Source organism: Centrocercus urophasianus, unplaced genomic scaffold, assembly GCF_019232065.1.
Source record: "Centrocercus urophasianus isolate 14NV4802_14NV808 unplaced genomic scaffold, USGS_Curo_1.0 seq_33, whole genome shotgun sequence".
NCBI lineage: Eukaryota > Metazoa > Chordata > Aves > Galliformes > Phasianidae > Centrocercus > Centrocercus urophasianus.
The window spans coordinates 7056153-7126254 of NW_024884900.1; the positions used below are offsets into that span (position 1 = coordinate 7056153).

The 70102-nt window shown below is 48.0% G+C and overlaps 1 protein-coding gene across 4 annotated transcripts; it reads left to right on the top strand.

The window, feature by feature from the left end:
* Window positions 1-1277: 1277 nt before the first annotated feature.
* CLIP2 (CAP-Gly domain containing linker protein 2) lies at window positions 1278-60671 on the top strand. 4 transcript variants are annotated; one of them, XM_042830173.1, is made up of 17 exons: window positions 1564-1690; window positions 12970-13190; window positions 25920-26458; window positions 33518-33642; window positions 36386-36599; window positions 37502-37699; window positions 38937-39040; window positions 40362-40422; window positions 43586-43690; window positions 45432-46376; window positions 49252-49309; window positions 50513-50596; window positions 51374-51530; window positions 51623-51782; window positions 52394-52579; window positions 55687-55749; window positions 56334-60671. In XM_042830173.1, the coding sequence occupies exons 2-17, from the start codon at window positions 13079-13081 to the stop codon at window positions 56343-56345; spliced, it is 3123 nt and encodes a 1040-aa protein (XP_042686107.1). In that variant the 5' UTR covers window positions 1564-1690; window positions 12970-13078; the 3' UTR covers window positions 56346-60671. The 4 variants fall into 4 exon arrangements, with proteins under 4 accessions (XP_042686104.1, XP_042686106.1, XP_042686107.1 ...); XM_042830170.1 differs by lacking the exons at window positions 1564-1690; window positions 43586-43690 and adding an exon at window positions 1278-1342; XM_042830169.1 differs by lacking the exon at window positions 43586-43690 and having other exon boundaries at window positions 1565-1690.
* Window positions 60672-70102: the final 9431 nt, after the last annotated feature.

Sequence of the window (70102 nt, forward strand, 5' to 3'; positions counted from 1 at the left end):
TAATTGTTGGATGGAAACTGGTGTTAGAGAGCAGAGAATCAGAATTACTGTAGGGGAGCATAACATTTAGGTAAGCGACAGAGCAATTGTCAGCTCTTGAGAGATGCTCCATCCCTCTGCACTGGGAAATAAAATGAAAAGATGCTCCACTGCTTAGGCCATCTCCCACCTGCTTATTCATGATGGCAGGACATGCAATATTTCTGTTCCTTTTATTCCCCTAGGTACGTGTGCTCAGACCTGCAGCAGTTCAGAGAAGGACTTGGGAGCACCTCCTCTCCCAGCTCCCTTCTGGTGACACGCTGTCTCCATAGGCAACTACAGAGAAGAGACCAAACTTCTTGCATCCACACCCGCAAACACCGACTGGGTTTGGATGCAGGGAAGATATCAGGAAGCTCAACGAGCTGGCAGTTGAAGCAGAGGCGTCGGTGTCGGGTGCTTCAGTTCTATTTTTGGCTTGGACCAAGCATTTCTTTTCGATTCAGCTTTCCATCTGCGAGATGGGAAATAAGGCTGCTTGCGGGTGGATCGTTCTGCTGAGGGCAGGGCTGTCAGCAGGTGATGCTTTGTTGAATTCTGCTTTGTTCTGCTCTGCTTTGCTGCCCACATCTCTGCTGTGCATTCCTGGGCTGAGGATGGAGAAGGGTCACAGCATCCAATGACAGAACTGATGTCAGGTGGGACTCTGCACTGTTACGGCACGGCCTGGGGCCTTCTGCTGCAGCATCTGAGGTGTGAAGGTTCAACTGCTGCCCTTTGGATGAGCCAGGGTGGCTGCAGGGCCAGAGAAGTATACTGAATGGAGCCGCAGCCCTTGTGTAAAGCACTTTCATTGCTGTCCAAGGCACGAATTTGAGTTGGGAGACAGGCACAAGTGGTGGAATTACCATCCCTGGGGGTGTTCAAGAACAGTGGAGGCATGACTTTGAGGGATGTGGTCTAGTGGGCATGGTGGAGCTGGGCTGATGGCTGGATGTGATCTTAGTGGTCTTTTCCAGCCCTCGTAATTCTGTAACTCCATGGTCCAGCACCGTGTGCTTCCACCTGACGTCTCCAGCTCTGGGATTAGCAGCAGACAGGTGGTGAAGGCCAAGTGACAGCTATCAGCTCAGCCCTCCCTTCCTGCCTCTGAGTAAAGGAGCTCCCACATGCTGCAGGTGCCTTCAATTCACTGCGTTCTCCAGACCCCAGCAATGAGAGCCTTCCTCCTTTTTTTTCCAGGAAGTACCTCCAACTCCTCTCGTTCCTCTTGCACCAGTCACAGCTGCTAGAACACGACTTAAGGGAGCCTCTCCCTTCCAGAGCCCCAACCCAGAGCCGCATCTGCGCCTAGCGGAAGGTGAGACCCGCGTTCGCTGTTTTTTTCTTTAAGGGCGCTCCAGCTAGCGGCCAGCCGCTCCCCCCGCTCCCCAGGACCGCCGCTAGGCGGAGCGTTCCCTCCTCCCGCTCCGCTTCCGCCACGGTCGGGGCCCGACAACCAGCGGCATTTCGGTGCGGGGCGGCCCCGGAGCCGCCCCTTTGTTCGCGGGGCGCTGGGGCCGGGCTGCGCCCGCCGCGCCCGGCATCCTCCTTCCTCCTCCTTCTCCTCCTCCCTTCTTTTTCCTCCCCCTCCTCCAATCATCGCAGCTCCCTCCGGCGCGCAGGGAGTGGCACGGCGGCCGCCCGGCAAGGCTGCGAGCTGCGGAAGGTAAGGGGGAACCGCTGGCTGGGGATGGGGGCAGCTCCAACAAAGGAGGGGCGGATGGATGGAAGGAAGGATGGATGGATGGATGGGTGGATAGAGGGATGGATGAGGCTTAGGCTCATCTCCGGGGCTGGGCGCTGTCACCACGGATCTGCCGCGGTGTAGCATTGTCCTTGGGTCGTGGAAGGAAAGGCACCGTCCTCGTTACGCGCTGTATGCCAGGGGCTGCGCTGTGCGCTCCGGGTGGGGCCGTGCTGCCGTACTGCCCTGCTGCCGTGCTGAGCCCCCGCTGTTCGCCCACCTGGGAACGGCCCGAGTCCGGGCGGCGGCCCCGTGGCCCTGCTCAGCTCCGGTGCTGAGCGATGGAGGTCGGGGTGGGCGTCAGCATCGAGCGCCGAGCGAGTTCGAGCTTTGCAGCCGGAGGACTGTTTTTCTTTTGTCTCCGGCTGCTGGCTGGGCTGGGTCTCCCGGCTGCCTTTTTGTTCTGATATAACCTAGCTATCGACTAGGGCTGTAGGAGTGGCTGCGGTGGGATTATTTTTGTTTGCAGCAAGGAGATGTGTTCCTGTGTGCTGCTGGGGGATGGCAGCACAGATCTCGGACAGACCGAGCGGCTCCTTCGCCTCCTGGCCCGTAGCACCGAGCCGGGGGGGGCCGGGGCAGAGGCGTGGTGCTGTCTTGGGGTATTGGGGTGGCTGCAGCTGCAGTAGGGGAGAGCTGGGAGACAAAGCGCTGTCAGTGCTGCTCAGTGTCAGCCTCAAAGGGCCACAAAGCCCAGCTTGGGAGCAGAGCATCCTGCTGGAGCGGATGGCAAGTTTCATCGCTGCTGGCTTGAAGGTTTTCCATGGGGGGGTGACTTGTGTTTTGAGAATGGGTTGGTGCGTGGCTGTGTGTATTCAGGGTGGATATACCTGCATACACATGGCCAGGTTTGTCGGCTTTGTCCCTTTTCCTACCCATGCTGGGTAGTGTTCTCCTATCCAGCGGTGCTTCAGGGCCTCTTCAGCCCCCCTGCCCTGCTGGGGAGGGGATGCTTTCAGCATAACGCAGCCCCTTGCCTTGAGTTTAACTTGAGTTGTTTTAAGAAATGACCTACCTGCTGCTAGAGCCTGCTGGGATGAAGGAGGAGCTGCATGCTGGCAGAAAGGTGCCAGCAATCCCAGGGCTTCAAAGCACAGCACTGCCTCGAAGTGCTGGCACCAATTGCTGCAGCTTGGCAGAGGCTGCACTGCAACCAGTTTGTTTCAGCAGCACGTGTGTGCATGGCATGCCTTCAGTTAAGGGAAAACCTGAGTGTTCCAGAGGTGCTTTTAGGGTAAGCATAGCCTGGGTTGCCTGCTGAGGCTGAGGGCTGTGTCTGCTGTTCTTCTTCGGCCTCCTGCTGCCTGTGGCCCTGGAGGTGCCATTATTTAGGCCAGCAAGGAGCATTCCTGGTGCTCTTCCTCTTTTTCAAAAGAAATGATGAAAAACTTGGAGGGGTTTCCCAGTGTGGAGGGATGTGTAAGGGTTTGTACCCTGCACATCTCTGGGTGGTGATATGGGGAAGGGTTTCACTTTCTGAGGTTGCTGGTTTTATTTTGCAAATGCTTTCTCTATTCATGAAAGTTGAGAGAGAACGAGAATATCTCATATTCTTGTCAAGATCCTGATGAGGACAAGAGGCAGCCTATAAAGCAGGCTCCAGATGCACGCTGTTGGTACTGCTTTCTAGAGTGCATGGCTGCATTGATACAGTGAGTTACAAAGCTCAGGGAGAGCCCATGTACAGGCATTGGAACCTGAGTGTGACTTGTTGCTCACCTGCATCAGACATTGGTGTGGGCTTAGCTCAGAGATTTCTGAAAAAACAGACAGTAGCAATGCCTTGTGACCTGTTTTCCCCTCTGTCTCCCAGGGGAGCACAAGAGCAGCCGTGCAAACTGCTGATAAGGGACAAGCAAGTGCTTTCTGCTGCTGTGTTAGATGGCTGGCAGTGCCTGCCTGTTGTATCACTGCTTGGTGTGACTGGGAACGTGGAGCCCAGCAAGACTGGGGCCTTGTAGTACACCTGGCCTTCTGACACCTAAATCAGAGCTGCTGATAAAGAGGGCAGACTGCCAGAGGTCACTCTGGGAGCCCACAGTGAACACTTTGTTGAGCTGTGGTGCAAAATGGGACAAATCCAAATCGCTTTATTCGTGTTTGGGTTTAACTTCTCACTCTCGTATTGCTGTAGCTAGCAGTGGAAAAATGACTTCACTGCATGTGACTGAGTCTGGCACCTTCACATAATACTTAGTGCTGTTCCTGAAAAAAAAAAGAAAAAAAAAAAAACCAACAAAAAAACCCAAAGAAACCTCACTTTAACAAAAAAAAAAAAGAAAGCAGGATTCCTGCATCAGGCTGTGTGGAGATGATTCCCTTGACGTGGCACCGTTCTTCATTTTCTAAAGGAGTGAGATGGTGTCCATAAAATAGCTGTGGTTGCTTCAGACTGGGCGTAAGCCAAGAAGTGTGTGCAGAGAAATAGCACTGAGCATTGTCGGGTTTTGCTATCAGTTCTGGTGTGATGGGGTCGAATGTGATGCTGACTTGAATTGGGCGACTTGTTTATTTTGGGAGCTCGTGTTCTCAGCTCTAATGCTAACTCCCTGGGTGACTCCATCTGTGCCTGGGGCAGCCAACTGGTAATGTTTAAGCAGCATTTATACTCTGTCTATAATCAATCAGAATGACTTCGCAGGTCTTTCGTGTGCTGATAGAGGAGGGGAGTGATTCATCCCCACTATGTGATCTTGGGAAAATCCTTTCCATCTCTCTGTCAGCTCCTCTCGACTGTGTGGTGTGGTGACTCTCACTGCTTTGAGGTCTGAAGATGAAAACTGTGGGTGTTGCATATCCAGACCTTGGGGTTGAGGTGCTTTTAATCCTTCTCCTGTGCTCCCCCATGCAGTTTCTTTAAGGAAGATAATGCAAGTAAAAGTGTATTGCTTGTCCCATGGCTCTTTTTGGGAATCCAATTGGATTTTACTGAACAACTGGTGTAGTGCAGGGAAAGCATGCAGTGGTATAGGTTACACCAGAGGGAACTCACTGAAATCTGGGATGATGAAAACCCCACGGGGTGATCTGACCCATCTGTCTGTCCCAGGTCCCTTTTGCTGGCTGATCTGTTCTTCTTCCACTGACATATTCCTCCCCCGTTATTTATTGCATCATGTTTTGGGAACGCTTGTGTCTGCCAATTAGTGCTGGAAACTTTTCAGCAGTGCTGCCAGGCGGGGAGCAGCCGTTTGTTTCAGCAAGCAGTGCTTTCCCAGCCCTGCAGATGCTCCCATTCACAACCTGCAGTCACATCCCTGAAGCAGAAACTGTCCTGGGTGTTGCTACAAGCCCTGGGAAAGGAAGCTTCTTCTGGAAGGTACAGAGGGGCAGCTGTGCTGTGACATGAGTTTCATGGGCTCTTTAGCCTTGTGTTTGCCTGCTGGGCAGTGTTTGTGATGCTGCCTCTGGTCAGCCCCCTGCATGAAGCCCATCCTGGTGGTGGAAGTGCTGCTAACTATATTTAGCTGATAGCTGTTTGTTTTATAACAGCGAGGTCTGTGCAAACTGGAGTAGGTCAGCTTGCAACCTTGAATAAGTATTCCTATTTCTCTGGACTTTTTTCCAAGATTGTCAACTTTGTGGGATGTTCTAGATGGTGATCAATCCACCAGCCATTGCTAACGGAGGTTTAATGATAACATGGCACAAACACGGAATTACAGGGATTTTTGCCTTTTTTGTGCTTGGTTGTGTCTTCTGCTAAGCTGAACCTGCTTGATCACCTGCTGTCAGGACTTCCCAGAGCACAAGTTTCTGATGTTGGAGCTTTACAGTTGTATTGCTTAGGTGTTCCCTTTGAAGCACTATGGGAATCCCATTGGCCAAGACTGTGAGATGTCTCAATCCATGAGATTAAACAGCTGTTTTGTGGCAGTTTATTTGGTGTTGGGAGGAATAGTAACATCTGGTGTTAGGAGCATCTAAATCTGAAATAAGGTTATGTGTTATTACTTTCAGCACACACATGTGGAAATGTCAGCCCGATGGATGCTCTTGGGTGGGTGATTGTATGGCTCAGGTTTATGGAATGCCATGATATATTCTGCCTTGGGGTGCCAAAAATGGAGAGTGCCCTTTCTAGAAGAGGTAACAACTTGGTTTTTATTCTTCCTTTTGGGGTGAAACAGGACCAGACTGGGTTAGAGATGTTGTGCTATTACTCTGTGTTATAATCTGCTCAGGCTGTTGCCTGTAGCCCCTCTATGCTTGGTTAGATATGATTATATCTTGGTCTGCTTAGGAAATCACAGCTGTGGTCCTGCCCAGCCACCCAAAGCTCTCAAGTCAAACCTCCCCCATGTAAGGCAGTGGGCAGCCATCCTATGGCTGTGTGTGTGGCTCAGAGCCTGAAGGCACCAGGCTGCAATCTCAGTTTCTTTGCTCCTGGTACAGTCTGAAGTCAATGATAAATTGCAAGGTGTGGTGCAGGGCAGAAGAAGACAATGTAGCAATGCTGTCTGATAAGGATCCCGTTGGATCCAACTTGATCAAAAATCATAATCATTTTTGCATTGATAAGAATGGGAAATGATAGAACCATAGAATGTCCCAAACTGGAAGGGACCCATAAGGATCATCAACTCCTGGCTCCACCCAAAATTTGGATAAGAATTTGAGTAAGAGGTGATGCGTCGTGTGCTGTGATGTTTGTGAACTACCTGAGCTCCTGGCTCTTCTGAGTGCTGTTGTGCTGGGGTTGCAGGTAATGAAGTAGGAAGCTCTGAGCAATGCACTCTGGCCAACACAGAGCTGTTACCAGCCTCCTTGTCCCCACTACTGGTTCTGTTGGGAGTTGTTGGGATGGTGGTGCCAGCTGTGGTCCATACAAGTTGTAGTGCTTGATAAGGTTGGGAACAAAGCTGCTATCAGTGTGTGTGGCATAGGGTCAGCTTCAGGGTGAGGGAGGAGAAGGATGCTGCAGGGAATACCTCCAGCACTGCCCCAAAGCTGCCAGCACAGGGATGGAACTCTGGGTGTAAACCTGAATTCCAGTGAATAACAAATAAGGTGTCAGGGTGAACTTTAATGCTGTATTAAATCAAGGACTCAACAGCAGGGAAATCCGTGAGTTCAGCTCCTTCTGCAGGGCTGAGTTATGGCAGCACTTTTTGGGTCCAGTCTGAATTGCTGTGTTATCAGCTCTGTCCCTGCAGGATGGCCGCTCTGCCATCTCCGTGTGTGTCATTCCTTTCCCACATGAGCGATACTGTGTTGCTGTCCTGTTACTTCTGTAGGACACTGACCCCTCCTCCAGGGCTTAACACCTGGCTGCAGGAACTCCTGCAGGTCCCAAACCTTCCCCACAAATTGGGGATGGTTCTGTTCTGTAATAAATATGGAGTTGTTGCTATCTGCAGTGCCACTCTTCATCGGATGTTCTGCCACAGGAGGAGCTGAGCTCACCAGCACACCCAGAATGACTCCAGTGGAGTCAATCACCTCAGGTCTCACTTTGTGGTTTTTAGTTATAGAAAGCAGTGGGATGCTTTTATACATTCCTCCTTTAATAAACTTTGTTTTACCACTAAAACAAAGTGGTAAAACAGAGTGATGAGTCTATTGGAGTGCTTAGAAGTGGTTTTAAAAAGGTGTGAAGGCTTTAAATGAAAGGCCTGCAGGCTTTCCTTTTGCATTCTGTGCCAATTATTACAAAACTTGAGTGAGGAAGTAAACTCAACACGGGGTTGTCTTTGATGTTAATCACCTTTGGAGACGTGAGGAAAACTGATGGTAACCATGGAACTTTCTGGCTGAGGATCCTGGTGAGTTCTGCAGCATGGGAGCAGATGGCAGGGGATGCCATGGCTCTTCCCCACATCTGATGGCGATACAGTGCTTTCGTTCCTGAGGCACTCTGCCTGCTTCTCTATGGGAGGAGGAAATGTTTCCTTGGGAGAGGACTCTGACCTTAATTAAGGATGAGTCTCTTATTTCCTCTATGCTTCAGTGAAACGGAAGGATTTAACCCTAATCCGACGCGTGCTGCAGAAATAGGTTTCTGATTGCTTGTTGGAAGCAGTAACTAATCAGAGAAGTGCGAAGGGATGGGATGATTGCCTGAGATCAGATGGGGCATCAGAAGGAATTAAAAGATAAAACCCCCCTTTCTTCTCAGCATAAGCTTTTCTCTTCCAGCAGAGCTGCAGTTTGGCTTTATCAGATCATGGTGTTTGTGTTCTGGATTCGTTTTCCTGTCCCTTTTGCAGACCAGACTCAAGCCGTTCAGTCTTTGGGGTTTTGCTTTCAAGGCAAAATTCTTCTCTTAAACCCTCTCCCTCATCTTTTCAGCACAGCCAGCATGAGCCTAGGGCACCAAATCTTAACCTGTGCTTGCCTGTGGCATGCAGGGAAACGGGCAGCAATGTAATGATTCTGAGCTTGAGCTTTATTGCATGAGATTCTCAATTTTCTGGGGGGAACGGAGTGCAGAAAAGCTTGAAAGCATGAAGTGAATGCAGCACAAATGCCTGGAAACAAGAAATGAAGCAACTTTACATACATTTAATAGATACCACTACCTTTAGGCCAGTGGTGGTTTTGTATAAGGTCTAATAAATGAATACAACACTGAAAGCTTTTTGCCTTTATCTTTTGTGCTTACTGAAGTGGTGAAGAGCTCCTTCAGGTGGACCCCCTCCTTTTGTAGCCATTGAGTTTGAGGGGTGCTCTGGGCTCTGTTTGCAGCATTGGCACTGACTAGTGCTGGAGGTTCCTGCAACCAGTAATGCTTTGGGCAAACCCAGAAACCTGCTGAAGGCTCTGAGGCACAAAGCCAGGACATAGGTAGAAAGTTTGGGTCCTGCATTGGTGCTTAACTCTCCTGGATGTGCATGCAAGGGATATGTCCAAACCCAGGTGCTGCTGAGCTCAGCTGTGTGATGTTTGGCATCGTATGGGGTTGTTTCTCTTTCCTTCCATTTCTCTGTATGGAATTGCTGTTATTACCTTATCAGCAGCTGAAGGTGGAATTCCTGGACTTCCCAGGCTTTGTCTTTATTATTAATGTAAGAATCTCTGTGAACACAGCCACGCAAATGCATCATTCTATAGCAGCCCTGAAAATGGCTGAAACTCTTTGTGTTCCTCCTGCCTGTATGTGTGCTCCCATAGGGCTGTGTACAGAACCCCTGGGGTTCCCCATCCTCAGTGTTCATATGCAGAAAGCTGGCTGACTGTTTGAAATAACACACAAGCAGTTGTGTCACAAAACATCATCTGAGATGGAAGTGGGTAAAAGCAGGATTCACTGTGCAAACCTTTTTGTATCCAAATGATTGCTTTAGGAATTGCTGATAATGTGCATCAGTCAAGATTGCCTTAAACAGAAGCGTTGTACTGCTTGTCTGCTCTCTGTCATTCAATTCCCATGCAACACAGCAACCATTGTTTCCTTCAGTATGATAACTGGATACTTTACCTTCTTCTATGGGTCTGGGTCTTAGAAAAGCTGTATGCATCACTGACTGTAAATTTAAATCTGCAGGCAAGGAATCATATTTTGCAAATTTAGAAAATTAGAAACCTCAGTTTTCGAACTTAGACTTTGAGCTGTGTACTTAATGTTAACAAAACAACTCCATATTTCTCTATAAAACACGGTAGGCATTGATCCATTCCAGCAGTGCTCAGGCACACCAGCCTGAATTCCACTTGAATCTGTATTCAGCACAGAGTCCCTGTGCCTTGCCCAGAGTGCTGTGTTGGATAAATTCTTCTTACATCCAGATCCATCCAGAAGGCAGCACCAGCCACAGGATGGGACTTGGGCCAACTCAGTCTGTCTGGAAACCTGTTCCTGTGCTGGTGGTTTTGTACGTGGAGGTGAACAGATACTCATGAGAGTTTCCTTCTAGGGAGCGTGATGGGTTTGAAGATCTGCTTTGTTGGTATGGCCATCTTGAATGGGATGGTGTGGATACCCATTTGCCACATGCAGCGTGCCTTGCTGAGGGTAGGAGGGATGGGTAAAGCAGAAAAACTTGAAGATGAACCTTTCTCAGCCTTGGTAATATAGGTTTTGTTTCCAACCCCCCTGCCCTATTGGAGAAATAACTGAGATCTCAGCACCTCCTGCCGTTTCTATGTATTTGATGTATGCTTTTATGATGCAGGTACTTCATGTATCCAGTTCTATTGCTGCTGGTGAGAGGTATTTTTTTGAGAGTACATCTGCATTTACTGAGAGCTGTTTTCCTTGAATCCGAGCCTGGGTGACTCAGATTTGGCCGTCTCCTTTTCCAATGGAAAGATGGAGAACAGAATGTTTTGGTCATTTGGAGCAGCTTTCGCATTGTGCATTCCTGGGATGGTTTTTTGTTGTGGGAACACACAAAGCCATTCATCCTGGTATGACAAGACTGCAGGAAGAATCCAGTGGAGATCATGAAGACCTTTGTAGTCTGCATCATTTTTGAGGAAGAAGGAAAAACAAAATAAGCTGAACTGGCCCCTCGGTGTTGATAGGGGCAGATATTTTTAGATATTTTTGTGGTGGCTATTTTTTTTTTTTTTTTTTTTTTTAAACCTTGTGGCAGGGGAAAATCTCATTTCTGTGAATATTAAACTGGAATATTAAACCTGGCCAGATGATACAAGGAATAGGAAAAAATGGCTCAAGTTTTTCTTACGTGCCATACGACAGCATGTTTGTGTGTGTTCAGAACTGTGCTAAGAGCACCTGTTGGGGTGCTGAGGATGCAGTACAGAAGCTCAGAGCAAGTTGTTATCTCTAATGGAGCAGGACAGTGCCCTGTGGAGATGCTGGCCAGCGTCCCAGCCTGAGATGTGAGTGCAGGATGAAAGCTGCATTGCTTGGGTCTTAGAATAGTAGGATGATTGGGTTTGAAGAGTCCTTAAAGATCATCCAGTTTCACCCCCACGCTGTAACAGGGCTGTCCCCCAGCAGATCAGGTTGCCCAGGGCTGTGTCCTACCTGGCCTTTTGAATGCTCCCGAGGGTTGGGCATCCACAGCTTCTTTGGGCAGTCTGTTCCAGTGCCTCACCATTATCTGAGTGGATATCTAACCTCTGTTTCCAGTGTTTTAGCTTAAAGAGGCTTAGATGGCTCAGAGCAGCTTGGGTGAGGATAATGACCTGATGGTGTAACTCAGGAGTGCCCAGACTGAGATAATGGGGTTGCACACAGGGTGGCACTTTGGGCATTTATTGAATTTGTTGTGTGACCTGGAGCCCTGTGAGTATGGATGTGCATGGGCTGTATAGTAGAATAAAAGCAGCTCTGTGTTTGCAGGGTAGCTTAATTAGCAGCCCATGGAGTTGTTCATCAGTATGTTGGAAGCATGTGTTTGCATCAACGTTTCTGGCAGAAATGTAATGCAATGGGAATGCACTTCCTCTTATTCCCTCCCACCCCAATAAATAAAATCCAATCCACCTGATGAGGAAGGCTTTGAGTATCTCCATAGAAGGATATTTGCCCACCTCTATGGGCAGCCTGTTCCAAGGCTCTGTCACCCTCACAGTAAAGAAATATTTCCTCATCTTCAGATGGAACTTTCTGTATTCCAGTTTATGCCCCTTGTTCTGTCACTGGGTGCCATTGAGAAGCACCTGGCCCCATCCACTCAATTCCTGCCTTTTGGATATCAATAAACACTGATGAGATCCCCTCTCCACCTTCTCCAGGCAAACAGCCTTTCCCCATACAGGAGATGCTCCAGGCCCATATCATCTTTCCATTCACTCCAGCAGTTTCATGTCTGCCTTGAACTGAGGAGCACAGAACTGCACACAGCACTCCAGATTTGCCCTCCACAGAGCAGAACAGAGCAGAAGGATCACCTCCCATGCCCTGATGGCCACACTCCTTTAATACACCCCAAATATCTTTGACCTTCATGGCCACCATGGCACTCTGCTGGCTCCTGGTCACCCAGATCCCTCTCTGCTCCCTCTCTCCTTAGTCTCCTTTTTTTATTCTCTCATCTCTAACCCAGTGTGGGATGGCTGACTTACTGCTGAAACACTCTTTGGTGTTTCAGCATTCCAGGAGATTTCGGGAACAGTTTTGGAATTTTTCCTTTTTTCTTTTTCCCATCTGTGTGCCTGTGGTTCACCCTGGAGAGCTGCCAGCCCTCCCCTCGTGCCTGTGCTGGGATCCTTACTCACTCCTTAATCACTTCCCATCCTGGCCATTGCACTTCTCCCCTCACAGCATCTGTAAGACTTTGCTCCGTCAGTTCTCTCCAATGATGCAGACACAAGGCTGTCTCATCCCACAGCCCAGACCTGGGTGTCTTCACCTCCTGGCTGCGCTGCTGTTCCCTTTGCAGCTTGTTGCCATTGTCCCTGTCTCACCACCTCCTTCTGCCCACATCCCTGCTCAATCAGCCAACCGTAGCTTCCTTTTTGCTGATAGTCTCAATTTTTTGATTGTTTTTCTTTACCCATTCGGAATGTTTTTGCATTTTTTCAGCAACTTAGTCATTTCCTTTCCTTTTTTTTTTTTTTTTTTTTTTTTTTAATTGCCATCAAACTTTTTGCTTGAGAAGTTCAGTGCTTGTTAATGCTGCGTAGTCACATTTAGATGTCTTATTCCCTTTGCCTTCCCCTTTGGGGGAAGCCTTGTTTTCTCTACCACGGTTGGAGATTTATTCTTAATGGAAGGAGCTAAAAGCCCAGTTATGAACGTTGAACCTCCTCCTTGCTCCTCGTGTTGGTTTGAAGGAACTGCCCTGAAGTTGTGTGAACATGGGGAGATGCAATGAGGTGTAGTGCCACGGGGTTGTAATGCTCCCTTGGGAAGGCCCTTGCAGAACAGGAGAAGTGGATCTTGGCTAACTGACCTAGAGAGGGCATGGGTTGATGGTTGGACTAGATGATCTTAATTGGTCCTTCCAGCCTTAATGATTGTGTGATTCTAATGCGTGAGATGAGACTTTAGGATTTAAAGAAAATTAGCATTCCCAAACTGAATTTGAATTGTTGTTTGGTTCTGAGAATCTTCTGCTGTAACTTAGGTCTCCAGGCTGGAAGTTACTTAGCAAGATAAAGGAAAAGGCTGTAACATAAAAATGGGAGACAAAGGAAATCTCCCTCATTTTACAGGTGCAGAAAAGAAAGATCATATCACCTACGTGAAGCTGGGCACTGCTTTCTGCAAGCCTGCTCGTGCTCTCCCACCCATTGTCTGTCTTATTTCTCAATAATCTGACTTCTGTGCTCTTCCCCCCCCCTAGGTCTGTGGCGATGGAAGAAGAGACCCAACATCGAGGAGCCTGAATGCTGACAGCAGGACAGCACTTGGAGACACTGGTAGCACCAACCTGAGATACAGAGGCAGCAACCATGCTGAAGCCAAGTGGACTTAAAATCCCTGGCAGGGCAGTGAAGCACTCCAGCCCAGTGGGACGAGCATCAGGGACAGCAGCGGCGACTGTCACCACTGGTACAAAGGAAGGTAGGAACTCCGTCAGTGGGGGCAATGAGCTGAGCCAAGTGATGGCTAGGTTTAAAGGCAAAGACCCAGTGATGCTCAGTAAGGTGAGAAATTGCTCATCTTGTAAGGAGGCTGATCTTGAGCGTGGGTCAAAACAAATATGAACAAATATCCTCCCTCGTCCAACTGATGTCTCCTGTCTGGATTGTTTAGGTATGGGTGTGATTGCTCTGGCAGTTGGAGATGGCCACAAAGCATGGGATTGCCAACATGCATAGCCCCCAACCCAAGTTTGGGCAGATTTTGGTTGACAGTGGTTTTTTAGCCGAAAGGTTGCACTGGTGTGGTGCTGCGAGACAGAGAAGGAATTGTATGTGTCCTTCTACATTCATTAAAATCTAAGAGCTGGTAATACTTGTGCAGATGGGAACCTCACCCTGGGACGCCTTAAACACTGTCCTATAGCCATTGCTTCTGGCCTGTGGTAATGTTTTAGTGAGAACCAGGCACTGAAGGTAATTTGCCCTGTGCTAGTTATCTCAGATTAGTGCCTTTGTTTCAATAGAATCATTGGAAGCACTGGGATATCAACAGTGATTTATCTAGACACACACATACATGTCTTATTGTCCATTTATCTATATCCAGGGTATACAGAAGCTGTACAGACTGCTGTAATTACACTTCAAAAGGGTTTGAGTGTTGTTTAGCGTTTTCTTCTGGCTGTTTTGACTGCTGTGGTTTTTGTTTTGCTTTGTGAGGTATGTGGGGTCTTTGCACGGAATGCCTCTGCTCAGTGTTGAGCAAACTTGGCTGTGTTTTGCTGTCACGTGGCAGGGGCTGTGCTCTGCTCATGGGCATACATCATCTCTGCTGTTCTTAATTTGAACAATGTTGTAAGAACCACAGTTTTAACTTTAACTTGCAAGGTGTTGTTTGAGGGGCTGGTGACCACATGAGATTATGGGCTGAAGCAGAGATCATTCCCTACAATGGGAATGTAACATCGCTGTTGTTTCTCAGCTGGCGACTTGACTCTACTGGTTCTTAATACTAGAGTCATTTGTTAGTTTAGCATCCAAATCAAAGAAAATAAAAGCCTCCTTGGCTGTTTCCTAGAGGGATGCTCAGGTTAACAAAGGAAATTCTTAGGGTAAGGATTATGTGTTTATTTTGAAGTTGTTCCCCAGATTCATTTCTGTATTTCCCCCACTTTTTTCTTCTTGCTGTATATCTGTAGCTGAGAAATGAACTCTGAGGACTCTAAGTGACTAGTTACCACTGGGTGTGAATCTCTCAAGGCACAGTGGATTGATAGTTGTGCATGGTGTGGAGCTGCTTTCAGTTGGCTTTTATCCTAAGAAAAGCTGATGGGGCAGACCCCAAGGCCTCTCTCTTCCCTCTGAGGCTTTGCACAGAAGCATCCCAGCAAACACAGCGTGTGTGTTGCAGGGTGAAGGAGTCATTGCAGAGAGCAGCACTGGGGGCTGATGGGACTGCTGTGCTGAATGCAGCACTTGTTTGCTGCAGCCTTTGTGCCTTGTTCAGCTACAGCACTCTGCCAGCATGGGATGCTCAGCACAGCCTGGGGCAGAGTCATCGCTGGGTGGCAGGGCCCAGCCACAGTGCAGGCAGTAATGGGGGGAAGAAAGAAGTCTCCTAAGCTTGAAATGCAATTGTAAAGGAAAACCACAGATCTGTTAAAGTGCAGAATTAAAATGCAGTGGTGCAAAATAAAATGCAGTCTGTTGGCTCTGAGCTGCCTTCAGTAACCTGGGGATGGCTCAGAAAGATCCTGCACATGGATTGAGTCTTCCAAATGGGCAATGAAGAGAAGGTGTTCGTTCTTCAGTTGTGCCTGAGAGTTGTCAGAAACCATTTGATGCAAATATATATTGGGAAGCTTCAACTCTTCCTTGTGCCTTCCCCTGAGCCCATCAGTCTTGTCTTGAAATAGTGGTAGGAAATACGCTGTCTTTTATTCTTTGACTGGAATATGCAGAGGTGCTTTGGTTGCTTCTTTTCTACTATTCTGTTCATGTTCTTCTGTAGAAAGTCAAGAGTCTCTCATCCATCTCTCATCTCTTCCTTTTCCAGGCAGTGGAGATGTACCTTGCTGAGTGCTTCCATGTACTCCTGACAGCTTGTATAACAAAAAATATGATTGATAGAAACATGAGATGTGTGTATATTCACGGCTTTGTGTCTTTGTGAAGACCCCATATGACAAAGTCATAGCATGTGAGGAAGAATGGGCATGGCATGTCTGAGTTTTGCCCTGGACACTCTTACTCTGGTTCCACAGTTTCTTACCGCCTCTTTGTCACTGAACTTTCTCAGTGTGGAGATTTACTGCATCTCCTGCCTGATGTGACGCTTGGGAAGGTCTGAGGGCTTTTTGTGGTCTATTTAAGTTGGAGCTTAATGGGTATTTCCACTGAAAGTCAGCAGGAGAGAGGCACCTGGCATGGGCTCTTGGAAAACGTCCGCCTCAATGAGTGGTGTCCGTGATGACTCTCCCCCTCCCTTTCTCTTCCATAAAGCTGAAACAATGGAAAAAATAAGTTTTACTTTGTTCTGGTGACTGTTTTTCTTAAAACCAGACTGAAAATTCATCTCTAGCTGTGTGAGGACAGGATTTCCCACACGTGTTGGCCTGTTCTCTATGCTTCAACTAAAGAACTTTACTGCCTTCAGCCCTGCATGTAAGCAAAGTTTCTGTGCAAAAGGTGTGGGACACTCTAAAGGGCTCAATATGTCATTTGGATTTCTTTTTCTAAAAAAGCTCATACGTCTTATTTTCTACCCCACCCCCTCCTGGGAAAAGCCTGCTTTTGCCTGGAGCTGCGAAATGGAGAGAGAATGGAAGTTGTGATGAATGGGCCCACACAGCCTCCAGCTGGTGGAACAGGTGAAGGGAATGCTGGAGCCAGCTGATGGGAAAGGCTTTCCTCTCCAACCAAGCTGCTGTACTGCTGCTCTGAGTGCTTTTGTCTGCTTTGTGGGGTTCTTAAATCTCTTCTTCAGTCAAAGAATGTTGGCAGAAGGGTGGTGGGAAAAAAAGGAAAACCAGTATTTGTAGACAGCATTGGGTGAGAATGGGACAATCCTAGTAGAGGCAGAGCAACCCACACCAGTGTCTTTGTCTGCAAGACTGAAGTGCATCCAGTCTGAGCCTGGTGTAGATGAGCTGTGCTTTGCTGGTAGCTGTGATGGAGATAGATGCAGCCACAGTGCTTGCTTTGGGCTGTGTGATCAGAGGTCTGGGGTCTTTAGAGCTGTTGTTACCATTCCTTTTTAAGAAATTGTTGTTTGGTGGTTTTTTTGTTCATCTAAACAGGATTTCTCACTGTTCTAGTTTAGGCTTTTTATTAAGCTGCAAGAAGGAGGGCTGTTTTTTTCTTGCTCACCAATTTATTAATTCTCACTTTGAAATAAATGTGAAAGACACAAAACTACTGTTTTGTCTGAAACACAATCAATGTGGTTGTGGTGCCCAGAGCAGCTGATTGACCGGCACAGACAGAGGGAGCTGACACTCGTCTATTCAAAGCTTTGTGGATCTTGATTAATATTAAACTTAGGGTGTTGTGCACTGGTAAATTGGGAGAAATGGCCCCATACCATGGGGCTGAGCCTGCTATTATCATAGAACCTTAGAACGGCCTGGGTTGAAAGGGATCACAATGATCATCTTGTTTCAACCCTGGCTCTGTGCATAGTTGCCAACCACCAGACCAGACTGCCCAGAGCCACATCCAGCTTGGCCTCGAATGCCTCCAGGGACCAGCAAACATTTGGTTTTGACACTTTGGCTCTGCCCTCAATTAAATCCATGCTGCAAGAGTGAATGGATGTTCGTGAGTTAGATCAGCAGCCAGTACACAAACACTGGTGATGCAGCAGTCAAGTTTGATTGGGCTTTGCTTTATCTTCATGGGTCTGTTGAACTTGTAATTTCTAGGTTAGGTGCTGCAGCATCAACAGATATTTATCAGTCTGTAGTAACAGCCACGTTTCCAGCACACAGCATTCACCTGCTCAGGAGTTACCTGGAAGAAAACAGCTGTATGCTTTCAAGTGTTGCACAGAAGAAAAACTGCAGATGAGTATTGATGGTTTGTTAATTTAGGACCTGACAGAAAGAGGTGGCTGCTAGGAATGTTTGGAAAGTTGATAGGGAATTGATTATGGGATGCTTATGAAGGTTGTATTCAGCTTAGTGCAGGTGTTTGTGATGCAGGAGGGGGGGATGCCTTGCAGTACGTTATCCCCTGCTCCCATTCTGCTTTCTGTCTTGAACAAGGGAGGGACCTTGGGAGCTCCTTTCCCAAGGAGGTGATTTGGTGCGTGCCAACCAATACAAAAGGGCATTGAATCTATCTTGGTTTAATCAGCTTTGCAGATGACATTTAGAGATGACTGAGAGTCTGATTTTTAATTGTCTTAACTGTGAGATGCTCTTAGTGGGATTTAATGTAGTTAATCCTTAAACATTCAGTGCACCCACTGCAGAATGAGATGTGAGCACATGCTGAAGGCATATAGAGGTTGGATGCCCTCCTGCTCCCCATCAGCAGCTCCTTGCAGGGCACCATGGAAGGGAAATCTGCTTCCCACAGATGCCCAGCCTATGGGGGTTTGGCTATACTGAACCAAATCCTATTCAACTTTTTTGCTTTACTGAATCATCTGAGTGCTGGAATGATGTAAGAGCAGGCAATGTGCATTATGTATCTGGAGAAAGCCCTGTGCTCAGTGTCTGTGCTGGAGCCAGAGCTGAATGAGGCTCTCCCAGTCCCTGTGATTTAACCTTTCTTTCCCCTACTGGGAAGGATTCAATGATCTTCATGGTCTTTCCAACCTTAATAAGGGTATGATTTGGTTGTTAGCAGTAGGGGCACTCCACGTGGCTGCTCAGGTTGTATCCTGTGAGTCAGCATCCCAAATTGCACACACGCAGCATCTTCGTTACATTCCTGGCACTGGCTGCTCTTGATCCTCAGCCTGGATCTCTCAGACTGGGTCCTGGAGACTGGACTCAGTCTGATTGTCAAGTAGTTATTGCTTGTGATGGAACAAGATGGACTATTTTCTGGTGCCTTCTCTTCTGGAGTTCATTGGCAATGAGCTAATTCCATCACTTTTGAGTGAATGAGCCCTTCTGCACACACCTGCTTGAGCAATGTGCTGCTTGGCTGCTCTTCTCCCATTTGCTGTAGGAGCAGCAGCAAAGCCCATTTGAATGGATTTTGCATGGGAACAAGCCTGAGCAAAAATCCTGCACTTGAAGGCTGGTGAGTTCAAAACTCTGCTGGTTGATTGCTTGGCCACTCTTTGCAGTGTTTGGTACTAAAGATAAATTTCTGCAGTTTTGAAGGTGTCCTGAGACCGCTCCTCTCTCTGAGCAGCCGCCAGAGCTGTGCCTGGGAAACCATTTATACATGTCTCATTAAAGACCCGTGTCTGCCTCTCTCCTTGTTTTTTTGCCATTGGATCAGCTCACTGAGAGCAGCTGTCTGCACTTCTGCAGCAGCACCTCCGGAACTGAGCTCCTGCCTTACAGATTCCCACAGCCGAGGAAATCACAGACAACTGCATGGACACGTGTGCAGGGCATGCAGGCATTGTGCTGAGCTCAGTGCCGAGCTTTTGCACGCTCATGTGAAAAGGAGAGTCTCTAGGAAGCCACACTTGTGCTGGAAGCTGAACTTGCAGCAGTGCCACTGGGCAGAGGGGTGTGCGCACCAGTGGTTTGGGGACGGCGGTGTCACCGTGCATTGCTTGAGTAGCCCCCATCAGGAACCCCCTGCAAATTCATCTCACGTAAGTGCATCCACCACGCTGTTCTCATGGGATCTTGTGGCCCTGTGCTTTCTAGCTGCTTTCTGACTCTCCCAGCGCGTAGTTCTTAAGGGTTTGCATCGCAGGGATCTGGGTACGGTGACTGCTTTGAGGCGTTTGGGGATGGGGCGTGTTGAGTCTTTACAGCTAAGTGCTTTTTCTAAATGGCAAACTGTATTTTCTGTTAGGATCAGCTGTAGTCAATAAAGCAAATAATGCTTCCAAGTGGAGTGTTCCAATTAGTGATTTCTGTTATTTTCTTAGGAAAGAATGAAGCATGTGTGATTCAGTACACTGTGGATTACGTTAGCCCTGGGTTGTCAAATGGGTCTGTGGTTTATTTCTGGAGGCTGGGGAGGGAGGCATGGGTGCTCTATTCCTTCTGAAAGAGTGGTTGGGCACTGGCAGAGGCTGCTGGGGAGTGGGGCAGTCAGCGTCCCTGGAGGTGTTCAGGAGCATGGAGATGTGCACTGATATGGGCAGTATTGGTGGTAGGTGGTGGTCGGTCTGGATGATCTTAGAGGTCTTTTCCAGTGTTAATGACTCTGATTCTGTCAAACCTAAAACACCTTCAGTAGTCTGGGATTTTTGTTTGCATTCTTTTCCAGGAAAACAGGGTGCTGTTGCAAAGGGATGTGATAGATGGATTCTGTTTTCAGGCTGGAAAATATCACATAGCAGATTGAAGTACAAATGTTGAAAGAATATACTTAAGGTTTTAAAAATAATAATTATGTAAAAAATAACACTAATCTGGATGAATAGATCCTTCCATATGCTGCAAGCTAATTACCACTCAGTGAAAGAAATTGTGTGCATGTTTTGCTAGTCACTTCCTTTGTGCCCTGTGCTGCCAAGAGGGGTCTGCTAAGTGTATTTTCTTGAATACCATTGTTTATACAAAAAAAAAAAAAAAAAAAAAAAATCTGGGCATATAACAAATACCTTCTCCCAGTTTAAGAACAGCCAGCCTGATGTTATCTGATCTAGTGTAGCTGTTATGAACTCAGAGTTCCAGCACTGCTGTCTCCAGTGGCCACTGGGAATGCTTGTCTCGCCCATGGGAGAGCAGCTTTCGTACCAGCCACCTCCTGAATGAGACCTTTATGTGAATGCCTTTGTTCAGTACGTCTGTCTGAGGTTCAGTGCCCTCCCAGCTGCCTCCCAAAGACAAACATCGGCCTCAATGGGCACCTCCTTGCATTCAGAGCAAATCCACTTTGCAGCAGCTCCCATTTGCTGTTCCTTGCTTATTCATAGTTCCCATTTGGTTTCTTATTGTCCTCCTTTTCCTCCTCCTTGCAGACTTTTTGCTAGGTGTCATTGCCTGTGATGTTGAAGTTTGCATCAGATCTTGATATCTGCACAGTGGGGCTTACTCCAGGGAACAGCAGGGACGACAGATTTTCAGGGTGCCAGATGCAGAGTTCATCTCCATGCCAGCCCTTACATTCGTGTCCCGTGAGATAAGCCATTACAGACCCAACTTTTCAGCTTTGAACTTGGAAAGCTTTCAGTCGTTGTTTCCCAGTCAGCCATAAATCTCCAGGGCTGCTTCCTCCCACAATGTGCTGCCAGGCACTCGGCCGGTCCCTGTAAAGCATTGCAGCCATCCTCTTCCCTCTTTCTTTCTTCATTCTCCCACAGCTTGAAAAGGCCGTGATAAATCTTGCAGGAAACAGCTGCTTCGTCGATGTGCTCAATAATTGGAATTTGGGTAGAGCGGTGTGGGCTGGGTTTTGCTTGGCTGCCAACAGTATCACTTCTGTGTCTTCCAAGCTGCTCTGATCCCTCTGTGGGAACCTGGAGAACCACTGTGAGGAAGCTGTCAGCAGGTTGGACCCCTTGTTTCTTGCCTGGACAGACAACAGTGTATTCAGCAGGGGCTGAGGCCTTTCTGAAAACTGGTGCTCTGGACTGCCCTTTGGTCCATGGCTGTATGGAAGCTTTCAGCCAACCATGCCCAAGCCATGACTTGCAGTCTGCCACCAGTGAGGTGGTGCATTTCAGCAGTGATGATGGTCAGTCACCTCCACGTATTTTTTTACAAGCAAAAAGAAAGGGCTAATGGTAGTGAAAATAGCGTTTTGTAACTGAGAATGTCACTATCAGAGTTATTGTGCTCTTTGTAGTTGTTGTCATTTCCATGGGGGAAAAAAAAAATGGCATTACTTTTGGAGCAACCTACATATGTGCAGCCCAAGACAATTCCTCTTCACTCAGTGTGGCCCAGGCAGGCCAAAAGGTTGGGCACTCACGCTCTGGGCTGTGACCACTGATTGGGGAATTGGTGTCATGCTGTGCATGGAGGTGCTCCCCAGCCACACAGCCCAACACCTTATAGCCTATCTATAGCTCTAGATGTATGGGCTGATTTTTGGGTGGTCCTGTGTGGAGCCAGGAGTTGGATTCAATGATCCTTATGGGTCACTTCCAACTTGGGGTGCTGTATGATCTGTCAGATTAAGCTGGTGTTGTGTTAGGTACAGATCTATTTGTTTGCCTGGTGGTTGGGAACAATCGAACCCAACAACAAGAAAAACCCTGGCAATTAAAATGTTGAAGGAAAGCCCTCTCTGGGGGCATTGTATAGCTCTGTTGTAAATATAGTGCATTTTCTCCCTTCTTCCCTCCCTTCCTGGCACAAGACACTATGCTGGGATATCTTTCTTTTTTTCTTTTTCCCTCTTTTAAGCCTAATGTGCCTCCATTTTTATCAATTAGCTGCCTGTCTCCCGATTCCCATGGCAACACAATAGGCTGTTGAGTTTCTGGTGCTGTTGGCAGTCGGGGTGCCTGGCATGCATCGCGGGAGCCGTGAGATGACAAAAGAGTTCTGCAGGGAGTAGGAAATACATGGGTAATGCTCACTGTGCACTGCTCCTCATGCTAAACTACTTCTCTTTCCCTCTCCCTCCTCCCCTTCCAAAAAAAGTTTCCTTTCTCTTTGTTTCAGTTACACAGTGATAAGGAATGAGTGTCAGAAGACATGGATGTGTTGGAGGGCGTGCGGCTTTGGCGGGTATGGATGGCACTCATAGCGCAAGGCTGTGTGTGTCATTGGGATCTTGCTGTGAAAGTTATCCCTGCTGATGCTGGAAAGAGATGGAAAGCTGAAGCAGAAGGCAAGGAGCAGAGCTTGTGTGAAGGGGGTTTCTTCCTCCTGTACCGTGCTCCAGGGATTTCAGGCACATGGCTTTCGTTGGCGCGGTAATGAGAGCCATGTGAGCAGGCTGAAGCTTCAGATCCAAACCTTTAACCTCCCCTGTGCTGAGCTCAGAGGAGTTTGTCTGGCTTCCGTGCCTGAACCAGCACGGGGTGCCCAGTCAGCATCAGCCTTGACATGGGAGGAGCTTACAGAAAGGGCTGCAGCAGGGCTGCGTTAGCCTTACAAAAGCAAAAGGGAAAATGGAGATTTAGAGTTGGATAAGATGTGCGTTTAGCGGATGCTGCGTCTGACTTTGATTTCTAAATTGTTGTTCAGCCCTGAAAGCTGTGACCTACAGGAAGACCATTTAAATTGGAAAGAATGAGCTTGACTAATGAGCACAATAGGGTTGTAAAGCTGGAAAGCCAGAGCAGAGGAGATCCCACACACTGTGCTGTGTCTCAGAGCCTGCTAGGAGCAGAGCCAGGCAGGAGCTGCTGTCTGTCCTGAGGTTCGTGTTGGATGGAGCAGCAGAGAGGGAGGCAGTGATCTTTGGGTGTGAAGGAGCAGCAATTTCTTCTTTACCATCATGAGGTAACTGCTGGTGGGAGGGTTGGAGCAGAAGGTACTCAAAATCTGCAGGGTTTTTTGTTGTTGTTGGGTTTTTTCTTTCTTTCTCTAGTGTAACTCTGTTCTCTGCTTTGTACCTGAGATCCATACCGTTGCTTTGCTGTTAGCAACTTTTCATGGAGCTTTCCTGCTTCGTTGGTGAGCCCAACCAGGGCAAGCAGACGTCCAGGTGACATAGGCATGGTGAAGCTGTTTGGGTGCCTGTAGGCTAGAGAGAGCTCAGGAATTCTGAACACCTTGGTGGCTTCCCACTTAGCTCCTTTAGGAAAGGTAACCCCCCAGTGTCAGCTCTTAGAGGACAATGCCATTAGCTAGTTCTGCTATCAGCTAATTTCTGCTGTGGACTATTCTAATATGCTCTTGGGATCAAGGACAGATCAGTCACTGCTGCCTTTTGCCTTTGTTTGGAGCTTGGCCTAGCTCTTGCTGAAGGGGGGCTGTAAGAACGAAGGGGGCAGGCTCTTCAGTAGTGATAGGACAAAGGGAAATGACTTCAAACCAAAAGAGGGGAGATTTAGATGAAATATAAGGAAGAGGTTTTATACAATAGTGGTGGTGGGGCATGGGAACAGGTTGCCTGGAGAGGTGATGGATACTCCATCCCTGGAGATACCCACGGTCAGACTGGAGGGGCTGTGAGCACTGATGGAGTTGTGGGTGTCCCCATGCCTTGCAGGGAATGGGACCAGATGCTCTTTAAAATCCCTTCCAACTCTAAGGATTCCATGATTTTTAGCCTGCTCTGGGTGTTGTGTGACCATCTAATTAATGGCTCTGCCAGATCTGAAGGCAGGAAGAATGGGTGTAGTTTGACCACTGTTGTTTTCCCTGGAAACAGAGTGCACAAAACCTTTTAATTGTGCTGTAGGAAAGTTGGTGGCTTGGTAATTTTTGTATATGGGTAATGAAAGCATGCACTAGAATACCAAGTTCCTACACTACAGCTGTAATGAAAGTAAACCTTCTGGCAGTTCTTCTCTTACACGCTGTCTCTTGGAATAGCCTTATGCTAAATGATCATAATGCTTCTGAGTGCATGCTCTCCTCAGAAACTTGTAATTAGACACTTTCTCCAAGCTGCTGTAATTGCTGCAGTTTGGCAGGCAACTAAAATGAACAAAGTCTATGAAGTCCCACTAAAATGTCGGCTTTATTTCTTTTACTGGAATTCTGTGTGGCACCAGGAGTCCAATGGAAACTCCCACTTTGCTTTTTTTTCTGTCCTAGATGATTTTTGGAGGTGTTTGCTCTAGTGGGTGCTTCTGGATGGGGGTGTAAGTTGTGCTGCAGTGTTTGTTCAGCCCTGGAGCAGCTTTCTTCCTTTCTGTGCTTCGGAAGGGCTGTGGTGATAAAATGCTGCAGCCATATCTGGCTATTAAACTGCGAAAGACTTTTGTACCAACTCTCAAGTGTTGATGCTGTGTTCTTTCCCCTGGAATCAGACCTCCAGCACAGCTCACATTACTTCGGGTTGAGAGCTTCGTGTTCTCTGGGCTGTGTAGGAGCTGAGCTGGATCTGTCAGACCCATTACTTTGAGAAGAGCTGTGGAAGTGGTGCTGGCTGAGCTGTAGTGATGGCTGAGGCTGGATGAATTTCACAGTTCAGATAAGCACTCACGTTTGGATCATCCCTGCCACTGTTCAACTCTCTTTGCCTGCCCTGTCCAAGAGCTGTTGCCCACCCCCCTCTTTTGACTTGGGGAAGCTTTAATGAAGTCCATATGCTCTTTATTTTAGTTCCTCTGGGGCCTAGGCTGAAAGCATGATGTTTGTAGTAGATTTTGTCACTGGGGTCAGCAAGCATAGGGTCACTGCTAACTTGTTTGCTGGAGTTGTTGCTGATCCTTCATGTGCAGCCGTGTACTTAAGGGAGATGGTTTAGTGGGCACAGTGGTGATGGACTGATGGTTGGACTAGATGATGTGGGTGGTCATTTCCAACCTTAATGATTCTGTGATTCTGTAATCATGTTACAGAAAGTTTGGCTTTCTGTTTCCCAGATAAGCTGGCCACAACCTCTGGGGACAGTGAATTTCCAGCATCATCTGCAGCTTTTCTTGTCCCAGCAAAGCATAGCTATAGCTGCAGATTGTGCCCGAATGCTTGAGCAGCTGATGTAGAAATAAGAGCATTCCCTATTACAGGTCTGAATTCTGTACATTGAAGGTCAGCTCTGGAAGAGCTGTGCTAATTGGGGTTTGTAGATGCTTCCTGTTTATAGATGCGCTGTTTGTATTGAACATACCCCAGGTGTCTGCTCACTGCTGGCTTCTGCTCTGCAAAGGCAGAAGCTGGGAAAAGCAAACAATTTGCTAAGGCAGCTGTTGGATCCCGCAGAAGCTATTAACATCCTCCAGTGGGACACTCAATGCTTGGGTTAACTGTATGCAGACCTGTGGTTCTACAGAGTTGGCTAAAACATCAGTGCCCACTCTTGTTTTAGGACAGAAAGGTGGCTGGCATTGTTCTTGGTTCCCCTTTTTTAAGCACCTCCCAGCACTCCTGTTCTGTTGATCTTATTCACACTGCCATGCAAAATATCCTTCAATGCTGTAATGGAACTGGGAATGAATGTGTGTTATAATGGGGATGATGACACGGAGTTTGTCCTTTATTTTATGTGGGATCTGGAGAAACTGAGCAGCACGTAGAGATTTCTGTTCAAACTGCCTTTCTGCCAAGGAAGATTTGTAATTAATGGGGTTGCCCTGTTTCTAACCTTTGCCTGATGTAAATGTGCAACCTGAGCCATGCTCCCAGATGTTTCGTTTTTATAAAAGCCCTTTGCTGGTGTTTTGGCCGCCTCTCTACAACACCCTGAAAAGAGGCTGTGGTCAAATGGGGGTTAGCCTCTTTCTCCAGGTAACAGCAATTGGGTGAGAGGTGATGGCCATCAGTTGCTCCAGGGGAGGATGTTGGGAAAAATTCTCAGAGTGGAGATGTGTTGACGCAGGGAGGTGGGGGAGTCGACATCTCTGGAGGTGCTCCAGAAAAAGGAAGCTGTCACGCTGGGTGGCATGGCCTAGGATTGATGGTTGGACTAAATGATCTTAGTGGTCTTTCCATCGTTAATGATTCGGTGATGTAGGATTCCTCCTCATACCAAGCCCTTTCCCCTTGGTTTGCAGGCTCACCTCTCCACAAGCAAAGTGCCGCCTCCACCTCCAGCACCGAGAAGTCGGGATCGAAGGCTGCCGAGGTGGGCGATGACTTCCTGGGAGACTTTGTGGTAGGCGAGCGGGTCTGGGTGAACGGAGTGAAGCCAGGAGTGATCCAGTACCTCGGGGAGACACAATTTGCTCCGGGCCAGTGGGCGGGAGTCGTGCTGGATGATCCCGTGGGTAAGAACGATGGCTGTGTTGGAGGCGTGCGCTACTTCGAGTGCCAGCCGCTGCAGGGGATTTTCACACGACCGTCCAAGCTGATGCGGCAGCCCGTGGCTGAGGGCTCAGGGAGCGACGTCCCCTCCGTGGATTCGCTTACAGCTCAGAACTTGTCCCTGCATTCGGGCACAGCCACGCCGCCGCTCTCCACTCGCGTCATCCCGCTGAGGGAGAGCGTCCTCAACAGCGCCATGAAGACGGGCAACGAGTCGGGATCCAACCTGTCGGACAGTGGGTCTGTGAAGAAAGGGGAGAAGGATCTGCGGCTCGGGGACCGCGTGCTGGTGAGTTGATGGTGGGGGAGCCTTCAGAAGGTGAAGGGAAGGGATTTGTTCCATCCCTGGGTGCTTCTGGTTGGGTTTGGGGTGAGGGAAGGATGATGGGTGGTGGTGAGATGGGGGGTGGAATGTGGATTGGGAAGGGGGTGCCTCAGCCAAGCAGGCTTTGAACTCCTGCATTAATTGTTATTTGGGATGCAGTGTCTTGTGGATATCTGCTTTTAATTGGTGCAAGACAACTTACTCCAGAGCACTGCTTGCTCAGGGCTTGCCCAGTACAATAGAGTGCCTTCAGAAGGAGAGTAACTCAAACATGAGAGGGAACTAGAAGAAAAATATTATTTTCTATCCCAGCAATGCTCTCCATAATGGTGTGTATCACAACTTTTGAAGGGTTTGCAGCAGTGTGTCTTGTTGTATGTGTTCATGCATACTCTTTACTCCCTTTTTGGTGCTCCAGTTTCTAAGATACTGGATGTGATGTTAAATCCTTTCCCATGTGGAAAGAAACTTGAGATTATTTTTATTGAAGGGTGGGACATTGCACTGAAGGTTGGGTTATCTATGACTGATATCTGTTGTTTTAGAGTAACTGGTGGTATACTTGTGCTAAAATGGCTTATTGCAAGTTTGTCCCAGCAAAGGAGTCATTTCTTCAGTGGCAATTGAGAAGGAAAAGAGAATCACAGTTTTGTTTAGTATGGATGATGAATGCTGTGATATCAAATGTTGTGAAGAAGCCAGCATTAGTGCACACATCTCTTCTGACTTTATCCATGGAACTGAAGGATGGAGATGACTTTAGCCAATGGGGATAGCAGGTTCCAGGGGCAGGTTTTGTGCATCCTGGACAGCCTGGCTCCCAGCTGTGTAGTTTGTTTGGGGCACATGGTTCTCATACCAATAGCTACAGCTGGGAAGTGTGGGCAGACCTGCTCTCTGGTTATAGACAAGGATTTGGCTCCATGGATGGATGCATCACCCCTGCTGCTGGCCCTGCTGCTTCCAGGGGCAGCAGCAGAGATGCTCTGCTCACACACACTGATGGGTTCAACATTCATAAGCTCATGGGGAAAAAACAACCTTAGGAATCTGTCCTCCTCTGGCTGGTTTGTCTGCTTCCCTCTTGTCCTTTTACCTCTTGGAGGGACAGTGCTCAAGTGAGGACTGCCCCTTTTAGCAGCAGCAATGCAGGCTGAGCCTTCAGCATGCTCGTGTCATAGAGACTGTTGGTGGTTTTCCCCCTGGCCTTCTGTTTTTTGTTTCTTTGTTTAGATTGTATTTTTGTTGTTGTTCTGTTTGTTTATAAATGAATGGAAGCCCTCCCTGCCTGCTGCCTTATCCACCCCAGATGTTGTTAGAGAATTTGTGCTGTTCTTTGTTACTGTAATGAATAACTTCAAAAGAACAGATCTGAAACGAGCAGAAGCTCTCAGCTTAGAGAAATATTAGGAGATGTTTGCATGCAGTAGCAGAGATCTGGGAGAAGAACAGATAGAATCATAGAACCATTGAGGTTGGAGAAGACCACTAAGATCACCAAGTCCAGTCATCAGCTGGATTTGAGCCATTTTTGTGTTTCTATGTCTTTGTTCTTAGAGCCTTTCCAACTGAAGCAGTTGCTAAAAGTAACCTAATGGAGTTTTCCACTAGAAGAGTTAGGTAATGTTTGCCTTTGGCACTTTTGAACTCAGACTTTTTTTTCCCAGAGATGCAAAAATTGCATTAAAGAGGTGAAAAAAGCCCTTCACTGTGATGCTGTGGAACTCATTTCTTGAGGTCTGGCATATGAATGTGGAACAATTAACCTTTGCTTTAGTGAGAAGAGAGCTTCCCAAAGTGTGCCAATTGCCCGAGTGCTGCCATTAATGCGAGTCTGCCTTGTTGCCTTTCTCCAGGGACAGAATGGATGGAAAAGGAGATGGAGCAGTTGAGCACTTTCTGCTTGAGAGGAATCTCCGCTATGTTTTTTTTTTCCCCCTAAGAAAATGCATTTTACATGCTTTGAGGGGGAGGCAGTTCAGCAGCTGAACTGATTCCACCCTAAAGTGCTTGCTTAAGATCGGTGGGAAGGAGGTGACTTCTCAGTGAGGAAGTCTAAATAAAGAATATCCTTTTCATAGAGATGTTCTGTCCTTTAGCCATCCTTATGTTCCCATACTGAGGTTGCACAATTCTATACTGAAATGTAGTAACAAACATGACTACCTAAGGGCCGTGATGTTTCCTGATTGACTGTATTCCTGTGGAGTGCTGCCCCAGATACTCCTTAGATGGATTCTGTGGCTGTGACGTTGCCAGAACTTGGAGGTGGCTGAATCTGCAGTTGCTGCTGCAATGGACAGCACTGAAGGTGGGATACGATGGAGCCTTGCCTTGCTGGCAGGCAGCTCTGGCTGCTGGGAAGGTGCTCTGGGCTCACCTCAGGCATGTGATAGCAATCACTTTCTCCTCTGTGCACTGCAGAGTGGTTTTTGCCAGCAGTGTGTTGCCACCTCTTGCTCTTGGCAAATGGCAGGAATTTCTCATGAGTAAACTAATCATGTCCTGTTCTCTAGCACCCCTTGCAAATCTACACACCAGCCTTGATTTGCCAGCCCAGAGCTGCAGAAAGCCTTTAAGCAGCTGAGTGATAAATCCTTGCCATCAGCAGCTCCCAGCGAGGGGAACTGCAGCCCTTGCCTCTCTCCTTGAGCATAGGCAGCCACGAGCTCTGCTGGCAGCTTGCTTTGAGCTGTGTCAGCCCTGGGACTGAAGTCTGGTTGCTGTGAAGGCATGTGGGGCATTAGGAAGGAACTGAGGAACTTAGTGAAACTAAGAGATAACAGCACATAAATAAAAAGCTGCTGCCTTTGCCCTGCTGCTGCGTTAACCCTTGGAGGCTTTTTGTGCATGCACACATCCTCCTAACCATTCATTTAGGCCAAGGCACTGGCCAATGCTTGTCTTCTGTGTGCTAAATTTGACATTAAATAAGAGTTGTGAGTGCCTCATGGCAGAGCAAACTGTATTATTAACATGGGCGGACTTGGTATCAAAGGCAGCCCCAGGAAGGGATGCTGTAATTGCAGGCTTTCCCCTTGCAGTGCATCCCGAGGGCATTATTTTCTCACTGCTGCCTGAAAGATAAATGTGCTTGGATGCCTTGTGTCAGCAGTGCTGTGCTGCGGGGATGGAGGTAAATGTTTGGGTTAAAAGAGGTTATAAAAATTCCTTTGTCATAAACTGTAATTACACACCTGAAGATGAACCAGATCTCCACCTTACCCAGCAGGGTGCTCTGCCTGGCTGCCAGCTGGGATGTACCCCTGGAAATGCTGACATGCACTTCCCATAGGTGTGTGTTCATCCCCCTGTACTTCCAGGTGGTTATTTCCCATGATTTGAAGGGTCTAGATGCAAACTGCTTTGCTTCTGCTAAAGGCATTCTCTGTAAGTCAAGTTCTGTGTGATAATCTTCTGCCATCAGTCTTGGAAGAGCTAAATGGCAAGGAGCTGGGAAGCAGCTTCTCGCTCTCAGCTCAGTAGAAATATGCTCCTGAGATGAGCATGAGGAAAAGGCAAATGCCTGTCTGAGGGAAAAGATGGCTGCTTCAGCTTAATGCTGGGGAAAGCCCGCCCCTCAAACAGGAGCTAGAAGCACTCCTCCATGAAGATGGGCTCCAGTTCTTGTTGGTATCATCCACTGTCAGTGTAGATGAACAAGAACAGCTCATGCTGTTCATTAGAAGTAGTTGGCAGTCTCAAGTTGGGCACTCATGCTCTGAGCTGTGACCACTGATTGGGGAATTGGTGTCACGCTGTGCATGGAGGTGCTCCCCAGCCACACAGCCCAACACCCTATAGCCTATCTATAGCTCTAGATGTATGGGCTGATTTTTGGGTGGTCCTGTGTGAAGCCAGGTCTTGGATTCAACGATCCTTATGGGTCTCTTCCATGGGATATCGTGTGATTGTAAGATGGTCCTCTGAGTAAAGAAAGCACAGATGTGTCAGTATGTTGGGCTTGTTTATGTTCCCACCTTGGTCAGCAGCCTTACCTTGTGGAAATGGCTTGGAAAAGAGCAGAGAAAATGAATGGGGATGGAGTATGAGATTTATGAGCAGGCAGCACAGCACCATCTCTGTGGTTTCTGCCTGGGGATGTGCTCAAGCAGGGGTCTGCAGCCTGTGAACTGTGCCTGACACTGGAAAACAGTCCCTGTTGATCTGAATTAGTGTTTTTTGGTCTTTTTTCCCTTCTGCCTAAGCAGTGAATCACAGTGTGTCACTCACAGGCCCTGGGTTGAGGTTCTTGCTGAGAGTAAAAGCAGGGTGTAAGGGAGAAGAGCAAATGCAGATGACAGGAGTTGGACCTGCAGCAGCCAGATCAAGGCATGGCCTGGTGCTAATTGGACAAATTGTTTAAATGATACATTAGCAGCTCTGATGAAGACAGTGTCTGGGAGATCAGCATCATTGCCTTTCCAGCCCTGGGATACTGGTCTGAATCCAATTTTGTCATTCTGATGAGAAAGCCATAGTAAAATAGGATGTCAGTGTTACTACAGATAGCAGGAAGGTGGGTGGACCTCTTTGATGACTGCACAGTGCTTTTCTCGTGCACTCTGAAGGGTAAAGAACCATTTTGTATCTGTGGCTTCTCATCATTCTGAAGGTCAAGCTCAAGACTTTAAGACTGCTGGAGAGATTTTGTTGAGGAGGTCAAAACACAGATCTCTGGACAGTGGCATGGAAAGGGAGCTCCATACACTCAGTGCTGGAGGTGTGGCCCTGAGCACTGTGCCAGATGGACAGTCATAGACAGTTGTTTTATTTTGTAGTGAAACTGCTTCTATCTTCCTCCCAAGGTGTGATAGTTCTGATTTGTTGAAGGGTAGAATAGAAACAAACACTTCTGTTTTGATGAGCACATTTGCTGTGTGTGCTGATGTGACCTGCCAGCTGGCTTTTTCCAAAGCATGTTGTTTGTTTTAGCAGTGTTAACAGATTATCAAGGCTGAATAAATCCGCGTGTCTGCATTGGATGAGTTCTCGAGGCTCTCCATCCGTGAGAGTTTGTTGTGTTTGCCAGAAGTTGGGAGGTTCACCATGGGCTGCCATGCAAGTGTGACAGAATAACTCTTAAAAGAGAAAAGTAGAATGGAATCATGTAGCCATCTGGGGGAGTTCTTTGCCCAGAGGGCTGTTGGTGTCCCATCCCTGGAGGTGCCCAAGGCCATGGATGGGCCCTGGGCAGCCTGAGCTGGTGGGTGCACCCAGCCCACAACATGGGGTTGGAGTTGGATGGTCTTTGGGGTCTCTTCCAAACTATCCACCCTTTGACTTTCTGTGCTGTGTGGAAGTGGCCCTTTGCAGTGTGGTAAGAATCTCACTGATGGAAGGAGCTCATCAGGTTTTTTGAGGGAGCCTCCCAGAAGTGTTAAATTCCTATCGATGATGTTAAGATGAATTACAATTCTACTGAATGCAACTTGCAGTTCAAGAAACGTATTAGAAGGACACTAAATCATTGCATTAATATTGAGAGAGTAAAACTGTCTAAACTCAAATAAGTCAAAAAAGAGGGCTGCTGTTTGACCATGAGTAAAGAATTTTCCTGAGACTGCTTGAACCTTATAACTGGCCAAGTACCCACTGCTGACATTAAACCATTTCACTCCTGGGCACAGTTTAGAACCTGAAAACTTTGCGATGCTTTTCCTCCTTCCTGCACTGAATCGAGTTTTCTCCATAAGTAACACTTGGCTAAATTCCTAGTGAGGAAAATTAAAGAAGACAAACTTGAGCTGCATGCAGCTTGGCCTCCTGGGACGTAGGGTAGGACCCATCCTGCAGAGCTGTGCTCTTTCAGGTGCAGATATTTTTAGGTTGGGAACACTCATTTCCATTTGTGTTAAACCATGTGCAGGATATTTAGTGATTAAAGATTGGTAAATCTGTTACATCCTCAGCCCAGAGTATGTAAGATTGGAGATTTGTGTTCTGTCACTGTTTTCTGTAGGATATTATTTTGTTGACACCTATTAATGTAAAATTTAATATTAAGAAAATTAATAACCACCAGTTATTGAAGATAGAAGCTGTAGATCTAATTTTAAGATTGTTAAGCTTTCTTCCTTGAACGCAGGCTTAGCAGAGGCCAAAAAAGGTTTAAATTATGTGCTGATTCACTCGAATCCTTAGAACATCCCTCCTACTTCTCCATCTTTCTTGTCTCAGCACAAATATCTAATGAAACCCATAGGTGTAAAGATAGTGGCAGCTGGTAGAGCTGCTGCTCAGTGAAACGTGTTCTCATTGCAGTGATCAAAGCACGGCTTTGTGCATTCCTGACCTGCGCTGTCCTGGGGTCTGCTCTGCACGTTGAAAGTTTTAAGTGTACAAATGGGAGCAAAAGGTGTGATTTATTCTTATTTCTCCACGGTGGGGGTGGAAAACCAGGTGGCAGTTGAAGCCTCGCAGTACAAGACGACCCTGTTTCACATGGCATTTTAACTCAGTGAATTGATGCAGAGTGCGTAGGTAAAAGCACAGCTCTTTCTGAACAAAATATCTTTATTTTGAGAGGTTTGCTGGAAGGGCTGTTGGCTATGTGCTAGCAAACCCTACACGAGGATGAGCTGACAAGCAGTGTGAATGCCTTGCTGCTCAGATTATCCCTTTGAAATCCTGTCCCAGAGCTGCCAGCTGAAAGAGCAGAGCGCTGAAACCCCATTAGTGCGGATGTTCGTTCTTTGCAGAAGGCTGTGCTTGGAGGGCTGAACTCCTTCAAGGCCTGATGAGCGACTGTGTGCAATTAGTTGATGTTCTTGTTGTATTTGTCCTGACGTCTCCCAGGCAGGCATGTCAAAAAGTGGGAGATTTGCTTGTAGATGGGAAAGATATCTTTAGTGCCAGGAGACTTTGGTGTGAAAATTATCTGTTCTGGTTTCATTACATCTACAGTGGAAAATCTGATTGATATCATTTTCTCCCCCTTCTCTCTCCATAGCTATCCCAGCTTTAGTTGACCTGCACTAAAGCCATTTTTGCCTCTAACCCTCAGCATTTTATCCCCAACAGGTTGGTGGGACGAAGACAGGAGTTGTGCGCTACGTGGGAGAGACAGATTTTGCCAAAGGAGAGTGGTGTGGAGTGGAGCTGGATGAGCCCTTGGGGAAGAATGATGGGGCTGTGGCTGGGACAAGGTACTGAGCACCCCAAAACTCAGCCCGGGCATGTGGGGTCCGAGCAGCTTTTGGGTGTTGGCACCAAACACCATTTGGGGCTGGGAGGAATGGCTGGGGTGCTTGGCTGGATGTGGTGGGATGGGAGGAAGAATCCAGTTCTTGCTTTTTGGTTGTCATCTGTTCTTGTATTTAATTCTGTAATTCATAAATCATAAATTGCTAGGGTTGGAAAAGACTAAGATCCTCAACCCACCCCACCATCCCCACTGTCCACATCTTTCAGTGCCACATCTCCATGGCCCTGGAACACCTCCAGGGATGGTGACCCACCACCTCCCTGGGCTGATGGATCTTACCAGCTCTGCCTCAATGGACTCTTCCATCATTTTTGTTTCAAAAAAAGCCTTTGTTGTATCTAGATAACCAGGCAGGGACACCCAGCAAGCTTCCCAAGAAGTGATGTTTCTGTTCATGTAGAAATGAGATGAGGGAGTGCCTCCAGAATCACATCCTGAGTTTGATGATGTTCAGATCAGTGCTTTGACCCTCATCCAACACAGGTGGAACTGATTTCCTGTTCTCCACGAGCCCCTTTCAGGGGAAATACAGTTGATTTTGCAGAGCTTCTTAAGGGAAACTTGCATTAAAAGTGAGCTTTAACTTTGAAACAACTCAGGAACTGAGAGTTCCTCTGCTGTTAAAGCTCAGGTTCTGTAATAAAGGTTTCTTGTGTTGAATCAGCAGTCATATGTTCTCATTTAAAATCAGAGAAACTCTGCCTTGTTCAATGTCAGGGCAAGAAAGCAGTAGATGATTGGCAGCAGATGGCTGAGTTCCAGCCTGTTCTCAAATGAAAAGAATCAATGTGATGGAGTGGATCCAAGTCCCTGCTTTCTTTATCATGCAAAATAAATTATCTCTAAGCTTAATCTTCAGGTTGTCAAGAAATGATTTATTGTCTTTGTGCATATGGGATGCGAGGAAGGCAGATGTGAGTGGTCAGGGTGCTTTCTGCTTCTTGTCTTCACACCTCTGTTGCTGGGTTTTGAAAGCCCAGTTTTTGAAGGCCATCTTACTTCTGGAACTGCTGTGTCATGGTTTTATTTTGCTATGTTGTGTACTGTGTCTGCAAGATGTCTCTTGTCTTGCATTTCATGCTTTGTTCCTGCTCTTGATTCTATGGCAGGATCAAGGAAATGGAGTGAATTCAGAGTTTCTGGTTAAAGAGGGGAAATTTAAGGGAAGTTGTAAGGCACCCCTGCCCTGTGCATCCCAGCCAATGATGCAGATCTCCTAGCATAGTAAACACATGCCCCTGCTCATCCCTTGAGCCTTCATCTAACCTTCTGGTTTTGCAGCAGTGAGAATGGCTCATTGGCAGCTGCCAGCACGCACTGATTTCATCAGCAGGGTTTTAGAGGAAAGCCCTCAAAATAAACCTGACTCCCTTGGGGCATGCAGGAACCCCTTAAACTGCCTTTCCAATGTTTGCCACGGCTGTTAGGTGTTCCTGGATACTGCCCTGAGTTCATCCTGCCAGAATTAGTCTGGGAAGAGACTGCCAAGGGCTCTGCTTTGGTGCTTGTTGCCATCTAGTGAGCATGCTTGGCTTGGCTGCCCAAGGCTCTGTGCTGCAGTACCTGGTTGCTACAGCTGTGCTAAGGACAAGGGGTAAATGAGTAGCAAAGGAATCCATCCCCATCCTTGCTGAGGTGAGCTCTCTGAGTGAGCTGATGGTAGATCAGCTGAATTTACCGATTCTCCTCAAGCTGAAGAAGGTTTTCTAGCAGATGTTTCTGCTGCCAAGTGTTCTGGACCCAATTCCTGTTTACGAACTGTATAAAAGTTAACTGCAACCACTTCCAGTCTGGACTAAAAGTAGGTGGGTAGATGCAGTGTGATGCAGGTTCTAATTTGCAAACAGCTGCTGAGGGGCTGTGTTGTAAAACCCCAAGTACCAGTTTGTGTTTGGAACGTGTAGACCAGTGCCATGCTGTTGGGCTGCCTGTGCCAGATGTGGTTGGAAAGATGATGCTGAGGAAGGCTTTGTCTGGTTTGCAAGAGGTCACACAGATTTTCCTGCTTTTTTTCCATTCTGGATTAAGGTCTGCCTGTGGCACGCTGGATTTTCCAAACCCAGGAGCCTTAGCAGCAAAGAGGGGCTAAGCAGTTTTGGATCATAGGGTCTTTTTTTTTTTTTTTAAGGGTTATTTTTTTGGGGAAGGGGGGGGAGGAGTGGGGAGTTGAGCAGGTGTTTGAAAACAAATTGCTCTCTTCTGGGTGGGGATCAGGCTGTTCTCTGGCCTCCCAAGCACACAGAGCTCTGTGACGCAGCCCTGTGACCGCTTCCAAGTAAAAGCCATTTGGAAGCAGCTGCTCACGTCTGGAGAAAAAGGACTCGTGCTGGCAGAGCTTGAGCTGAAAGCTGCTACTCCTCATGCTCTGGAAGGACAAATTTACTGGTAGAACACAGTGCAGAGCTGTATGATTTGTGAATACACTTTGCTGCGCGACTTTCTTGCAAGTAGGGTGGAGAGCACCCAGATGCTGGTTTGGGGAGGCCTGGTTTGCTTCTCGAAGGAAGGAGTGTGTGTGCTCTCATTGCATTTGTGTATTGGGATACTATCTGGGCAACCACATGGCTCTTTCCTGATAGCTCATCAAAATGTGTAGCAATTAGTGCGTGGCAATGCCCTTCTGCAGGGCTTGGGCAAGGTGGATGCTATCACCCTTCTGACACAGAGCATCTCTCCTGTTGCAGGTATTTTCAGTGCCCTCCCAAGTTCGGCCTCTTTGCTCCCATCCACAAGGTGATTCGGATTGGGTTTCCATCAACCAGCCCTGCCAAGGCAAAGAAGAGCAAGCGGATGGCCATGGGAGTGTCTGCCCTAACCCACAGCCCCAGCAGCTCCTCCATCAGCTCCGTCAGCTCCGTGGCTTCATCTGTTGGGGGCAGGCCCAGCCGCAGTGGGCTGGTAAGTGGCTTTTTCCACTCTCCATCTGCTGAGGGACTCAGCTCTGCGAGGTGGGAGGGCTGGAGTTCGGTTTCAGCAGCTGCACTGGGGCAGCTGCTCTTTCCCTGTCAATGAGATGAGGAAAGTGGAGTTTGGGATATGGTTTCTGACCTTACAAATTGGACTCCTTCCACGGATGTGAGAGGTGTAACCAGACACTGAGCAATTGTGACCATTAGAGTCACAATTTGCAATGGGCTGCACCTCAGCTCTGCTGTCAAGTGCAAGTTTTGTTATAAGATCCCTGCACAAAATGCTATTGCTTCCTGCCCATGTGTTTGTGTAGCAGTGTGCTGTTAAGCAGCTCTGCCTTCCAGCCCTGCAGTGACTGCGTTTTAGCTCCAAGGGCTGACACTCTCCTGGATCACATGCCTTCTGCTTTGGAAGATGCTCAAGAAGGCAGACACCAGAGCAGCAGAAATATCATTAAAAGCTCTGACGTAGTGTGTGCTGCATAGCACCTGCAGTCCTCTTGGCTGGGGACAAGGGTGCAGTATCCATCACTGGGAATGGATCCAACCAAACAACACCACTCTCCTTTTGAGTTCAATCTTCCTAACTGCGCTCGCTTGGGGACTGCACCAATGCTGGGCATCGACAAAATATATTTTAAAAGGCAGGCAGTACAGTGCATGCTAATCTTTCTTAACCCAATTCCCACCTTTTGGGAAGTGATTCTTCCATTGCAGCATGGCAGAGCAAGGTTTCTGCCAACTCATTAACCTGGCCTGTGGGGGCCCAAAGGTTCCAAAGCTGGAACTGCAGTTCTGTACAGCCTAATAAATGATCAGTAGACCTGGACTTCAAGCTATTCTAGACTGGGGAGAACATGGCTTTATTCTGTCTCTTTATCTCTTCTTCAGCTGACAGAGACCTCCTCCCGTTACGCCCGTAAAATCTCTGGCACCACGGCTCTCCAGGAGGCTCTGAAGGAGAAGCAGCAGCACATCGAGCAGCTGCTGGCAGAGCGTGACCTGGAGCGGGCCGAGGTGGCCAAGGCCACCAGTCACATCTGTGAGGTGGAGAAGGAGATTGCCATCATGAAGGCCCAACACGAGCAGGTAGGAGGAGGGGTGGCCCTGAGGGCGCTGAGGCCATGACACTGCTGCCCAAAGAAGCTGTGGGTGCCCCATCCCTGGAGGTGCCCAAAGCTGTGGGTAAGCACTGGGCAGCCTGAGCTGGTGGGGGGCACCCAGCCCACAGCAGAGGGTTGGATCTGGATGGGCTGGAAGGTCCCTTCCAACCCAACCTGTTCCATGGTACCTCATGTGCAAACCAGGCTCTAACTTTCTGCCTTTTGTGTGGAGGAAGCTTCCCACGCAGCAGGCTTTCTCCATTCCTGCTGTTGGAACATGCTCTCTCTTCTTCAAGGAAGGAGCACGAACAGGGCTATGCCAGTCCAAGGACAGAAGGTAGTTTGCTTTTCGATAGATCTGGGTGCTGAAATGCAGTGGGAAACAAGCACAGTGCCCTGAGCCACAGTGCTCTGGCCTTGGCTGTGGCTGCACTGCGGCGTTCTATGATACTGTCAGATGCTGCATCAGTTGGTGTAAGTCCCTGCTTATCCAGAGGGGATGATTTAATCATACTAAGAGTTGGCAACTGTAAGGAAAGCAGGCTGATTGTGCTAATACTTTGAATTTTGTTCAAGATTGTATGTGGATGGTATTTTATCCACCTGAATGTACAAAGAAAGGAGTCACATGTTTATGCTGTTCATCCATGTGTGGCTCCCTAATAAACTGTTCTTACCCTGAGTTCCTTGCTGCTGTTATAAGCCCTGCTCAGCTGCAGGGAGCAGGGATGGGTAGCACTGACTCTCTTTGTGGTGGGCCACACCTGCCTGCCAGAACCATGGGAGGAAGTGGTAAATCAACTGCAAGCTGACGTCTTCCTTCTGGAATGATATTTTCTGGTAATTATCAGTGATGAATTAATGGGAGCCTAAAATGATTCTCCCGCTCAGTGATGAGGGCAGAACTGGATCTGGTGACTTCGGACCAGGTTTTCAAAACTGTTTGGGCTATGAGTGCTTAAATCTAATCAGAGCTGGATTCTCCAAAGGGCTCCAATCTGAAAGACACTGAAACATGGATCAGATTTACAGCTGGAGGAGATTGAGCAGGTTTTTTTGATGCTTATGTCCTGGGCTTTTTGGCAAATCTACCTTCTTACAATAGCAGCCTCTGAAATAGATCATCAGAACCTTCTGTTCCCTTGTTCTGATCCTTTTTTTAAACAGTTCTGTACGTCAAATGTTGCCAGCTTTTGTGAGTCGGGTTCTTTTTGTTGCTGCAGTATGTCACAGAGGCAGAAGGGAATCTCCAGCGAGCTCGAGCTCTGGTGGATGGGATGCAGAAGGAGAAGATTGAACTGCTGAACCAATTGGAAGAGGAGAAGAGGTAAAATGGGAGTGAATGGGCGTGGGAGAGGTGAAACCATGTAAGAGATGAAGCTCTTAGCTGTGAATGGTGTTGGTTGGATGTAAGGACATGAAAGTGACTGGAGAGACATCCTGGGATGCCTCCTTGTATTTCACATGTGCTGTGCTCCCCTGTCTTGGCTACTACAATCTGCCTATTACGTGGTTGGACCCATATTCTTGCCAAATACAGGTAGTTTTTCAGACAAAAAGCACTTCTGTTCCTGATGGGGACTCCAAACTGCTGGCACACCTGTGAAGACCCCAGTAACAACTTTCAGGCTGCTTGCATGTCCAAGAGCATGTGACAATGGCAGATATTGCCCTAACTGTACAATGTGGGCAACAGTTCTCTGCCACTGCTGGCTGATGGCCAAACAGCCTTGGTCTTCTGCTGGGCTATGAACCTACTGAAGGCTTCCAACCATCTTCCCCCTTTTTTGGTTCCTGATACTGAAGATACTGAACAGGGAGAAGTAGCATATCTATCTCTCTGTGATGTGGTAATGTCGTGGACGTTGTGAGAAATGGAAGTCAAACTGGAATACAGTGTGATTCCCCATGTCCCAGGGGCCCCATGTGATGATGCATGCATTTCCTTTCTGGATGAGAGGAAAGATCTGTTTGTCATTCTTGGAGGCCAATTGCTCCATACGTATAACTGAACCCTCCAGTGGGAACGAAGGCATTTCTGTGTGTTAACTGAGAAAGCTGGAAATGGTGCTGGTTTCAGTGGGACGGTGCTCCTCCTGGAGAGGAGTTTTCATTCATGCTCTTTGGGCAGGCAGCTCATTTTCCCAGCTCCAGGAGGCCCTTTAACCCACAACAGCTGAGCTATTTCCTAAATATCAACAGATGCCTCCTCTAATTAGGGGAGGTTTAGACAAGGAAGCTTGTTTATGAAGTTAGATATGTACTCTCACAGCTATTTTTGTCTCTGTAACTGAATCAGAGCCCTTACATCTGGCTGCCAGTGTAACATCTTCATTACTGCTTTTTTTTTTTTTTTTTTTTAAATCAGTAAAGAGAACAAAGAAGACTGAGTTCAGCAGAAGATTGAATTACTGTGTATTGTTATGAGATTTTACGTTCAGACTTTGCAAAAGAGTCCTAGGCACTTCCAGTATGGGGCTTTATGTGTATTTATGCATGGCAAATTGGTGCAACCTCTGTACTTTTTATGTAAAGTTCCTTCTTTTCTCATCTTTTTATTGCACAAGGGTGGCCCATGTGCAATGGCTGCTAGTAGGGTGCTCATCTGGGTGTTACTGATTGCTCTTTGTCTCTTCTTCCTCCCACAGGAAAGTGGAGGACTTGCAGTTCCGTGTGGAAGAAGAATCCATTACCAAGGGGGATTTGGAGGTAATCCCCACTGCCCTCACTGAGATGTGGGGGCCAAACTGGGAGCTGTGTGTGTGGTAATTCCTACCTGACTCTCTCTGCATCCTCTTTACTGATGGCTGTGGATATGCTACAAAAACTGTGACGATTGATCTTTGGTATGTTGCCCCATCACTGGTAACAGTAGGAGTTGCCTAGAATTGCTCATGTCCAGCCAGCCTGGCTTTAGGTTTTGCCATGAGTTGTCAAGTTGTGTTAAAATCTGTTGCAATTAATAAACTGGATGTGGTATTAGAGCTTGTCCTGAGTATGTGCAAAGAAGAAGGAAATATTTCTGTAAAAGTGAGGCTCTGCTCTGCAGGTGTTAATTGTGGGGCTTTCCTCATCTTTAGCTATCGTGCTAGGTTGGTAACAGCCAGGAAAATCAAAGGACCTGCTTCAATTCTATCAGCAAAGGGCCAGGAAAATGTGAAAACTAGGAGTATGTTGCTATGGATGTGACTGTCTTGGTATAAGCTTCTCTTTATCCAAAAGATAAGTAGAATCATGTTTGATGGATGTAAATCCGCAGTGCCCTGATGGCAGACCTGTGCCAAAGGACAGCAAAGTGCAGTTCCTGCCCTAGTGAGTGGGGAATGAAGTGGGTTTGATACTGAGCTGAGCTGATTGCTTTCCCCCAGTGCTTTAGAGAAAGGTCACTGATCCATCAGTCCCTTTGGGATGAGCACCAGGTGTGATGCTCAGAAGTGATTCTCCTTTTCCCTGTGGTTTTTGGCTTTAGGGTTTGTCCTGTTGGGCAGTTCCATCCTTGATGCATTATAAACTTGGAGTTTTTCAGCGTTTGGAGCTATGGATCCAATATTCAGACATTGGACACAGTGGGAGGATTTCTGTGCTTAGCCTTGAAATGTGATCACAATTTAAGTCCTCTTTTGGTCCCGGTTGGCATTGCTGATGCTTTGGACGATGGAAGGCAACGGCAGGGAAAACAAACAAACTTGGCAGGAAAGTTTTTTATAATGTAAAACTGTTGTTACAGAAGAATATTTCCTTGGAGAGGTTGTTCCTCGTGCTTCTCTCCTGGAATCTGCATGGCACTTCACACACCACTGGAAATTCTGAGACTAATAATGGGGATTAAGTCTGAAATGCAGTTCTGACCTTCCTCAAAGGGAAACTTTGATTTTAAGCTGACTCTTGGGGACTAGGCAAATCAAATGGCATAAAATAAGAAATAAAGGAGAAGTTCTTGCAAATATTAAATGAAGCTGTGTTTAAGGCCTGTAAAAAGTCGATCCAGCTTTCTTCCCTGTTTTGTTTTTTGTTTTTTTTTCTCCTCTATTTTCATACTGATTTTCAAGACTTGGAAAACAGTAGTTTTGATGGATGCTGAGGAGGAATATCAGGTGGCACTTAGGTGGCTTGCTGGAAATCTACGTGCCGACCTCAGGAATCCTGAGAAAGTCCTTTGTGGAGATTCAGAGTTGAGTTCTGTGGTAGGTCAGCATCTGTGGCTACATGACTTCCCAGCAGTGAGGGCAGTTTCAGAAGTTTACGTTACTGAAAGGTATGTGGGTATTTTGAGCAAGAGTAAACTAATGAAAGTTCATTAGTGTTAATGGAATAACCATCCCTGTGAATGAATTCCAACCTGGAGCTCCATCTGAAGGTGTGGATCTTTGAGCTGTATGGAGAATGGGAGAAGCCACTTGGTACCAAGTTAGAGTACCAAGGCTTGATTTTCTTGAATTAGGATGTGTTCAAAGAACTTCAGTGCATTGCAGTGATGTTAACTGAGACGTTTGATAATGTTTGTGTTTTTGATACCACACCTTTTTTCCTCCTCTTGGGCTCAAACAGATCATGTAGGATATGGAGTAATCTGAATGTACCTGGAAGCTGTGATCTTTACAGTCTGTGTAAAATGGTATGTTTCAAGGCAAGAGAAATATGGATTTTCACAAGTATCAACTTCATTTGTAGACAGCCAATCAAACATTTGCAAAAAACAAACAAACAAACAAAAAACACACAAATCATAAAACCAATTCCAATAGAGAAAGCAAATAATTCTATTGAAAATTAAGGTCAGAAAAGGGAGATTATAAATACATATATATATATATTATATTCAGAGCAAGTTCCTTTTATGGTATGTCCAGTTTATTCCAAAGGAAAGTGTTTTTGTAAGCTGGGGTGGGGTTTGCATCCACTTTTCCCATGTATCCCCTCTTTAGTTTATGGGAAACTTAACATGATGTGACAGTGGTGATTGCAGAGCCCTGAAGTTTGCCACCAAGGGCATCTATATGGTGCTTCTGCTTAAGGGGGAAGCACTGTATGGAGTCAGTGCTCTTGGATTTGGTCAGGTTATGACAGCTGCTTGTGCTTAGCTTACTTATCTGTGCTATTTTTCTCAAGCTGTCTTTTGTAAGAGCCTACTAGTTTTAGGTTTTTGAAATTGCTTTGAAACTCACAGCAGCCCTATTCAAAATTAAGCACTGATTTGTATTACAGCCTGGTACCTGTATTTCTTTGATTTATGCTCAGTGCAGTGTGGTTTGGTTTTAGCAGACGCTGAGCACAGTATGACCTGCTGTTGTGTTTTTTCCACCTAGTGCAGGGTTCAAGGTGTCTCCAGAGCAAAAAGGATGGGAACTTCCAGTACTTTTCAGTCAACCTGAAGAGCGAGAGACCTCTTTGTGTATCATCACTTCTTGCTTTGGAACCCAGAACTGCAGCGTGCAATGATGCACAGTTTGAGAGTTTTATTTTTTAGCAGTCCTACTGTAAATCTGATCAACCTTATGAGGAGAGGTGTGGGACAATCATTGCAAGATTGTTTTGTGATGCAAGGGTCTTGTACTGGTGGTCTGCAGCAGTCAGAGTTCTGCTTTTTAGCAATTACCTTCAGTATACTCCTAATGCAGAGGGCCGTTTTCCCCCTGGATTGCATTTTGTTGTGAATAGCTGCTATGAGTACCATGTAAAAATCCCACAGTGACCGTTTTCTGTTTGGTTGGATTTTTCCTGCTTGTTTGGATCTTTATTCTCCTCCTGTTGTGAACTACCTTTCCTTATCCTGTATGCCAGAGATGATGTTGCAGCCTTCTCTTTCCCTCTCTCTCCCTCTCTCTCCCCTCCCTTTCCCCATCTCTACTGTTCCTTTCCCCTGTGTGACCAGACTCAGACGCAGTTGGAGCATGCCCGAATACGGGAGCTCGAGCAGAGCCTGCTGTTTGAGAAGGCACAGGCTGAGAAACTCCTCAGAGAATTAGAGGACACCAGGGTAATCCACTGCCACTTACCCTGCCTGCAGAACAGCGCTTGCCCCACGCTGATGCTCGTGATACCGCTTTGGGTTTCATTTTGGTTTATGCGGTTGATTGGTTTTGGCTTGAATGTAGGCATCCCTGATTTTTATTTGGTTTGGTTTTTCTTTGCTCTCTCCCTCCCTGGAAATGGTAGCACTGTCTGATTTCTAGCTTGGCTTCTTGCGGGGAGGACATGTTTCCCAGATTGAGCTTGCTTCTCTGCCCCATGCCACCATTTGACCATGAGCTCTTCACAACTCATCATTCAATTAACATGCTCAAATAATACCTGCAACCCTGCGCGATTCATGCTGCCCAGAGGCTGCAATAGGAAATAACATTGCAATCAGCATTCCTTTGTCCCTGCTCCAGCCATGGGAGCTGTGGTTCAAAATGAAAGAGCAGTGGTGAGGCCAAATGGGACAGCTCCAATCCTTGTCCAGCAATGTAGGTACGCACTGCCCATGTGAACCTGCACCCAATCCTGAAAGAATCATACAATTGTTAAGGTTGGAAAAGACCTCTAAGATCGTCTCATCCAAATGTCCACCTAGCACCAACACTGCCCGCTAACCCGTGTCCCTTTCCTAAAACACTTCCAGGGATGGTGACTCCACCACCTCTCAGCAACATGTTCCAATGCCTAACTGCTCCTTCTGAGGAGAAGTTCTTCCTAATGTCCAACCTGACAGCTGCCAGATGTGGAAAGATCTTTCTCCTGCTGTTGGGTGATGTGGGAAGTGGCCAGCTCACTGTGATGAGCCTGCTTCTCAGCAGTGGGTTTGTTAGAGTTGAAAACACAACTGTGAGGTTTTTCAAAAGGTTTCTAAATGGTTGGAGTGCCCCTTTGCCCAACTAAAAGCAAAACCGTCCAGTCCTCCTGGGCTGGTGGTTGTGGGGGATACGGCGAATGAAATGGAGTTATTTTGATACTGGGAAATTCAGTTGGTTTCCTTGTTTCTTCTGCTTTTTCCTAATATTTCAGCTGGTCGTATCTCCTCTTCTACATCCATTGCCAGAGCACACCCAACTCCCCGTGACCAGCAGGCAGTTCTGCCCTCTTAGGTTGTGTTCATGTTGTATGGCACTGATCCACAGGCTTATGCTCCCTGTTAACCATCATTAGATTTGTTGTCCCGCATCCTCTAGCCTTATTTTTACTTTCCTGACAAACTCTAACAAGTACTCACGCGTAAAATCCCTTTTCCTTTTTACACCAGGGTAAGCAAATGACAAGCAGAGGTGGGGTCTGTAGGCCAAGGTTTGCTGAGCAAGAATGGAAACATTTTGCTTAATGCTGGTTTCAATGCTTGCGGTCTTCCTGCATGTGCAGTCACATTTCCTCTGTGCATCATCTGGCAAGGTGCCTGGTCTGGAAATATAATGGCCTTTCAGGACATTATTTTTTCATAAACTGCTGATGCTGCTCCCTAGCAAACTTAAAGGGTTTTGTCCAAGGTATGTATTTCTGTCTTGAAAATAAGTTGGCTCCTATTAGAAAAGCAAACCGGCCCAAAGATGTAGCTATCAGTTATCGGTGATAATTACCCTGGTGCAAAACTGTGCTCAGGTTGGAGGGTGCTGGGTGTCCTTCCCCTTTTATTTGAATTTTGACTAACGTACTTCGGATCTACTTCCACCGCAGCCCATTTCCTAAAGGGGTGGGTGCAGCAATGGGCAGTGGGTGCTGACTTTGTCTTCTCTGTCCCGTTGCAGCTGACCACGGTGGCGGAGCAGTCCCGGATCCTGCAGCTGGAGGAGGAGCTGAGCCTGCGGCGCAGTGAGGTGGATGAGCTGCGGCAGTGCTTGCGGAGCTCACACCAGGCAGAGACCCCCGAGCACAGCCTTGGCTTGCAGTCTGAGGCACTTCGTCTGCGGGATCAGCTGCTGTCTGCCAACAAGGAGCACCAGAAGGAGAGCAGCCAGCTGAAGGAGAAGTATGAGAAGACGTTAAAGAAGTACCAGCAGGAGATGGAGAAGCTGAAAGCCGTCAATGAGAAGTATTCGCAAGAAATCGTTGACTTAAAGCATAAGGTTCAGCAGGCCACCAATGAGAACATGGGACTGATGGACAACTGGAAGTCCAAGCTGGACACGTTAGCTTCCGACCACCAGAAGTCTCTGGAGGACCTCAAAGCCACACTGAACACAGGCCCTGACACCCAGCACAAGGAGATTGTGGAGCTGAAGGCGGTGGTGGAGAGCATCAAGATGGAACACCAGCTTGAGCTGGAGAACCTGAAGGCAAAGCATGACATCGAGACGGCTGTTCACATAAAGGAGAAAGAGAGCCTCAAACTGAAGCTGCAAGAGGCTGTGGATGAAGTGGAAAAAAGTAACAGCCACTGGAAAATGCAACTGGAAACCAAAAGCAATCAGCACCTTCTCGAGCTCCAGGACGTGAAGGACAAGTGTCGGGATGCTGAGCTGAGGGTGCATGAACTGGAGAAACTTCACAGCGAATACAAAGATCAGACACAAGCAATAGCTTTCTTGAAAGAGCAGATTTCTTTAGCTGAGAAGAAGATGTCGGACTATGAAACTCTACAGAAAACAGAAGCCCAGAACAAACAGGAGATCCACAGATTGCAGGAAAAAGTGCTTGTCTTAGAGAACAAGCTGCAGTCCATGGAAGCCTTACATCCTTCTCAGCATGCAAATGTATGACTTCTGGGTCATTTTGCTTAGTTGTTATCACTGTTAATAATTCTTCCTAGGAGTAGCACTCAGCTGCTGTCTTGGGCAGTTTGCTGAGGCTTCTGTGGTTTTACTTTCTGTTGATGCTTTTTCTGTGCTGCAGCTCCATTCGGGGACTTTCCATCCTTGTAAGCCATTACAGTAGTATAGAAAGTAAGAGTCAAAAGCAGGTGGGCCACAGTTGGGTTCAAAGCTGTGTTAGTGTTGTGATAGCAGAACGTGGCTGTTGTGGTTTGGCAGGGAGAGGTGCTCATTCTGAGAAAGCAGTGTCCTTAGCTGAAAAAGCATCATTTCTGCTGTGCATCTGTTGTTCTCTGAGGAGCTGCAACAGGCTTCAGGAGCAAGGTCCTCCAGGGGAAGGTGGAGGATAGGGTGAAAGAAGCATTGTGTGTGCTAAGGGAGAACATGGAGTATGATTTGAGAGCCTCAGCAGGGTTGAGCTGGGTGGAAAGCAAGCAGTGTGGCCTCATGGCATATTTGGGAGATGTTAGGAAATGCTGTAATTTATTGGGGTTGTAGTGGGAGAGCTGCTAGCAGGGTTCAGAGTGGCACCAGGCCAGGGAAATAAAATGCCTGATTGAATGAGAGTCCTGAGCCTCCCCCAGGAAGGCTAGGTGAAAGCAGTGGTACTGTGAAGTATGTGACTGACTCACAGGCTTTTCACTAGAGTGAAGCAGGGAGGTTGCCACCCCTGGCCCTAGAGCAGGACCTCTGTTTGTGTTTGGCTTTGGCATGAGAAATGAGCTAGCAGCCAGCTTGAGCTTGTCCACGTGGGGATGAGGAAAAGGAAAATAAGCCATAAAATGTTCACATTTTGAGAACATTCATTTGAAATCTATTACCAGGAGATGTAGTCTGTTCCAGACTGAGGTGCCAGTGAAGTGGATATAATGTCTGTGTTTAATTTGCCAGCATGAACAACCCCACTGAAATCATTTGTACTGCTAGGCAACAAAGTGAAGCCAATGAATTAGTGTTGGCCAAGTCGGAGCCTCATGCCTGCAGAAAGACTTCCTCCACTGAAGAGGAGGAAAAAAGGCTGAGGAGGGATCTGCAGCATTAATGGTCCTTCAAGGGTTGCTCAACATGTTTCCTCTAGTAAAGATGGTCATGAACAATAAGTACAGCTGTGGCCCTGGGAAAAGCGAGTTGTTATTACAGTGCATCATATATTATAGCCAAGATTTAAAAAAGAATGAATATGAAAGAAACTTGAGGCTTGTTCCAGAGCCATTTAAATAAGTGAGAGGGCTCTGGGGATTTTATTGGTATTGGATTAGAACCAGGAAGTCTTGAAGTAATTATTTTTAAGTGTGTGTCGATTAAAATCAGGAAAACTTGGGAAGAAACCCATTGATGAAAGCCTTTGAGTGTCATAGAATAAATTCTATCTTAAAACAGCTAATTTTATGTGACTAGCTATCCAAATATTTTGAGCAAACCAATGTCTCATGATTGTGAACGTGCCTTCTTTCCTATGTCTCCAAGTGAGAACAGAGCAGTTAAATAGTTTTCTGTGCCAGAAATGCATCAGGCAACGTGTTTCCCCTTCAGGTGTGCTCCTGCTTCTATTCAAGCTTGGTCCTGCAGTGTGCATGAGCTGCTGGGGCTTTCAGCAGTGGTGGCTGCAGCAATTGCTCAGTCTGAACATTGTGTCCTAAAGTCCCACCAAAGGCTGCTGGATGGGAGGAGGCTTCAAGTGCTGAACTGTAGCCTCTGCAATGGAAAACATTTTTATTATTTACTTGTTTGTTAGTAAGCAGGTAGAAGTCAAAGGCTGGTAGTTGCATGGTGCCAAATTGGACAGGTAATGAAATTTCATGCTGTAGCTTACCTGAATCAGCCTTGAGATGAAGCCTGAAATCTGGGAAGTGGATGTTTGGCAACTGTGTGCAGCTCAATGGTGTTGTGGGGGAGAAATTACCCTGGCTGGGGCAGAAGTGAAGTCTCCTGGGTTGGGATGGATTTTCCCTTGTTAGGGGGTTGTACAGTGGCCACCCTCTCTCCAGGGTGTTTGGGATTCCCTTGGAATCTCCTGGCCATTTGCACTGAGCGCGGGGAGAAGAACTATAGGATTTTGTGGGAAAAGAAAGGAAAAAGTGAGAGGGGATGCATGTGAGAGGATTTCCATCTGTATGAGAGTCCATGCTTCTGTTGGGTACCATGCAGCAGGTACAAGTGCAACTGTGTCACTTGGTACACACTGCCCAAGGGCAGCCTCTCCATGTTAATACTGCTGTGGATGTTGTCCATGTGTAGGCTGGGCACAGTTTGATGCCGTTTGTCTGGCTTCCATTTGAGACTGTCGTGTCTCAAGAAGACTGACAGTCTGTGCTCTTCCTGAGGTCTGCACTGTTTTAATTGTACTCATTAATGCTTCAGGCACATTGTTTCTCTTGGTGATCCTATGGAACTATGCCTGTGCCATTCCCATGTGGGGTACCTGGGGGTAGTGCTGTGTTATTCCAAGTTGTTGTCTTTAATAAGTGTATTTGCACCCAGTGGAAGTGTTTGCCATTGTCTAAGCCTCATGAGGTTACAGATGAGATGGAGATCTTTGTACGTTTTTCTGAACAGGGGCAGTCTTGAGGTGTTGATGAGAACACATGAACAGCCATCCCAAAGGGTGTGCTTTATGGAGTGGTGCTGGATCAGGAGACCTCTGGTAGTACCCAAGTGGAGAAGCAACTCCACAAAAGTTTGCTTTCCTCTTGGAAGACTGTAAAGCATCCAGACTTGGGTGCAATCCCACTTCTGCTGCTTGGATGGGGCTTTGTGGTTGTTGGTTTTGCTTTGAGTTGAGGGCTGTTTAATATCTCATATTCTACATTTATTTCAGATGATTGATACTAATGATATTTCAGAAGAGAAGATAAGGATGAAGCAGACCATGGAAGGTAGGTCATGAAGCATTCCAGCAACTCACGTGCTGTCCCTTCCTCTGCTGTTCTGCGCTTGCAGGCACAGCTACATGAAAGGAGCTTGAGAAGTCATGTTTTTCTTTTTTTTCTTCTTTTCTTTTTTTTAATGTTTTTTTTGCTAGACAGCATTTGCTGTCTGCCCCCTCTAATGTAGAGGTGGTGGTTTTCATTTTTTGTTGTGCACTCACCATGTAGGTGGTGCAGGTTGGGGACAGGTCTGGGGAAAAGGGCTCGCTCCATCCCACCCTTATGTTACAGAGGTAAAACATGGACACTGAGCATACTGTGCTTCTATAAAGGCACTTCTCATGGTAGATATTTTTATTAAGCTTGCTATACATCATATCCATCCTTTGAATAAAGCCCAGAATTTATCACTTGGGAAGTTTATATGATGTCGCTTGGAAGATGAATTGCTTTTAGCCTCCCTGACCAAAAGGGTGAGTTGTGACTCCCAGTCCCAGCAACGACAGAGTTGCACGATTGCACCTGAATGACCCAGACAGACTCTGGGTCTCTCTTCCTCTTGAGAAGGATGTCCTTGAGTTTGGTCCTTTGTGGAGAATTTGGGGCTGATCTGAGATGCCTGAGATCCTTCCTGATCACCCCTTCTCTTGTTCATTCCTACAAAACTCAGGTTTCTTCATTCTTTCTTAGGGTTTATTGGTCTGTTTTTAGCAGAAAAGCCTTGCCAGATGACCAAGAGCTAACTTGTCACTTCCATTTTCAAATAGTACTTGGTTTATAGTTATATCTGTTTCTCAATTATTCATCTCTAAGGAGTCTGTTTTCTGCAAATCCCTTTTTAAAGCCCTTCTGAGGATGCAGCAATCTAAAAGGAGATCACTGGGACTTTTCCAGGAACTTAGATTTTGCTCAGAGTTTCATTACCCTTTATTTTTGCTCAATTTTTGCTTTCTTAAACCTGTATTGTTGGCTTCCTAGCTGTGTAACCTGCCTCCTCATGCCTCCTAGTGCTGAGTGGTGGTGAGGTGCAAGGTGAAGAATGTGCGTTACCCCTCTGCTGCTGCTTCTCTGCTGATGTGGAGTTGCCTCTGGTGCCCATCACACCCCATTTATGGCACTCTGAACCCTGACCCTAGATTCAACACCTTCCTGATTTGCACAGAAGGTTTTCTAGGCTTCTAATCCTTGTCTTTTCTTTTCATCTCACTGGAGACCTTCAAGACAAACTGAGTAAAAGAGACAAAGAGGTGTCATCGCTGGTGTCCCAGACCGAAGCCCTAAGGGCCCAAGTAAGTGGTAAGTTTCCCTAATCCAGTGCAGGTGGGAACAAGGTGCTTCTTTGCTCATCTTTCATCTTTCTGTTGAATAAGAGCCCAGGTGCTCAAAGACAGGTGTAAAACATGTAAAAACATGTAAAGAAAACGTGTAAAGACATGTAAAACATGGCACCGTCTGTTAGTGGGTGCTGCTGGTAAAAGTTTGAGAGTTCTAGTCCAAGAGAACACAGGATTGAATCACAGAATGGATCAGGTTGGAGGGGACTTTAGAGATCATCTGCTTCCAACCCCCTGCATGGGCTGGTTGCAAGCCCTATCCAGCTTGGCCTTGAATGGCTCCAGGGATGAGGAACCCACAACCTCTCTGGGCAACCTGTGCCAGCACCTTGCGGCTCTCTGAGTAAAACATTTATTCCTAACATGTAACCTAAATCTCCCCTCTTTTATTTTACAGCCATTCCCCATTGTCCTGTCTCACATTGTGTAAAAAGTCAGTCCTCCTCCTCCTGCTTTGTAAGCTCCCTTCAAGTACTGGAAGGCTGCAATGAGGTCTCCCTAGAGCCTTCTTTTCTGTAGAAGGCATTTGCATGAGCGAGGAGGGGTTTGGGCTCACTGGAGGAAACAGAGAAACAAACAGAGCTTGGTGTGATGTTCCTGAAATCTTCCCTTAAACGGGGCCAGATCCAGAGCTTACCAGCCCTGTGTTTTTAAGACTGAGAACTGGGAAAGGCGAAAGTAGAAGTAATTAAAGGACTAAGCAACTTTTCTTCCCCCTTGTATCCTCTGCTTCTCCTAGCTTTGGAAAACAAATGCAAAACCACGGAAAAGAAGGCAGATACGGTGTTAAAAGAAAAGAAGAGGCTGGAAGGGGAGCTGGAAGCCTTGACCAGGAAAACACACGATGCATCGGGGCAGCTGGTCTTGATCAGCCAGGAGCTCCTCAAGAAGGAAAGGTCAGTGTGCAGGACGTGTGTGTGCTCAGAGTGCTGTAACTACTATTAACCCCAGCTGGAATGTCCTCACCTCTTGTTGCTGTTGCTTCCAGGAGCCTGAATGAGCTCAGAGCACTGCTGCTGGAGGCAAACCGGCACTCACCTGGGCCTGAGCGTGACCTGAGCCGGGAGGTGCACAAGGCCGAGTGGCGGCTGAAGGAACAGAAGCTCAAAGATGACATCAAAGGGCTGCGAGAGAAGCTGGTTGTGCTGGTGAGAGCCTCAGAGCCCCTCCTGGCCTTGGATGTGAGGTCGGAGGGCTCTGTGCTGTGCTGTAGGGCTCACGCCCGTCGCTTCTGCTTCAAACCACCGATGATTGCATTCGTAAAATCGTTAAGGCTGGAAAAGACCACTAAGATTATTTAGTCCATTTGCTATTGAGCATCTGATGGGAGCTTCCCTGACTGTGCCTGGTGTAGCAGCACCCTGTTAAGCAGTAAAACATGTGTCCATCCTCCCCCACTGCTTCCCTGTTCCCAGAGATCTCAGATCCATGGCTAACAAGGGCTAACACTGTTGGGAGAAACTGGAGGGCCGTCAGTTCCCCTTGCTGCTTATTCCTAGGTCATAAGATGAGTAAAACAGTGTCCTCTAATTCCTATGTACTTCAGTGTCCTCCAGTGGTTGAAATGTGAATAACGTTTGCAGCGTTGGGAACAGATGGGAGCTGTGCTGGTTGTGTTTGACGCCATAGAGCTGTGCTCTGGCCCCATCTACTGTTGAAACCAAAACACAATTCTATTGAGTTACTGCAGATCTGTACTCAGTTTCCTCAATGATTGGTTCTAATGCAAAACATCCCTGTTTCCACTCTGTTGCACAAGGACAAGGAGAAGGCAGTGACGGACCAGAGGCGGTTCTCCCTGATCGACCCCTCGTCGGAGTCGGAGCTGATCCGGCTGCAGCACCGCCTGGTCAGCACCGAGGATGTGCTGCGCAACGCCCTGGAGCAGGGCCACCAGATGGAGAAGCTCATGGAAGCCATGAGGCTTTCCTCGGAGAAAACACAGGTAGAGCACACAGATGTCTGTTGCCCAGGTCACTCATCTGTTCCAATGTAGATTTCGTGTGAATTCTTCTTTCTTCCAGGAAGAGAAATATTTCTTGCTCTTGGATTTAAAAACAAAATAAAACACAAGCTGTTAGTGGGATAATTCTTAACTGATTTATAATGTACTTTAGAATCATTTTTACAGTGTGAAAGTTGATCCTTTCTGCCATCTCTGCTCTTTGAGGGAGGTTTTCTTGCTCTCCTTAAGCACAAACTTCAGAAGCGACTCTGGGAAAACATTCCTTATTTCTCCTATGAACTCCTGGAGGCAGGAGTACCTGATCTAAGTATGCTGCTGTACCACAGTGTTCCCACTCAAGTTGCTCTCTTCTCTTCCCAATTTATTCTAGTATACCTGTGTTTCTTCCCAGAAGGCAAAACTGCTTCTGTTGTTGTCTTGCACCTTTCCTTGTGAAAACGAGGGCTACAAATAAATGAGCTCTTCATGTTTGGCCTTTTCTACCACATACCTGAGGTGTTTAAGTCCTGACTGATTCCTCCAGTGCAGTGACCTGCCCCTTGTGCCAAGCTTTTAGCTTTGTAGGGTAAGAGAATGGCTTGGGTTGGGAGGGACCTTAAAGATGGACTCGTGTCCTCTTTCACTCTAGTTGTATTTTCTCATCTGCTATCAGGTGATGGCTCAGGTGCTTCTCTGATACTTGCTCACTTAAGTTCTGAGCTTAAAAGTCTTTTTTTTTTTTTTTGCAGTATTAAGTGGCAGTTCAAGTTAAGATGGACACAGAGTAGTACACACAAGCCGGTGGACAAGGACAAGGGGCAGAGTTTTACCCAGTGCAAGTGTAGATATGTTGTGCTAGGTAATATGGGGGTGCTGTGTCTTATTCTCTCACTGCCTTTGTACAGTTTGCACATGCTCCAAAGGGCCCTTTGCATTGCATGGAGGCAGGCAGGGGGATGCAAGGTTGAAAGTGCAGTTCTGAGAGCAGTGCTGTCTCAGCTGAACATCAAGCTGGTGCTGACATTTCCTTCCATCCTGCAGTGCTGTCTGCTGGTACCAGACAGGATAGCTGTGGTGATGACAAATTTGTGGCAGTCTAGGACATGCCATAATACTGTCAAGGCCCCCAGAGTGACTTCTGCTCCTGCTGTTAATTGCTGTGTGTTAAATGAAAATGCATCATGACAGCCTTGGCTGTTGTAAGCTATGGGAGGGGTGGGGAAAGTTATTCTGTTTGCTTTAATGCTAAGTCCCCTGAGACCAGGAAATCCTCCTTTCCACCTTCCTGGCTCCAGGGGTGGTGCAGGTGGTGATTATTTCTTCCCCAGCTGGAGAAAATAACCTTAAAGTGAATTGGAACAGACTTCATGAGGTCAGCTAATCTATCCTTGGCATTCCTGTGATACCTTCATGCTAAGGTAATCCTTGAGATACGACAGGATAGCATTATGCCTTCAATTACAAACTGCAGTACCGAGAGACAGGGAGCGGATTACGGAGGGAATTGGGCTTCACACTTCCATTGATGTCAGGTTTATGAAGTGCCCAAGTTACGAGGAAGTCTGGATCAAAAGCTCTCAGGTTTCAGCATGATGTCTGCTTGTCCTTTTGCCTATGAGGGGGAGCTGTTAACAGGGATTTTGGGCTGAGCCTGAGGACGTTGCTGGCCTGAAGAGCTCCAGGTGCAATACTTCTGGAATTGGTAATGCTTCTCGAGGAGCCATGTTTCCGCTGTAGCCCATTCTGCAGTGCCTTCTGACCTCCTGTCTCCTCTCTGACAGCAGCTGCTGCCCAGGGATCTGGCTTGGCATTGTTTGCAGAGCCTTCACTGTGTGCTTGAGGAGGAAATCTCTAATTACCACGAGCTGCTGCTGTTCTCCCTTTGCAGGCTTAGTCAGCCCCTGCGCTCTGCAGCCCTTGATGTGCATGGCTGGCCTTGCTGTTAGGCAAGGAGACTCAGGAGCTGGGGGAGCATAATGGCACCGTATGTCTTTGTCTCGTTGTCTTGTAATTGCTGCCTCGCTGTGCAGCTGCAAAGTACTTGTCCTATAATAGAAGAGGGTCTTTCTGTCTTGGGAGACCCTGATCTCCCAGCTTTGCAGGAAATGACAAGGATTTGGCACTGAGACCTTTCCTCAGAATGTATGCTGTGATTGCTCTGGGAGTCTATTTAATTTCAAGTGAATTACACCACTTTGTATTCATTATTGTGAGCATGCACTGAGATCAAATTTCCAACCTGATTCCTGGCACCCCGGCTGCTCCGTGTACGGATGGGTGTTCTTCAGCCAGGTAGGAGATGCTGGCATGCACAACATGTGCACTGCTTTGGCTATGGGTGCAGCAGCCTAGGGCCAAGTCAGCACAGTGGCTTTATTCCTCCATCCATCCAGGCAAGACTCAAGAAGGACATTCAGTGGGGTTCCTAAGCGATGCATTTAAGCCTGGCCGTCTTGTCTCTCCCCATAACTTCTGGTTTTGCTGTCACCAGCAATCCACCAACAACAGTGAATCTGATTACTGAGACCCAAAGAACTAACATGTGGCATGCTATGACTTCAAGCTGCAGCTTTCTCCTCTTGGTTGTGCAGGTTGTGCTGTCATTCGGAAGCTGAAGGGCTCCGTATTATCCCTGCTGAAGTAACATTATAAATGTTTAAAGTTCTTGGGCTTTCTAAAGATAGAACAGCCTGTCCTGTCTGCCAGGCTTGTCCCCAGGGATGGGAAATGGGGAATGGCGATGTCCTTTTTGCTGCGGTGATGTTCCCTGTGCTGAGCTGTCTGCAGCTAAAGCTGCCCTTGGCTCACAGTTTGTTTACCAGGATTTAAGGGTCAGAAGTGAAGAGTTGTTCTGTGTCCGTGTAGGAGCTCAGGGGATGTTTTATAGCTGGGAAGGATGTAATCCCTAATGTGGGGGCTGGGCCAGGATGCAGGGATCAGGAAGTTTCTTGCCAAAAATGATGTGATGTTTTTGCTTTCCTCTGTCCTTGCATGGAGTGGCCACTGAGTGTTGCTGGGCTGCCAAGGGAGAAGGCAAACCTACCTCAGTCCTTGCAGGCAAGCACCGGTGTCCCTCTTCAGTAAGCACTGTCTGTTCTCTATTGCAGCCTGTTGGAAATTCTGGGTCTGCTAATGGGATTCACCAGCAGGATAAATCCCACAAGCAAGAGGTAAGTTACGAGCAGAACGTTGTTTAAAATGGTGACTGTGACTTTCTTGCCTGCTTTGCTGGGGACAGAATTTGGATGGGGACAGTTCTGCCAACACAGCAAGTTGCACCAGTGTTTCCCACGTGTGGAGAGAACACTACACTATTACAATCTCTGGAAGTCACCAGGAGGATGCTCCTTGGTGTGCCTCCCACCAGCAGCAGGCACTTGCTCTGGGGGGAAGCAGCTGGGAGTTTGTCCTCTGTCTCCTGGGTCGGTTGCCTGTGTGACTTCTGGCAGGATGAGCCAGGACCTGCTCAGTCTCAGATCTGCCACCCCCTTCACAGAGTGGCTTTCCTGGGCCGTGCCATCCTGCTCTCTCCTGCTGTTCGTAATGCAGGATAAGGTCTGAAGCCTCAAACTTCACCCGCCCCTCAGGGGGGCCTGAGGAAACAGCACTATGGCTTGCTGGTCAGTGCAGAGGGTCAGGACACAGAAAGCCTGGATTCCCAGTCCTGGCAGCCCACTCTGCAGCTCAGTTTCCCTTTCTGTCAAAAGACCTCAGTGCTTGCCCTCATTTTTGCTAATTGAGTCTTTTCTTCCAGGAGAAGCTCTGATAGAGAAGAGGTGAAGATGATCATTTCATGCCGGTATCAGCTCCTGTGCACAGTCAGGAAAAACAATACCACATCTGGCTTTAGCACCTCCAAAAGACTAGACACAGTATTTTCACTTTAAAGAAGGACAATGTTCATAGTGTACTAACGGATGTAATCGGGACAATCCTGGAGCCCAGTTTTCCAAGATAGCTGTTGTTCCAGGAGGGAGCAGGAAGATCTCTCTGGGTTTGGTTTCTTACCTGTATTGGTTTGGACTGTGGAATTTGTGTTGCTTGAGCTGCCCTTGTCCTACCAGCAGTCTGAATGATGGCTGTACCCTATGGTAGCTGAGGTGTCAGTGAGTCCCAGCAGCCCCACGGGAGCTGCAAAGGGATTTGCTTATGGTGTTGAACACTGAAGCATGTCCTGCTGCCCACATGGTCTGTCCCTTCCCTCCCACTCACCCCAAAGGCCTGCACAGTGCAACCTGCTGGGCTGGTGGCTCACTGGGACGCGTAGGCTGAGGGAGATGGGGTGTGCGTTTCCTTCCCTGCCTTGTAGAAGACATATCTGGTTGTGCAGCATGGAGGCTTCACTTGGTACTTGTAGCACAGTGTGTCATGCGAGATGGTCTGATTTCAGAGGGTTATTTATTTTGTTTCTCACCCGCTGCAGTTTGGGGAAGGAGTGGTGCTGTGTCCCTGTGGAGCAGGGCTGCTCTTCTGATCCATTGCATCTGTATGGGGGGGGGGAGGGGGGCTTCAGAGCACCAGACCCAGACAGCAGCTCACTGCTGGGAGCACTCATGCAGTAGGGGCTGTCTGCATTTGATGGCTACAGAAATCCTGTGTGTGGACACGAGCAATTGGAGCAGAAGGAATCCAAGGCGAGAGCCCACACGGCTCTCATGTCTGTGCACAGCAATGCAGGCTCAGGCAAGCACCCAAATTTGCATCTGGAATCCCGAGTGCTCAGAGCAGCACGTGGGTGCTGCTGTGTCCTGCTGTGGCTGTGGTGCAGGCAGGCAAAGGAAGCACACAGTTTGCTTGGTCGATTGTTCCTTCTGTTGGAGGCTTTGCTTCTCTCTCCATCTTTGCACCAGAGCTCCAGGGACTTCAGGATGTGTGCAGTAAGGGGAGAATGTGTTCTTAAAGCTGTGAGGCAGCACCCTATGAAGTCCAGTTCAGATTCACTGTTGGATGCTACAGTGAAAACAGGAGGAAATAACAGCAGTCACTTACCAGGCTTCCCCTGGTTGCCTGATCCCTCCAGTTCTCAGTTGTTCTCCTGATACGACGGGGCTCCTGTGAAAGAGGACAAGGCAGAAAAGGGCACTGGGAGAGATCTGAGCCAGGCTATGGGCAGATGAATATCACTGCATGTCAACTTTTTGCCCTCATTTCCTATGAAATTGTGCAATTTTTGTTAGCGGGTTGCCAGATTGATGTAATGCTGGACCTTGCTCACTGGTTGCAGGGTTGATGAGTTCTCCTTCTGTTGAAAGGGTGCAGGAGGGGAGAAAGAAGTGACTTCAGGGAGTGCAACAGGTCAGCAAACACAGCTATGTCTGGCTTAAGGAAGTGTGTGGGATCCATTAGCTGGAAATGATGCTGGTGGGATCCATCCTGCCTGGTGGAAGCGTTTAATCAGTTCTTACTACCTGGAAGAAGCACTGGGACTTTCCAGGGGACCAAAATCCTGGTTGGTGTATTCAGTTGCTCAGGAAAATCCCAGTGACAGCATTCCTTGTTCCAGCTTGCAACAGCCAACACCTCAGTGCTGTTCCTGAGAATTCAGGGTTGGTGTTCCCCAAAGTTCTCCTGAAGTCCCTGCAGCAGCTCCTGGTGCAGGTGGGCGAGCTCCATTCCTTTGTTACTTATATTTTCCTTGATTGGTTTTTTGGTGACTTCCTCTATAGCTGAAAGATTGTTTGAGTTTTCCTCTTCCCTCTTTGAACTCTTGCTGTGTGCAGGGCAGGATCCCCAGGAGTGGTTATGGGGAGCACGCTCCATTAATTCATTGCTGCTGCAACTTCTCCAAGGCAGCAGCAGGTGGGGCAGAGGTGGCCTAAAGTGAATGCTGCTGGTCTTCCCTGGCTGTATGTAGCTGTGCTGCTCCATGCACTCAAACCAGGAGGTGGGGACTCTCCTGGCCATGCTGACATGGGCAGCAGGGTGTAACTTGGTCCTCGTGTGCAGGTCTGTGGGAGCTGCTCGCTGGGCACAGGACGTGCTGTCACACATCTGGGTTCCACCTGAGCACACAGAGGTGGCTGGGGCTGAGGTGGGACCTCTGCTGGGATCCCCAGGGACAGGCAGACTCCAAACCAGGGACACGCTGGGAAAGGGCAAGGAGGACGTTCCCCAGCCCCTCTATTTATTTGTAAGTTTAATTGCTATTTTTGCCTATATGTGGTGGTGTATAAAGTATTTCACAATATTCGGTCTTACTGGCTTCGTTCTTTGGGGGAGATGTCCAAGGGCATCGCAGCACGGACGCACCCATCCCTTGGTGGTGGCCAGGGACCAGCCCTGTTTGTGCCTTTACTCCACCTCCAGCCCCGAGGGCGGTGCGGGGGCTGCGTCCCACCTCGCTCCCACCCTGCTGAGCGATGGGCTTCTGCTGAAGGCTGAGACATTGTCAGGTACATCACGGCTCTGTTTGGTGATTCCTTCTCTCTAACCCTCTCGACCAAAGGGAAAAATGGGTAAATCGGCGTTGGGTGAGTTCAGCTTTATCCCTCCTGCAGCACCCGAGCTGAGGGATGGGTGCTGAGGCTCTGTGCCGTTGCCTCCCCCCTCTGCCTTGCAGTAGAGATGCATGAGGGTTTTGTTATAACAAGAAGATGCAAATGACACTGTAGAAGTCTTAACAGAAATTCCAGTACTCCGTTGTTCTGCAGCTTTAGCAGCTCAGCACTACCTTGTAGGGAATGATTAATACACTAAGATCCTATAGGCCTCATGTAAGTTACCAGAATAAAGATGTTACTAGATGTATAAATGGATGATAACCTTTTACTCGTACAGTATGTATGACAATTTTGTAGATTAGTCATTTTTTGGCTATCAGATTTTGTTAGTATGATATATAAAAAAAGACAAAAAAAAAAAAAAAAAAAAAAAAAAAGGTTTGACTGCTAATGTCTATTTTGTTATTTGATCCATTTTATTTCTTCTGTACAAAAGCTGTACAAATCTCAGTCTGTGTAACTCCTCCCCATCTGTATCCATGTACAACCCCCCCTCCTGGCTTGCTGCTGTTGGTGAGCTCATTACTAAACAATAAAATCTGTGGCTGATATTTGCCCCAGTGCTGCTGTCCCTTCCCAGCAGCCCAGGGCCCCTGAGGCTTTGTTTCTTCCCACTGTCCTTAAACTCCACTGGGCGTGGAGTGTTGGGGTCTCCCTGAAGAGCTGGATTTGGGCTGCAGGGGCCCTCAGTCACCACGTTGGTTGCTTCTTGCTCAGGGACCGATAGCACCCAGCAACTGTTGGCTTTGCTGGCTCCCAGTGCTTGAAAGGAGAACAATTCTGGGATGTTGACCCCTGTGCTGTGCTCACTGCCTCTGTCACTGGGAAGAGAAGGCTCTGGGGAGAGCTGGCAGCAGCCTTTCAGTATCTGAAGGAAGGGCTGCAAGAAAGAAGGGAGCAGGCTCTTTAGTGGGGTCTGCTGTGAACAGACCAGGGGAAATGGTTTCAAACTGAAAGAGGGCAGATCCAGGCTGAATGTAAGAACAAGGGTTGTGAACCTGGAGCGGGTTGCCCAGAGGTTGATGTTGGGGTGGTTGTCGCAGTGGATGCCCCAACCTCGGAGATGTGTGAGGTTTCAAGGTCAGCCTGCTCAGTGCGGGTTGGTTGGATGGCCAACACGAATCCTTCAGTGCTTCTATAAAATCACTTACAGGATGATGGGGATGGAGCCAAAGCCTTGTCTCTCTCTGGCTGTCCATCTGGGTGCCTCTGTCAGCATGGCGCCCCAAACCTGGCCATGTTTACTGTGCATTTTGCCTTTATGGGCTGCTGCTCTCAGCTCTACTCAGGGCCCCAGGCCCTGCTCAGGGCTTTGCTCTCTTGTAGCTCTGCTGTGCAGTTCATCAGCTGCAATCAGGTGCCCAAACCCCTGCTATCTCCCAGAGATAACACCGCAGCGTGCGCCTTTGTTTGCAGACACAACATTTCAGTGCCGTTAATCGTTCAGCAAAGATTAATAAAACATGAAGTTTAAAGATGCCTAAATCACAGTGGGGGAGCTGGTAATCTCTGCCAACAATAATATTTGCACTTTATTTTCCTCTTCCCGTGGAGCCGAGGAGTGGAGCACCGCGAGCGCACAGCGGGATGGGGTGGTGATGTGAGTTCAGCCCTGGGGTGGGAGGGGGAAAAGAAGGGGAGTTGGTGACCCCTATATGGGGTCTATGTGGATGCAGCCATGGGGGATGTCCCTGTGAGGCGTCTCCTTGAGAAGGGATGGGTGTAAGAAGGGCACCCATGGAGCATCCACCGTGCAGCTCTGCACTGCGTGCTGTCTCAGTGCCGAATGGTACCAGAAACAAACTTTCTCCCACCACAAGGGTACATCTGCCCCACCTCTCTCCTGTCTAACAAGCATCCCTGTCAAAATAGCTTATTTCCTTCCAGAACAAAAAGTCACCTGAATACATTTGGAAGCTGTGTTGTGCTATCGGAGTAATCAGAATTTAATTTGATGCAGTCGAGGCTCTAAAAAGATGTTATCAAGGGAAACATCAAAGCTGGATTCCTGCACTTGGAAATGCAGTTGGAATGCTTAGTCCAGATCTCTTGTTTTATCAGAGGCTTTCAAAAAATCAGTCTAAATAACAAAAAAAAAAAAAAAAAAAGAATATTGAGAGTATTTGCAAATTAATGTCTTTTGTAGCTGAACAAAGGCCACTGTCTAACCTACTTCTTTTGCATGTCTGGGACGGTCTCTTATTAAATCCTAATTATACAATTTTGTTGTGTCTAATCACTTCTGCGCTTGCAGGAATTGAAGCCCAAAAATTCACTGCTGTTTTTGCTGCACTGCATTTATCTTCTGGGTGAAGGAGGGCTCCCCCCAGTGAGCGGGGACCCATGGGGATGGGGACCTTTCCTTCATCCCGTGCCCACGATCTCTCCTTAGGGCTGTGGGTTATTCCCAACACTCAGGAAGGCTGTTGAGAAGCTCTTATGTTTTTGGGGGTGTTTTACTCCATTTTGGAGGCACTGCTGTGTGACAGCAGCTGATACTGGGCTGGAGGATGGCAGAGCGGTGACCGTAACCCCGTTTACTTCAGCCATCACCAGCTCTATGCCAAACCCAGGCTGTCGTGCTGATGAATTAGTGGTGATTCACCCCTTCCACTGATGTTCCTGCAGAACCTGAGCCTGACACCATCACCTACTGCCTTGGGGACAGCTCTGTCCTCAGCTTTTGCCCTCAGAACTGTGGCAGGGGAGCTTTGGGGAAAAGGAGATTGGGGCAACATCGTTAGGGAAATAGCACAGATCTTGTGTTCAAGCCTTTTGAAGTGTTAATTAAAAAGAATTATGCAAAGGAGAGAGGATTTGAAACATTCATTTGAATCTCAATAAAGCATCTGTATTAAAAATAGCAGTGGGATCAACTACAGATATAAGCATTTTTGAGAAAATTGGGTGTGAGGGCCGGTGCCTGCATCCCCATTGCCATCGGGGTGCTGGAGGGCAGCAGGTCCTGCCTGGGAGAACCTGGGGAAGTGCTTCCTCTCTAATATTGAAGTATCTTGGAAGCATGTTATCTAAAAGAGCCCATGGGATGCAGCGCTCAGCTCCAAGCAGAGAGGGCAAGTGGGTGCCTGGCTGCTGGCAAGGTGGGAATGAGGCTGGGAGCAGCCCAAGGGCACTCCGTGTGGGGTAGGAGGCACCCGGGGCTGATCCCAGCCCCCAAATCCCCCCCGTTGACCCCCAAGTCCTCTTCCAGGCTCGTACCTCCCCATCAAAGCCCCTCATTAAAATCCCCTGCACGTCCTGGCCCTCACTTGTTCCAGTAAAAAGCATCCAGGGTATTAATTATCAGATTGGTGGATAACATCGTTAAGTTTACTTTTCAGCTGCACAGATCCACTGGGAATGCCAATCTCTCTTGCCCTTGACATTGGTGCTGCAAGGCCACGAGGGGGCAGGTGCCCTGACCAGCACTGGGACTGCATGGGGCAGAGCATCAATGGCACCAATGGTTTGGGGTCTTTGGGGTCATTCCCAGTATGGGAGAGGTCCATAAGGATGTGGGTTCTTTGGGGAGGTTGACTTTGCTGGGCAGCAGGCTGGGGAGGTGCAATTAGGGGCTGAAAGCAGATTGGGTAGGGTGAGGAGCTGCCCAATGGGATGGAGCTGGACCCAAAGCCGTGCTGCAGAGCCACACAGGTCTCAAGGGCTGGGAGGAGGTTCCAGCTGTAACCGTAGAGTTGTATTAAAAATGCATGAGTGGCATCCTCGCCTTGTGAGACCATCCCAGCCCCATCTGGATGCTGAAATATGGACCTTGGAGCCAAGAGGGTGGTTGGGTCGTTGGAGCCCCTCAAGTCATCAGCATCCCTCCCAGTGCCTCTGGCACAATCCTGGCTCCCCAGCTTTCTGCCTGCCACTCCTTTCTGCTTTTTGGGTTCAGAATGGATGCTGGGTTGGGAAGTGGCAATGTCACTGCTCAGCTCCCCAGGATGCTGTCTGGGAGTTGCCTCTGCAGGGTTCCCATTAGCATGGAAATAATTCAAGAGTGAAGGCGAGACAACTGGAAAACCATTTTATCTGTTGCTCCGGAGCAAACTATTTTTGCAGCACGGCGTTCAAAGAGCCACACAAATGCAGACAGCTGGCAGCACAGATAGATATGTTAAAGGCAGATAGAGATTGTAAATATTCCATGCAAGCCTTCCTTGCTGCCCCAGCAGGCAGGGAATGGAGGGACTGTGATTTTTTTTATCTTTCTACGGATGTGTTTGGGACCGATGGATACCAGCTCTGGTGGTGCAGTGCTCTTGCCAGCATTGCTCAGCAGCGCAGAGATGTTGCTGAGGAAATCTCCCCCCGCTTTCCCTGCCCCTGGTTTTGCTCTCTGCCCCTCCTGCATCCCACATTTGCACTCCCCACCCGAGGCTCCCACTGTCGGTGCTCTTGATCTATAATTCAGAAAGCATTTTGTTGTGCCGGGGTACAACACCCGAAATACACCAACACAGCGCCCCTCTAGGGAGGGAGAACTCAGACTCGTTCTTCCTATTACATTTCTCCTGACCTTTCTGAAACTTTTTCTCTATTTCCCATTCTAAAGAAGTGTCTTTTTGTGTGTGTGTGTGTGCTCTCCAATTCCACCGAGAGAAGGAAGGAATCAGCATATCAGAGAAAACAACCATCCTTGTGATGCCCAGCAGTCACTAATTAACAAATTAAAAAAAAAAAAACAAAACCCAACATATATCTCTTTATGCAGATAGAATTGTTTTCTGGCTCTGTCGCCTTTTCTTTTGTCAGCGCCGTGACAAGGAAGTGCTTTATTTCTGCAGTGAGATCAGATTAAAACGTCCCTCTCCGAGCGCGTTCTCCTCGCTGGCTGTTTTTGTTAGGCGCGTTGTTTCAGCCCCAGATAAGATGTTTTGCCCACACGCTTTCATCCCATTGAGGCGGTTTTCCTTTTCATCGGAGACTTCTGCAGATGTTCAAACTGCAGCAGAACGTGCAAAGCTTTGCCTTCAGCCCATTGGGTGGATGTCCCTGTAGGACGCATGGATGCTCCATCTGGGGAACATCTGGGGCAGCTCCAGGTGCCCCCCCTCCCCCTGGCACCCACAGGTGAGCTCCCAGCCCTGCCCATGCTGCATTCCCAGCCTTCTCTTCCTGTTTTTCAGGATGGATTGGGACTCTCCCTCTGCAATCCTCCCCAAACCCCTGCCTATTGCATAGGGCACGGCCGGGTTGCAGAATGGAGATGACATGGGGATGACACGGACAATGTCCATGGGCTCACATGGGTCCACAAAGCCCATTTCCCCCAATGTTCCCCTGACACGAGGTTTCCCAAGCAGTGACACAGAGCTGAGGTCCCAGGGAGGCACTACAGGAGCCCCATGCAGCTGCTTCACGGCAGTGCTATTGTTTGACCCAATTAAATTACTTTTGTGTGCTTTTTTTTTTTTTTGTCGCTCTGGCTTGAAGATAATTAGCCAAATGATGCCCTGATTTCTTTCCTCTAACATCTTCCATTTAATTATTCAGAAAGGGGAGCTGGTTGTCTCACTCAGTGTGTGGGTGATACGGGGCTGCGGGACAGCAGATGCTCCCGGCGCTCACCTCAGCCCTCACTGCACAGAACTGTGCACCGTCAGGATGCACCACTGTCCTCAATGGGATTTGGTTGGGATTTCACGGAATCACGAAGGTTGAAAAAGACCCCTAAGATCACCGAGTCCAACCAAACCACTGCCCACGTCCCTCGGTGCCACATCTCCATGGATTTTGAACAGCTCTGGGGATGGTGTGAGCCCACCACCCCCATGGGCAGCTGTGCCACCGCAGCACCGCTCTTTTAGGGAAGAAATACTTCCTAACATCCAACCTGAACCTCTCCTGGTGCAACTGGAGGCCATCACACCCTGTCCCATCGCTGTTACCACCTCACCTCAGCGGGAGGCTCCAGGTTGCACAGTGGCCACGATTCAAGTGGGCTTACAGATTGTGGGTTTGGGGTTTTGCTCTTGGTTTGAGCAAGGCTGCTGGTTTAGTGCTTGCTTCTTTGCACAACCCCACGGATTAAATGAGCTTCTAGGCCATGAGAAAAATGCCAAGTGGTTGCGTTTGGAGGGGGTGGGAGCTCTGCCTTGCTGAGCCGTGATCCTGTGTTGGGTCCTCATCCATCCATGTGCTGGGGTGTTGACCATCGTCATGGTGCCAGGTGGGACCTGGTGTGGGGGACAGGGGCCACTTGTGTGAGAAAATCCCATCGAGGAGCTGTGGGAGGTTTTATGTTGTATCCCTGTGTGATAGGGGAGGGAAGACTGATGGTTTCATGTTTCCAGAGCAGTCTTAGCTTAAGATTTGCTGCCAGTAGCCACTTCTCAAATACTTTGATGGTGATTTCCAAGGGACTTACCTACAGCATCAGTAAAGCTTTCCCTGTTGGTGAAATGTTATTAAGAAAAGCAGTCAGTTCAAGAATCACCTTCTTAAAAGCAGATTGTACCTTGGTGGGATTTACATTTGTATATACAAACAGCTTCTGTTTGCATTTTCTGGCTTTTGTGGCTTTGTCTGTGCTCAGTACTATTATGGCTGTTTTAAGAAGAGAATTAACTTCAACTAAACGAATAGGAGACCAGCAAAGACTATTGCTCTGCCTTTGCAAATTCGCGGCAATCTAATCATCCTTTACCAGGACTTTCTTCCTCTAAGCTAATCTCCACCTTTCACTTGAATTACGAGGTGCCTCCATCTTCATTTTCTCTAAATCTGCAACATCAAAAGGAGAAAATACCCATGTGGAGGCTCAGAGCCTCTGGGGAGCTGTGTAGAATCAGAGAATATCCTGAGATGGAAGGGATGGTGCAGCCCAGCTCCTGGCCTCACACGGGGCAACCTGAATGCTGTGTGTGAGAGCAGCGTCCAGCGTGAGCCTGGAGCACGTTGTGGGGCATAAATCACACTGGAGGTGACAGAGGTGAGAATCCTGTGGGCAGGAAGCTTTGTAACTTGGTTGTGGAGTGTTTATTGCACTGTTCTGGTCTGGTTGCTGTCAGTTGTGGTGTTCTTAGCTGGGGACAGGTGATGTTCCTGGAGAGCAAACGTGCACCCTGTGGTGCTTGTGAAGGGTTTGCATGCCTCATAGACTCATTAAGGTTGGAAAGACCACTGAGATCGTGTAGTCTGACCACCAGCCCATCCCCACCGTGTCCCTCAGGGCTGTTTGTACCCTTTTCTTGAACACCTCCAGGGACAGTGACTCCACCACCTCCCTGGGCAGCCTGTATGTGGGAATTATCTGTATTATTGGTACTGCATTAGTATTTACCTGGCCAAGTCCTGCGTTGGACATCTTCATTGTGCCAAGCTCTGCTCCTTAGCATTTTGAAGCCTAGCCGTTGAAGAACTGCATTGTAGGTCTTTTTTGGTGCATGCACATCACTGTTTTTTTCCCATGAAAACATCCCTGTTGTAAGGTGACCTCTGGAGTGATGATTGTTGTTCCTGTGGGCCCTGCTCCCATTGTCTTTTTTCTTCTTGGCAACTGGGTTGCTGAAGCCCAAGAGTTGGTTTCTGTCTCTCTCTTTATTGTTGGAGGAATGTGATTAAATGATCTCGTTAGGTAAATATGACCATGTTACAACCCACCGTCTGCTGAAGCACCGCTGCGGGTGGCGTTACTGCCAGAGGAATGGCTGCAGCTCCTCAGCAAGCTTTTGGTGGTGGGGCTGGAGGGACATCGTCCGCTCTGGATCTTGTACCTCCTGGCAGGAATGACAGTTGTTGGCACATTGGATGGAGGAAGGGTTTTTCCTTATGGCTTCCTTCCTTCACACCAGCCTGGGCTCATTGAATGGCTCTGCAGTTGCCACAGGAGCCATAGGAGCATAGTGGGGTTGTTGGATGGGACCTTCATGAGGGTCACCTCAGGTCCCTTAGAAACCAGGTCAAGCTGATAGTGCTGCCTTCCCAAGCCACTCTTTGGTTTTCCTATAAGGAGATGTGCTCGTGCAGCAGGGAACACGTGGGAGGGCTGAGGCTGCAGCAGAGGGACTCACAGCCTGGTTGCAGGGATGCCCCTGAGATGCCACCATGTCCATGGGAGCCCGTGGGGTGGTGGATGTACAGCTTTGTGCTTTCCCAAGTGTCATCCTTCACAGAATCACAGAATCACCCGGGTTGGAAGGGACCTCAAGGATCATGTAGTTCCAACCCCCCTGCCTAGCAGATCATTCAGCCCAGTGGAGTGGAAGAACATGGTCCACATGGGGTTGGGAGCAGCTTGTTGGGTCGGGGTGATGTCCATACAGGTGCCGGAAGCCCTCCTGCAACCTCCATAGGCGAGGCCCGCTCCCAGTTGGTGAAATAGGTCAGGAACTGTGCTTGTTTAAAGGGCCTTTGGGGTTTTTGGGTCTTAAATAAACATCCGGGTTCCTGTTGGGGTTGGGGCTGTGCAGCCTGCGGGGGGCAGGGAGCTGTATGGGGCCTGGAGCCTGAGTGCGCCTCCTGACAAGGTTATAAATTAGCGTCATTAGAGGAGGATCGCCGAGAATAAATCGCTCTGCACCCTTTCGGGGCATCGCAGTGCTGTAATTTCATCTCGCCTTTCTGGGGACAAATGCCTAGAAAGCCCCTGGATGATATTACAGACACCCAACCTGCAAAAGGGGCACTTCACCCTGATGTAACTCACCGAAAAGATGCAGACACCTCCACCCACATCAAGTTTGGCCAGAGGGGATGAGCATGGTGTGAGAGCCCTGCATGGGGGTCATTTAGGTTCACTGTGGGATGCTGGGGCATTTTAGGGACTGCTCTGTGTCACTGCTCCCTGCCAGCCAGGAGCCATGCCTCTTCCTACAGTATTGCAGCATGCCCAGCCTCAAGCCCCCACGAAACAACATGGTTAACGCCAAGCAGCCCATGCGCTATTAATACAAATGCTCAGTGAGAGTGGGCGACCTTTAGCAAGGCATTAAACATTTATTAAAACCATTAGGATTAGTGTCAGGTTGCATTTATTTATTTTATTTCACACACACACACACAAAAAAAAAAAGCAACAAAAAAAAACCCCACCAAAGCTCAGGAGAAGCAAATGTGAGCCGCAGCCCCGTGAGATGGACGCAGGTGGTGCAGTGCATCCCTGGCACTGGGATGGGTACAGAACCCAGCATTGCTTTGCTGCAGCGAGGGGCTGTGGCAGTTCGTTTTTTCCCTCCTGCCCAAAGGTGTTTCCTTTGCCATGGGATGGGATTATCCTGGGTGTGGGTGAGCTCCCCGCATCTCTCCGGTGGGGTTTTCCCAAGCTGCTGCTGTGAGGATTATGTGCTCTCTTGAAAATGTCTTTGTTTTCTGATGTTTGCTATTGTAATTTATGTATGATGCTGTCTCCTATTGAAAACAGAGGTCTTTATCTCCGTGGGAATTACACCTGCATAAATACAGCCCCATCCAGGTCTGCGTGCGCCCACTGCTCCGTGATGAAAGCTGTCTCCTGCAAAAGTTTCCCTATGTTACCTGCAGGACCCCACTCCTGAGATGCTCTTTGCAAGCAAACTGCTGGTTTTATGGGCGTGTCACTCGTATGCTTTCTTACTCATAGAATCATTGACTGGCTTAGCTTGGAGGGGACATTAAAGATCATCTCGTTCTGAGCCACCTCCCATGGGCAGAGTTGCTTACTCCTGATTTCTTTCTGCACTGGTGTCTGAGATATTGCTTCTGCTGTTGAATATGTACATTGTTAGGTTCCTCGTTGGTGGGGGCAAAATGAGTGTTTTCCTGCTTGATGACCTCCCAGTGCAATGGAGCCATTGGATGGAAATGCAGACGCAAAGGGGCTTCTGTGGGCGGCTGCTGGCAAAGGACTATTTTTAACTCAGCTGGGATCTTACCGCATTGCTGCTGATGCATGGGAGCACGTAGGCATCCTTTCTCATTTTTAAACCCAATAATTAAAAAAGAAGGCACAGGCTGGCTGTGCTGGGCCAGGCGCTGAGAGGATGCTGGTGCTGCCCTTTGCAGGTGTGAGTGATGCAGGACCAGATGAGCAGGAAGGGAAATCACTGCTGTCAGAGATCCGGGATGGATGGACGGATGGCTGTCGCCGTGTGTTCCCATGATAGCTGCCTTGCTGCACATCCCCACAGGGAAATGGGTGCATGGTGACATCAAGCTGGGATGCAGATGCTGATGGCTCCTTCCATTGCAGCATACACTTTTAAACTGTCAGTTCGTGACGGGTTTTTCTTTCTTATTTTCTTTTTCCTTGCGTTAACCTGCTTTTAGCCAGCGATGTTGCAGAAGGCGTTTAAGCCCAGATCGTTCCTTCTCAGTATTGATTTTGCTTTCTGCTTCAATCTCTCTTTATTGCCCTTGGTGTTTTGAGGAGCTGGAAGGAGAACAGCGAGAGCTGAGCTGACTCTTCTCAGAGTTTTGTATTACGGGCAGTGTGGTGTTGGATGGGAGGCTGAGGGAGAAATCCATGGGGTGACTGTTCCCTAACGCAGCTCCCAGAGAGCTTGCTGTGGGACTGGGCATGTGGCAGGGGCAAGGGCTTGGGTAGGACCTGTGGGTGCCCTTTGGTTCCTTTAGTTTGCTGAGGTGCATAGAGAGTTCTCCGAAGATGCCTGGAGGGTCTTTGCAAGGGCTCCCCGGGGGAAGGTCTCCTGCTTTGGGACCAGATAGCATCAGCTTTTCCTCTGATTGGGCATTCAGAGGAGATTTGTCTCGGCTTGGTGAGCATCCTGCAACTCTTTTGGGATCCCAATCCGGAAGCTGAGCTCCTGTTTCATCTTCTCTTTTGGATTGAAAGGATGCTCCCTGTGCTTTGGCTGCCGTGTCTCTACCTGGATGCTCTTTGGGGCATTGGGGTTTCTACATAAGAAGTGTGAGACCAGATGGGTTCTGTGCCCCTTGCTTAGATCTGAGCCCTGGAAGCAGCAGGGATGACCAAGAGCCGCTCAGCAGCCTGACTTCCAGAGAAAACCTTTCTCAGGGCAGCCAGCCTGCATTCAGTTGGATGCTTTATTATGGACCGGCATCATTGCCAGTTCCTCCT

What these genes read in the sequence shown, in the direction of transcription:
- CLIP2 (XM_042830173.1), top strand. Translation starts at nt 13,079, where the DNA reads ATGCTGAAGCCAAGTGGACTTAAAATCCCTGGCAGGGCAGTGAAGCAC. An exon ending in CACCACTGGTACAAAGGAAG is followed by an intron (nt 13,191 to 25,919) that starts GTAGGAACTCCG and finishes CTTGGTTTGCAG; the next exon opens with GCTCACCTCTCCACAAGCAA. An exon ending in CAATTGGAAGAGGAGAAGAG is followed by an intron (nt 39,041 to 40,361) that starts GTAAAATGGGAG and finishes TTCCTCCCACAG; the next exon opens with GAAAGTGGAGGACTTGCAGT.